General features: G+C 40.4%; 8 protein-coding genes across 8 annotated transcripts; all 8 read right to left on the bottom strand.

Annotated features, from left to right (window-relative positions):
- Positions 1–16,859: 16,859 nt before the first annotated feature.
- Positions 16,860–17,537, bottom strand: LOC116409608 (olfactory receptor 1468-like; the record flags this gene model as incomplete). The annotated part of the gene is made up of 1 exon (XM_031898337.1): positions 16,860–17,537. A coding segment is annotated over one exon (678 nt), but the record flags the coding sequence as incomplete, so codon positions are not given.
- A 9,478-nt stretch (positions 17,538–27,015) lies between these two features.
- On the bottom strand, positions 27,016–34,422 carry LOC116409607 (olfactory receptor 1496-like; the record flags this gene model as incomplete). Its single annotated transcript, XM_031898336.1, has 2 exons — positions 34,291–34,422; positions 27,016–27,885 (listed from the first exon to the last, which is right to left on the bottom strand). Coding segments are annotated over exons 1-2 (1,002 nt in total), but the record flags the coding sequence as incomplete, so codon positions are not given.
- Positions 34,423–35,479: 1,057 nt separating this feature from the next.
- Positions 35,480–36,394, bottom strand: LOC116409606 (olfactory receptor 1496-like). Its single transcript, XM_031898335.1, has one exon. It carries the CDS (start codon positions 36,392–36,394, stop codon positions 35,480–35,482), a length of 915 nt encoding a protein of 304 aa, XP_031754195.1.
- A 9,794-nt stretch (positions 36,395–46,188) lies between these two features.
- Positions 46,189–46,920, bottom strand: LOC116409605 (olfactory receptor 1E5-like; the record flags this gene model as incomplete). The annotated part of the gene is made up of 1 exon (XM_031898334.1): positions 46,189–46,920. A coding segment is annotated over one exon (732 nt), but the record flags the coding sequence as incomplete, so codon positions are not given.
- Positions 46,921–53,857: 6,937 nt separating this feature from the next.
- Positions 53,858–54,589, bottom strand: LOC116409604 (olfactory receptor 1468-like; the record flags this gene model as incomplete). The annotated part of the gene is made up of 1 exon (XM_031898333.1): positions 53,858–54,589. A coding segment is annotated over one exon (732 nt), but the record flags the coding sequence as incomplete, so codon positions are not given.
- A 3,148-nt stretch (positions 54,590–57,737) lies between these two features.
- On the bottom strand, positions 57,738–59,307 carry LOC116409603 (olfactory receptor 11L1-like). Its single transcript, XM_031898332.1, has 3 exons — positions 59,302–59,307; positions 58,515–58,661; positions 57,738–58,439 (listed from the first exon to the last, which is right to left on the bottom strand). The coding sequence occupies exons 1-3, from the start codon at positions 59,305–59,307 to the stop codon at positions 57,738–57,740; spliced, it is 855 nt and encodes a 284-aa protein (XP_031754192.1).
- Positions 59,308–62,361: 3,054 nt separating this feature from the next.
- LOC108646259 (olfactory receptor 1468-like) lies at positions 62,362–63,102 on the bottom strand (the record flags this gene model as incomplete). The annotated part of the gene is made up of 1 exon (XM_018092729.2): positions 62,362–63,102. A coding segment is annotated over one exon (741 nt), but the record flags the coding sequence as incomplete, so codon positions are not given.
- Positions 63,103–70,811: 7,709 nt separating this feature from the next.
- On the bottom strand, positions 70,812–71,711 carry LOC116409602 (olfactory receptor 11L1-like). The gene has a single exon (XM_031898331.1). The coding sequence runs from the start codon at positions 71,709–71,711 to the stop codon at positions 70,812–70,814; it is 900 nt and encodes a 299-aa protein (XP_031754191.1).
- Between the last annotated feature and the right edge of the window lie 378 nt (positions 71,712–72,089).

Here is a 72,089-nt window from a genome sequence, read left to right as displayed (position 1 = left end):
CTGCTCCGGTGTCTGCTTTCCAGCCAGTGGCTGCTCCGGTGTCTGCTTTCCAGCCAGTGGCTGCTCTGGTGTCTGCTTTCCAGCCAGTGCCTGCTCCGGTGTCTCCTACACAGCCAGTGCCTGCACCCCGACGGCTGACTCCTCCTGTGCCAGCAGTAATGTCTGTACCAGCTCCTTCCCTTGTGCCAGTTTTTTTCCTTTGGCCCAATTTATGTTTTTCTTTCTGTATTTATGTTATTTTCCAATGTGGTTTTGGGCCAGTATTTTTTATTTTTTGCAGGTTTTCTGTTTTTGGTCTCTGTGAACTTTTGGACATTTTTTGGACTGCAAGCTTTAAGGACATTTTTTGGACTGCAAGCTTTAAGGACATTTTTGTAAGGAAAATGTTTGAAATATGCCCACCCAATCCTGGGATTGCCCAGTGGTCGATCCTCAAGGGGGTGTAATGTCAGGATCAGAACTCTGCTTGTTGTGATCCTGGCAACATGCATTTGCCTCCTGAGCCACTGGAGGCATTTTGGGCTGACTCTGATTGATTCTTCTCTTGTCTGTCTTCTACTTTCTTTCTGCTCCCTTTCCTCCGCCCACCTCATTATCCTCATGTGTTTCCCATCTCCTAATCTTGACCCTTTATAAGCCTGTCCCTGACCATTGCCCCTTGCTTGGTCATTAAGTGTTTCCTGTGACCCTGCCGCTGTGTTCCTTTTCCCTGTGTCTATCCTTCTGGTTCCAAGCTCCAGATTCCGAGTCTTGTTCCTGTCCTTGCCCTGTTCCTGTTCTCTGCGCCCTTCCTTGTTCTGACCCTTGGCCTGTCCTCAACTTCTCTTGGTTGCTGCTAGCCCTGACCTTTGGCCTGAATTGGATTAAGTCTCTGCCTGCCGATTCTTATATTTAAGTGTGTATATCCATTGTGTGCACTGTTACTTCACTAAGTTTATTAAAGTTCTTCACTAATCATTATGACCTCTGACACCAGTTCTGTGATCTATGGTTACACTGCGGGTTACCCAGTCTTCAGGCTCCCACCTTCCTGGTACTCCACGGCATCGTGACACAGATATTCTGACTGCTAATTACACTGCCGTGTGACTTATTTTGTTGTTGGTGTACAAAAATAACTTTACCTATTTTGAATTCATCAGAATGTGTACTTTACAAAAATATATGGTGTTCTGGGGGTCTCTGTATAGTTAGGGGGGGGTTACGGCACGTAATACACGGTCAGGGGACTCTGTGTGCAAAAGCTGAGTTGGCAGGCAAGAAATCCTTATGCGCTATTTTCATTTTGGGGTCAGTACACACCACAGACTTTGGTATATCTATGCATATTGGGCATCAAACTGTTCAGTAGACCATAGTTGTTCCTATTTGAGATGACTTGCCTTTGTATGTGAGAAATTGTGTGAGATAAATGTGGCAAACTGCAACATTTTTAGGAGATTATCTGAAATATCATAAAAATCGGCAAACTTTGCAGCTTTGTACTTTGGAGTAAAAGGAAATGTACCCATTATAGATTATATGGCTTTCTGGGGTGAGCGTATGTAGCATTATCCCACATAAAGGATGTAAATGTGTTGGTTTTGCAGGAGCTGAAATGACAGAAATGATTGATAATATGGGGGTATGTTCCCATTGGGGCCCCTACATGCCACATACTTAGGTAAACCTATACATATTGGGCATCAAACTGTTCAGTGGACCCCTGGTGTTCATATTTAGGGTGTTTTATCTTGGTATCTAATGCTATGTGAGAGATAAGATGCTGCAAATTGGAAGCTTTGAGGGGATTTTTGGAAATGTCATCAAAATTGCCAACTTTAGAAAAGTTTTGCAGCTTGGTACTTTGGAGTAGAAAGACGCAGGTCCCATTTTAGATTTGGGGGAATGTGTACTTTTCAAAAATATATCACTTTCTGGGGTGAGTGTACTTTTTACTAGCTTTATCCCACATATAATGATGTAAATGTGTTGATTTTGCAGGAGCTGAAATGACAGAAATGACAGAATAGTCAAGGGCGTCAATTTTTTTTCCACCATTTTGTGAATCTTTTGAAAGATTCGCAAATTTTTCAGCAAAGCGAGACGGGACAGATTCGCTCATCACTACTTATGACAAATTTATCAGGTAATACATTGCCTGTAAATTTATAATACCGGCCTTGGCTGGTTTTTAACCGGCTAGGACAGTAAAATACTGGCTCGGTGGCAACCCTAGAAGTGCTAAATTGAAGTGCTGTGGAGTTGGAAATAGGGGTAAAAGTGAGTAATAATGGGATTAAGAAGATATCTCCATTATTCAAAAGCAAGTTTAATCGATAATACTTCTATCTATTCTGGCAAAAGTGTAGTTTAATTAAGACTTTGTGAGTTTAGGGAAAATAAAGCACCGGATATTTTAACTCCAGGTTCCCATACAGCCAGATGCAATTCCATAAGAGACATGAATCTCACTGTTTCGTCTGCTCTTTCCTGTTTCAAGACCAACTTACTTTCCACATCTCTGCACCAAATTTGACCAACTGTCACCTCCCTGCACCAAGATCGATTCCTCTGCCACATCCCTGTGTCAAGATCAGCAACCAAATAGGAACATTTCAATGCCATCTTGCCAGGTTAAGGTGTAATCTTGCCTATGCATTTCAGCAAAATCTAAAGATTTAAATAAGGTCATTTTATTTGTATTTAACAGATGTTTCTTTGTTTTCTAATATTATTAAGGGCATTTTTCATATCTGCACTTTTCAAGCTGTAAATCATTGGGTTAATAAAAGGAGTCACTACAGTGTATAAAAGGGAAAGAAGCTTTCCAATTGTCTGTGACTGGTTTCTTTTGGGAACCACATAGGTAACAATCAGGGTTGCATAAAATATGGAGACCACGGCCAAGTGGGAGCTGCAGGTGGAGAAGGCTTTTTGTCTCCCAATACTGGACACTATCTTTAGGATTTCATGGGCAATACAGATATAGGATCCAATGATGAGACTGAAGGGGAAAGGAAGTGAAGGAAAAGACAATGCAGTTGTTAATATCAGTGCCAAGGAGGTGTCTGAGCAGGAAAGTTCCAGGAGAGGAAAGTAATCACAGAAGAAATGGTTGATGGTATTTTGGTTGCAGAACTCTTGTGTAGCTACATAAATCAGAGTAACTGGTGTAAAACTAAGGGTAAGCAGCCATGATATGGCAATTAACTGAGAACACAATCTGTGGTTCATTAGTGAAGAATAACGCAGGGGATTGCAGATGGCCAGATATCTGTCATAGGACATCACAGTTAGAAGGAGACACTGTAAAGTTTCAGAGACACCAAAGAGAAAAAATTGTGCAAAACAGCCAATAAGGGATATTTTAGCTCCTTCATTCATTACAGTACTGAGCAGAGTGGGCACAATAACCACAGACTGAAGAAGATCAGAGAAGGAGAGTTGTCGGAGAAAGAAGAACATGGGAGACTGAAGACCTCGGCTGACTGTTACCAATGCTATGACAAGGACATTCTCAGATACGGTCAGTATGTCAAGCAAAAGAATCAAAATAAACACCAGGATCTTGAAATTGCTGAGATGCTGAAATCCTAAAAGGAAAAACTCACTGACCATTGTGTGATTGTTCACTCGCATTGCCTGGGTGTGGTGAAAGAAAGTGTGAAGGTTTAATCCAGTTCTTCTCTTTGCTAACACAAAGTCTACTTAATAAGATCGATAATCTCTTGCTTGGAATCATTTACTTTTAAACCTATCAAACATTTGTACTTTGCTCTTTATTACTATTCTATTAACTGTGCTGGAATTAGTGTACAGTATTGCTTGCCCTGGTTAACATTAATATCAACATACAGTATATAAATGTAGATTTATCCGGTCGAAAAAGAAAATTATTGGCATTAAAAAAAGTTACCATTATTCACCCTTATGATTGTTATGGATGTATTACTTGATTATCGCTCTTTTGATTATTGCATATCTGGTGATGTCCCTAAGTAGGACTAGAGGCACATTGTATGAGCAAATGTTGGCCATTGGCAAGGCTGAATGTATATTTCATTTCTTGCTGTTCTTTGGCACCAATGGCTGCTATTTGTAGTTTACTATTCCCCATTTGAAAAAGGCAGATGGGTTTGCCTGTAAATAATTGCTGATGATTTATTGAATGTGGAAAAGGTGATGCTGAAATCAACATTATGTTAAATCATATGAAAGAAGAAATATAGGTAGTCAACCATTGTATACCTAAAAAGACATTGTTTCAGGTTCATTTCTTCCTATGAAACATCTCCCAGAGAAATAGGATCGGGCAATAATGTACTGACCTGATTTGCTCCTATCAGAATGGCAGCGGCTACTGACCGGGAGGTGTTAAACTTGGCTCCTTTTATTTACTAGATGCTCCAATTTACCCAGTCACTAAGTCTATGGAGAAATCTGTTGGGGCCTACTGAGGTTGGGATAATAAGCTCCATAGAGTAAAGCCAATAAAAGTAAATGAGAAAACAATAAAAAGTATTAAAAAAAATGTGCCTTCTTGAAATGAAAGAAAAAGAGGACAGAATATGACAAGAAGTGAAGATAAAATGAGAAGAAAGCAGAAGAAAACAAGAGAAGAAAAGAGGAGAGTGGAGAATAAAGAGAAGGGAAGGAGGTAGTCATTAGTTATCATGGGAATGGTTCTGATGTTCTATCAGGCAGGAACCCAGAAGATGGACTGCTTGCACTTCTGACTTCTGTAGAGCAGGAAGATCCCAGTTAGCTCTGGTCTTCACCAATGCTACTTTGGGGTCCCAGAACTGCAGTTCTATCTGAGAACTTCAAAGATCAGACTGACTATAATGAGGTAGAAATGGACATAGAAAGCTGAATGCACAATTCAGGCAACATTGCCCATTATACACCCTTGTACTTACCTTTCATAAAAAATTCTGAGCAGAATTACAACACCTGGGATACCAAGAATTACTCACTGTCAAGTTAGCTTTGGAAGAATGGCATCATTATATGGCACACCATATCCCATCACCATTGTAAGACATTGCTCATCTTGAAGCCAATATTGGTTATGTTCAAACCTATCCCTGAACTGAGGTGCTCATCCCAGCTAGGCTGATTAATAAAATATGCTGCAGAGTTTCTCACCCTACCCCACAACAATAAAGTGTCTTCCCTGTGTGGTCTCTTTCATATGATAACCGTGGTAAACCAAGTGTGTTGGGTGTTGCAAACACCAAAGTTCAAAAGCCATGGGTTACTGCAGGGGCCTGAGGTGGGATCCAGCCCAGACATGGGTGGAGCAGAATAAGGTGGGTAAGTGGAAGGTACAGCGCATAGACAATGCAGCAACGGAAGCTGGAAACAAAGGCTCTAAAAGTGGTGTTTGGGGTTTTCTAACTGGCAGAAGGGTTCAAATTATGAGTAGGAACAACTCTGAGTGTTTTTATAATTAGGTTAAATATCATCTCGCAGTACCCCAAAACTTGTGTTATCTAATTTGGATCTAAGTAATCCTTTCACTTTCAGCTCAAATACATATTAAACATTAATGGGTGCCCCTGAATGTTATACCTTTTGTGTATTTAGGGCTGTTTCCTTGTAAAGTCCTTCACCCTCTAGTTGGGGATTTGTAAGAAATTGCTCATCTTGGGTGCCATTATTTGTGTTATATACAGTACATATGTGTTTTTATGTGGAAGTTGTGCTGATTACTAAAAAACTGTTGTCCAAGTCCCAACCACAGCCAAATCTACATATCAAAGGGTTTTTTCTGTGAATGGCAGTTGGGCAGTGTGTTGGCCACAGGAGCCATAAAAACTTATTTATGTATGCAACAAAACTAACCCAACAGTCTTTGAACAATGGGACAATGGACAGTCATGGGAAGAGCATCTTGGGAGCATCTGGGAACTGCATCAGAAGTGACCGGGGCAGAATGTGAGGGCTGCAGACCAGAGGGAAGCCATGATCAACTGGCTAGAGAAAAGGAACCAGATCATCATGTTCTGTGTTTGTTGGTAGCTAATCTGTAACTGTAAATCATGTAAATATGTTGTTTTGTTTTAAATAATAACTTAATTGTAAGAACCAATTGATTTGTTATTCAATTTATTACCTTGAATATACACTTACTGGTGTGAATGATTTGTCTTCTTCTCAAAAGAACCGTAACCCTAGTAAGAGGGGTGAATAATATAACATAATGTTACTGTATATTATATAGTCAAATCTTACAGATGGCGAGCCAGGCAGGAGAGCAATCCATGGCATTTCATTCATATTTGTAAGTGTTTATTATTGGGTAGCATTGTGTTGTTTTAGTTTAAAAAATGGATGTGTTAGTTAAAAAGATTGCCTAGGTGACATGCCAAGGGGAGATTGTTACGTATATACAAGGGTCTCCAGATCCATGGGCTAAGGTACAGGCCAATGTGACCAGGGCAATTCAGGAAAAGTGTTCTGTTTTTTGCTGCCTGCTGGATAGTAGAACAGTATACAACTTTCAAAAAGAGAATCTGGAGGTAAAGATTAATTTGAATGATGTTGTGGATTCTCTAAAATTTTCTGTTGAAAATGCTGCTGCTATGGCCATTAGCAACCAGCAAACAATGGCAGAAAACCAGAAGGTATGCCAGGAGAATGAGCAGCTCAAACAGAGATTGAGGGATGCAGAAAGCACCATTAAAAGTTTGGGTGCAACCTCCGGCAAAGTAGGGGGTGATCATTCAAAGAGTTAAAGGCTCAGTTAGGAGCAAGAAGTCCTGGTGTATCAGCTATTAATGGGCAGAATAAAACTAATAAGGGTAGAGATCTGTCTGCTAATGGTATAAAAGAAAGCAGTAGAAAATGTAAAACTGCAATTGAGAGTAATGTGGCTAGTTTAGAATGTTCTAGTCATGCTAGGCCTTCTAAATTGCTTACTAATTGTGCAGAGTACAGGACTGACATACTGAAACATAATAGTACAAAAAACAGGGTTCTAAACTAGTGATGAGCGAATCTGTCCCCAAAAATTCACAAAACGGTGAAAATGTTGCACAGAAAAAAATTGTTGCCTGTGGCTATTCTTTTAATGCCTGAGACTATTCTTGCGACAATTTTGGCCATGCAACTATTCTTTTGACGCCCGCGACTATTCTTGCATCAATTTTTGGACGCACGACTATTCTTGCGACATTTTTTGAATGCGCGACTATTCTTGCAACAATTTTTGGACGCGCGACTATTCTTGCGACATTTTTTGAATGCGCGACTATTCTTGTGACAATTTTTGGACACACGGTGAATTTTTTCAATCCATGCCAGGCGAAACATTTCGCCCATCACTATTCTAAACCTCTGCAACCTAGGAAAAACCTAGGAATTTGTGCTAATTTTTCCCCTATCCCGAGTCTTTTTAGACGTTAAACAAGAATGTAATTTCCAGAAAAGAAGATTTTTTTTTTCCTGTTTCGTCCCTTCCCATTTATCTTTAGAAAAATTGTAGAGGACCTTACCTATTTGTTTTTATTGTTATACTTAAGGAGAAGCCTCTTAATTGATATAATACAGACAGGTTCTCCAAATTCCAAAAAAAGTTTGGTGTTTAATAGTTGAATAGAATGACCTGCACTGTGATGGAGTAAAATGGTGCTGCTTTAGTTTAATAGAACTAAACAATTTGAATTTTATTTTTTTATATGATTTTTTATTTGTTTTTTCTTACATTTTTACACTGCACACTGCTTGATTACCTCAATATATGTTATGTTTTTGTATCAAAGCAGCATTCAGTCTATAGTTTTTTTTTTACACCATCTACATCAACCATAGAAGTCTAGAGTTTATCCAGGTTCTTACGAGATTGAGTCCTTGACAAGCTCGGTGGGCACTCTCCTTTACATGGTTTAATTTTGTTAATACTTATTGTCCAGTGTCCAAGAACACAAGAGGCAGATGCTCTCTCCAGAAGCTTTATTCCTGAGGATTGCCATAGTGAGGGTTGTGATCCAGTTGTTCACCCTACCAGGTTAATCGCTTTCCTGTTTCCACCAATCGCTTCAGACACTCCTATTGGCATGGCTTACATTCCCCTGGAACGTTGTCACCATATTCTTCAGTAGACCTACTGTTGCTGTAAAAAAAGACCATGGATTTATTAAATTGTCTTGTATGGTGGCCTTCAATGTCAAAGACTTTGTTGCTTCTTGTCCCATCTGTGCTTCTTCTAAGCCCAGTCACTCTTTCCAATGTGGATACATCTTCCTGTTCCCTCTAGTTCATGGACTCATTTGGTTTCATTGTTGAGTTACCTCCTTTCAAGTTCAACACAGTCATATGGGTAGCAATTGAATGCTTCAGCAAGATGGCACATTTTCTTGATGCCAGCATGATGAGATCAGTGCTCAGGTGTGTGATGTCATTATGTCAACTTTGGTGTCGAAATTCAAAATAAAGATGTGCAAAGAACCCAGGTTCAATGTCCAACTATGGGACTTCTTCCAAGAGCCCTTGGGTGTGCTGCTAATTGTTTTGATGCTTTACCTGATTCTGCTGACTGCCGCCTGAACTGACCTTTTGGTGTCAAAATTCAAAATAAAGATGTGCAAAGAACTCAGGTTCAATGTCCAACTATGGGACTTCTTCCAAGAGCCCTTGGGTGTGCTGCTAATTGTTTTGATGCTTAACCTGATTCTGCTGACTGCTACCTGAACTGACCTTTTGGTGTCAAAATTCAAAATAAAGATGTGCAAAGAACTCAGGTTCAATGTCCAACTATGGGACTTCTTCCTAAAGCCATTGGGTGTGCTGCTAATAGTTTTGACGCTTTGCCTGATTCTGCTGACTGCCGCCTGAACTGACCTTTGCCTATGCATTGACTAGAGACTCTTGTTAACCCTTTGGTTACCATGCTTTGGACTTTCTGCAAAGCTGAAAGTAATAGAGACAAGAGTAGCTTTCTGGTCCAAAGAGCTGACAAACGAAGCACAAATTCAGTAACATTCACTTGGAAGCAAAGTTGGAAATCTTAGACTCGGGACTGGAAATCTAAGTTGAAGGCAGACCGTTGAAGTTAAAATATCATTGCAAATATGCCTGACAATCCTTGAGATATGGGCTGAGTGGGTACTCACTATTGTGATTTAATCTAATCCCTGCTATTCAGGCTAAACTCATTCAATGTTTTACTGCTGTGGGTTCTTAGATGGCTTCTCACACCCTGAAACTTAATGGAGCTCATTTATCAACACTGGGAAAATTTGCCCATGCCCAATTACCTATAACCAATCAGTGCTTGGCTTTTTTCATCCAGCTGCAGGTAGAACAATGAATGCAACAGTTTGATTGGTTGCCGTGGGTTTGCCCAGTGTTTAAAATGAGGCCCAATATGTAAATCCAGGTAAAGACTTCTTAAACTTCTTCTTAAATTTCTTAAACTCTTTGTTGTATAATATTTTTAAAAGGCATTTTTTCTAGCTCTATTTTTCAAGTCCCTACAGTGACTCTGACTATGGTTTCTTGTAAGGACACTATAAATGCCAATGAGAGACCCATAAAATATGGATACAAAAACCAGTTGCCAGTGGAGAAGGCTTTTTGTCTTCTGATACTGGACTATGTGGGCAATACAGATACAATAATAATACAAACCAGATTCCAAAAAAGTTGGGACACTAAACAAATTGTGAATAAAAACTGAATGCAATGATGTGGAGGTGCCAACTTCTATTATTTTATTCAGAATAGAACATAAATCATGGAACAAAAGTTTAAACTGAGCAAATGTACCATTTTAAGGGAAAAATATATTGATTCAGAATTTCATGGTGTCAACAAATCCCAAAAAAGTTGGGACAAGGCCATTTTCACCACTGTGTGGCATCTCCCCTTCTTCTTACAACACTCAACAGACGTCTGGGGACCGAGGAGACCAGTTTCTCAAGTTTAGGAATAGGAATGCTCTCCCATTCTTGTCTAATACAGGCCTCTAACTGTTCAATCGTCTTGGGCCTTCTTTGTCGCACCTTCCTCTTTATGATGCGCCAAATGTTCTCTATAGGTGAAAGATCTGGGCTGCAGACTGGCCATTTCAGTACCCGGATCCTTCTCCTACGCAGCCATGATGTTGTGATTGATGCAGAATGTGGTCTGGCATTATCTTGTTGAAAAATGCAGGCTCTTCCCTGAAAGAGATGACGTCTGGATGGGAGCATATGTTGTTCTAGAACCTGAATATATTTTTCTGCATTGATGCTGCCTTTCCAGACATGCAAGCTGCCCATGCCACACGCACTCATGCAACCCCATACCATCAGAGATGCAGGCTTCTGAACTGAGCGTTGATAACAACTTGGGTTGTCCTTGTCCTCTTTGGTCCGGATGACATGGCGTCCCAGATTTCCAAAAAGAACTTCGAATCGTGACTCGTCTGACCACAGAACAGTCTTCCATTTTGCCACACTCCATTTTAAATGATCCCTGGCCCAGTGAAAATGCCTGAGCTTGTGGATCTTGCTTATAAATGGCTTCTTCTTTGCACTGTAGAGTTTCAGCTGGCAACGGCGGATGGCACGGTGGATTGTGGTCACTGACAATGCTTTCTGGAAGTATTCCTGAGCCCATTCTGTGATTTCCTTTACAGTAGCATTCCTGTTTGTGGTGCAGTGTCGTTTAAGGGCCCGGAGATCACAGGCATCCAGTATGGTTTTACGGCCTTGACCCTTACGCACAGATTGTTCCAGATTCTCTGAATCTTCGGATGATGTTATGCACAGTTGATGATGATAGATGCAAAATCTTTGCAATTTTTCGCTGGGTAACACCTTTCTGATATTGCTCCACTATCTTTCTGCGCAACATTGTGGGAATTGGTGATCCTCTCTCCATCTTGGCTTCTGAGAGACACTGCCACTCTGAGAAGCTCTTTTTATACCCAATCATGTTGCCAATTGACCTAATTAGTGTTATTTGGTCTTCCAGCTCTTCGTTATGCTCAAATTTACTTTTTCCAGCCTCTTATTGCTACTTGTCCCAACTTTTTTGGGATTTGTTGACACCATGAAATTCTGAATCAACATATTTTTCCCTTAAAATGGTACATTTTCTCAGTTTAAACTTTTGTTCCGTGATTTATGTTCTATTCTGAATACAATATTAGAAGTTGTTTAGTGTCCCAACTTTTTTGGAATCCGGTTTGTACAATAAATAATAATACAATAAATGAATAATAATAAAATGAATAAAATAAATACAATAAAGGATACATCACTAATGACTAGAAGAAGGGTAAAAGAGCACTGCTGTATGGACTAGGGGTGGGCAGAAGGGGTACCTCCCTGATTCCCCCCAATAGTTGCACCCTAGGCAGGTGCCTCTTTTGCCTACACTAATATTCTGGGACAAACATTTCTCAGTTTTTTTTGGGGAAAAAGTAAATATAAATAAAAATATACATATTTCATTGCATAATTATTTTAATGGCTTTTTTTAAATCTGCACTTTTCAAGCTGTAAATCATTGGGTTGATACAAGGAGTCACTACAGTGTATAAAAGGGAAAGGAGTTTGTTAATGGTCTGTGACTGGTTTCTTGTGGGAATCGCATAAATACCAATGAGAGTCCCATAAAATATGGAGACCACAGCCAAGTGGGAGCTGCAGGTGGAGAAGGCTTTTTGTCTCCCAATACTGGACACTATCTTTAGGATTTCATGGGCAATACAGATATAGGATCCAATGATGAGTATAAAAAGGAAAACAACTACAGGGCCAGATACTTTGATTGCCAATATCCGTGCCAAGGAGGTGTCTGAGCAGGAAAGTTCCAGGAGAGGAAAGTAATCACAGAAGAAATGGTTGATGGTATTTCGGTTGCAGAACTCTTGTGTAGCTGCAGCAATCACAGTAACTGGTATAAAACTAAGGGCAAGCAGCCATGATATGGCAATTAGTTTAACACAGACTCTGTGGCTCATTACTGAAGAATAACGCAGGGGATTGCAGATGGCCAGATATCTGTCATAGGACATCACAGTTAGAAGGAAACTCTGTAAAGCTTCAGAGACACCAAATAAATAAAGTTGTACAATACAGCCAATAAGGGGTATTTTAGCTCCTTCATTGATTACAGTACTGAGCAGGGTGGGCACAATAACCATGGACTCCAGAAGATCAGAGAAGGAGAGTTGTTGGAGAAAGAAGAACATGGGAGACTGAAGACCTCGGCTGACTGTTACCAATGCTATGACAAGGGCATTCTCAGATACGGTCAGTATGTGAATCAAAAGGATCAAAGAAAAAATCAGGATTTTGAAATTGTTGAGATGCTGAAACCCCAAGAGGAAAAACTCAGAAACCGTTGAGTGGTTCTTCATTCTCAATGCCTACAAGGCAAAAGGGTACATTTATTTTTTCTCTTCTGGACCATTTAGTCTGGCACAAAAACTCTTTACACTATTTACAAAGCAAATAATTCCCTCTACCATTTAAAATGTTACTCTTGAACCAACAAATGTATTTTAAGGTGTAGTATTGGTGTGTAGGCGCCATCTCAGTTCATTGTGCCTGAGTCTGAGCTTTCAGCCAGCGCTACACATTAGAACTGCTTTCAGCTAACCTATTGTTTCTCCTACTCCCATGTAACTGGAGGAGTCCCAAGTCGGACTTGGATTTCTTACTATTGAGTGCTATTCTGAGACCTACTGGGAGCTGCTATCTTGCTCCCTTCCCATTGTTCTGCTGATTGGCTGCTGGGGGTGAGGAGGAAGGATATCACTCCAACTTGCAGTGCAGCAGTAAAGTGTGACTAAAGTTTATTAGTGCAAAGTCATATGGCCATGGACAAAGAAAGTTAATGGCTAGCCCCAGATGATCTATTAGCTAATGGGTTTTCCAGAGTTCTTACCAGATGACAAATTTTATTTTGGGGGAAAGACTGGAAAACCTTGTGCCTCCACCTTATAGGATAGAATTTTTAATGCATTAAGATATCAAGAAAACAATAATAATACATTTCATATAGTAATTAAATAAACAGTCTAATTGATCTTCAGGCAGTGGTGGTACCCTACCCAGAGTACTACCACACAGCAGCTACAAACAAAAAGTACCTGCCTCTAGGGCATCAAACTGGGGTTCCATGCTTGTAATTCTGCCAACATTTTCCCAATGACACGCTACTCTCTGGGACTATCTTGGAAGGGGGCTGACTAGAAATCGCTTTCAGTTAGATGGTACTGGTGCTCTCAATAATGGTCTCTGTTACTCAAAGTGTCTTGCCAAATTGTGGCTCCTCAACTTTAGGCTTTTGCCAGTTCCAGCTTCATCGTTGTCTCCACTGAGAATAGTTCTCATATGCCTTTAAAGTTGGATTGTGTTTGTTCTTTTGAGTCACACAAGCCGTTATCATAATAAAATTATGTAAAAATATGCAGGGGAAGGGGCAACTTTCCCAGATACATTAAATCAGAAAAATACTTGTACCGTCTATTGTAGGGATTTCTGATCCAAGCTCTAGTTCCATTGAAGATAAGAGATGGACTATGGTTTTCTTTAGCAACAGAAGATGTCCCAAAGGTCAGAACAGACAGAAAACTAAAATAAAAAATAAATATTTTTATACATTTGGATGGTATGTCCTCTTTTACCCTTAATTTCCTACATGTCCAAACATAAGGGAATATTTTTGTTGTAATCAACCTCTACAACAATTAATTTTACATGTTATTAATATACTGATGCTACTGAGACACTTTCGATAGTGTATGGGGTCCACTGATTTATTTTAACCAAAAGTAGATCTTAGATCTTTGCACAGAAATGTATTGGTAAAATTAAAAAGAAAAGAAAACGTTGAATGTTCTTTCCTCAAATTCAATATTGGCTGCAGATATAAAGAACTTTATCTAGTTGCATATGTAGGTAAAAAGCTGGAGTAGTTAATAAAAATGCTCCTCCTCCAGATGGAACATTGAGAAGACCTGAGAGGAGAGCAATAGTATAGTGAGAAAGGAGGTTGGAGATAGAGATGGAGTAGAAAAGCTAAAGGCCTTGTTAAAGTGGGTGGAGTCTGTAGAAACATAATAAGCAGAATATTGGTTTTATTCAAAGTAAAACAAGTCACATACCTTAGAAGAAGGACACAATGAAAATAGTTATGTTGAATATTGGTTTAAGAGATAGAACCAGAAGAGCAGGTAGGCCATGGAGAATGGGGTTATCATTTACAAGAATATAAGAGCATAAAATAAAATTAAGATGGATAATTAGAAGTAATTATTTGCATTCTTGGTGACCAACTGTGTAGAAAGGAGTGAAGTTGGCTGATAACACAAAGTTTTGAAATGCAGTAACACAAAAACAAATTGGGGGTGAACTTATTCCATTAGAAGTAGTATAAAAGGCACAGTGTAAATGTGTCGGTGCTAAATAAATCAAGGATAAAACAATATTAATGCAACAACAAAGCAGTACTTTTGGAGTAATTAGGAGAGACTGAGGATCCAATCCATGAGAATACTCCATTTGACTGTGGCTCATGAGTAAGAAAGGTTGGGGGCCCCTGGTTTAGTCCATTTTTATAATAGTGAAGGTTCACCTTTTAATAGTTACAATGGATTTACTGAACATATAAGGGAAGATTAAAGCTGCTCATTACAACCTGCAATAACGTTTAATAAAAGAAAGCACAAAGATCAGGTCAAACTGCTCTACATTGTTACAGACTTTCTGCACATTCTTCCTAAAAAAACATGTTCAAATACAATAATGTACCAACCTGATTTGCTCCTATCAGAATGGCAGCGGCTACTGACCAGGAAGTGTTAAACTTGTCTCCTTTTATTTACTTACCCAGTCACAAAGTCTATGGAGAAATCTGCTGGGACCTACTGAGCTTGGGATAATAAGCTCCATAGAGTAAAGCCAATAAAAGTAAATGAATACAATAAAAAGTGACTTCTTGAAATGAAAGAAAAAGAGGACAGAATATGACAAGAAGTGAAGATAAAATGAGAAGAAAGCAGAAAAGAAGAGAGAGGAGGTGAGAAGTGAAGAGAAGGGAAGGAGGTAGTCATTAGTTAGCATGGGGAAAGGTTGTGATGTCTATCAGGCAGGAACCCAGAAGATGGACTGCTTTCACTTCTGACTTCTGTAGAGCAGGAAGATCCCAGTTAGCTCTGGTCTTCACCAATGCTACTTTGGGGTCCCAGAACTGCAGTTCTAGCTGAGAACTTCAAAGATCAGACTGACTATAATGAGGTATGGACATAGAAAACAGAATGCACAATTCAGGCAACATTGCCCATTATACACCCTTGTACTTACCTTTCATAAAAAATTCTGAGCAGAATTACAACACTGGGAAACCAAGAATTACTCACTATCAAGTTAGCTTTGGAAGAATGTCATCATTATATGGCACACCATATCCCATCACCATTGTAAGACATTGGTCATCTTGAAGCCAGTATTGGTTATGTTCAAGCCTATCCCTGAACTGAGATGCTCATCCCAGCTAGGCTGATTAATAAAATATGCTGCAGAGTTTCTCACCCTACCCCACAACAATAAAGTGTCTTCCCTGTGTGGTCTCTTTCATATGATAACCGTGGTAAGACAAGTGTGTTGGGTGTTGCAAACACCAAAGTTCAAAAGCCATGGATTACTGCAGGGGCCTGAGGTGGGATCCAGCCCAGACACGGGTGGAGCAGAATAAGGTGGGTAAGTGGTGGGTACAGCGCACAGACAATGCAGAAAAGGAAGCTAGAAACAAAGCCTCTATCTAAATGGCAGAAGGGTTCAAATTATGGGTAGGAACAACTGTGAGTGTTTTTATATTTAGGTTAAATATCATCTCACAGTACCCCAAAACTTGAGCATGCATGTATATATTATAATGGGGGTCTCAGTAATCCTTTCACTTTCAGCTCAAATACATATTATACATTAATGGGTGCCCCTGAATGTTATACCTTTTGTGTATTTAGGGCTCTTTCCTTGTAACGTCCTTCGCCCTCTAGTTGGGGATTTGTAAGAAATTGCTCATCTTGGGTGCCATTATTTGTGTTATATACAGTACATATGTGTTTGTGTCTTTATACATATTTATCTATTATACACTGAGTATGGGGGAGTTGTACTGATTGCTAAAAACCAGTTGTCCAAGTTAGACCCACAGCCAAATCTACATAGTAAGGGATTTTTTGTATGTTGGCCACAGGAGCCATAAAAACTCAATGCAATGTTTGTAACAAAACTAACCCAACAGTCTTTGAACAATGTGCAAGGTGTGCTTTTTTTATCAGCTTCATCTGATCAGTTGCTGAAAGGGTGTATAAATGTGGACTGGACAGTCAATAGGACGAAGGTGTATGCTGCTATTTTTGAATAAACACGCAGGGGGCCAAGCCCCGCTTGCATCACACTTGTTGTGCCGGTGTATTTTTTGCAGTCAATAGGAGGAACATATGGGAACAGCATCTGAAGTGACCGGGGCAGAATGCAATATATTCCCTTTAATATACACTTATTGGTGTGAATTATTTGTCTGCTTCTCAAAAGAACCGTAACCTTAGTAAGAGGGGTGAATAATATAATATAATGTTATTATATATTTGATAGCCAGGCAGGAGAGCAATGCATAGAATTTAATTCATATTTGTGACTGTATATTATTGGGTCCAAATCAATCGAGTGTTTTGTGTTGTTTTAGTTTATAAAATGGATGTCTTAGTAAAAAAGATTGCCATGGTGACATGCCAAGCCTCTTTTGCCTACACCTATATTCTGGGACAAATATTTCTCAGGTTTTTGGGAAAAAAAGTAAATAAAAATATACATATTTCATTGCATAATTATTTTAATGGCTTTTTTTAAATCTGTACTTTTCAAGCTGTAAATCATTGGGTTAATAAAAGGAGTCACTACAGTGTATAAAAGGGAAAGGAGTTTGCTAATGGTCTGTGACTGGTTTCTTGTGGGAACCACATAAATACCAATGAGAGTCCCATAAAATATGGAGACCACGGCCAAGTGGGAGCTGCAGGTGGAGAAGGCTTTCTGTCTCCCAATACTGGACACTATCTTTAGGATTTCATGGGCAATACAGATATAGGATCCAATGATGAGCATGAAGGGGGAAAGAATTGCAGGGACAGATACTGTGATTGTTAATATCCGTGCCAAGGAGGTGTCTGAGCAGGAAAGTTCCAGGAGAGGAAAGTAATCACAGAAGAAATGGTTGATGGTATTTTGGTTGCAGAACTCTTGTGTAGCTGCAGAAATCACAGTTACTGGAATAAAACTCAGGGCAAGCAGCCATGACATGGCAATTAGTTTAACACAAAATTTATGGTTCATTATAGAAGAATAACGCAGGGGATTGCAGATGGCCAGATATCTGTCATAGGACATCACAGTTAGAAGGAAACACTGTAAAGCTTCAGTGACACCAAATAAATAAAGTTGTACAATACAGCCAATAAGGGATATTTTAGCTCCTTCATTCATTACAGTTCTGAGCAGGGTGGGCACAATAACCACAGACAGCAGGAGATCAGAGAAGGAGAGTTGTTGGAGAAAGAAGAACATGGGAGACTGAAGACCTCGGCTGACTGTTACCAATGCTATGACAAGGGCATTCTCATATACGGTCAGTATGTGAATCAAAAGGATCAATGAAAAAATCAGGATTTTGAAATTGTTGAGATGCAAAAACCCCAAGAGAAAAATCTCAGAAACCGTTGAGTGGTTCTTCATTCTCAATGCCTACAAGGCAAAAGGGTAGATTTATTTTTTCTCTTCTGGACCATTTAGTCTGACACATAAACTCTTTACACTATTTACATAACAAATAATTCCCTCTACCATTTAAAATGTTACTCTTGAACCAACAAATGTACTTTAAGCTGTAATATTGGTGTTTAGGCGCCATCTCAGTTCATTGTGCCTGAGTCTGAGCTTTCAGAAGGAGCCGGCGCTACACATTAGAACTGCTTTCAGCTAACCTATTGTTTCTCCTACTCCCATGTTACTGGAGGAGTCCCAAGCCGGACTTGGATTTCTTACTATTGAGTACTATTCTGATGCCTACTGGGAGCTGCTATCTTGCTCCCTTCCAATTGTTCTGCTGATCGGCTGCTGGGGGTGAGTGGGGGGATATCACTCCAACTTGCAGCACAGCAGTAAAGTGTGCCTGAGTCTGAGCTTTCAGCCAGCGTTACACATTAGAACTGCTTTCAGCTAACCTATTGTTTCTCCTACTCCCATGTAACTGGAGGAGTCCCAAGCCGGACTTGGATTTCTTACTATTGAGTGCTATTCTGATACCTACTGGGAGCTGCTATCTTGCTCCCTTCCAATTGTTCTGCTGATCGGCTGCTGGGGGTGGGGGGGATATCACTCCAACTTGCAGCACAGCAGTAAAGTGTGCCTGAGTCTGAGCTTTCAGCCAGCGTTACACATTAGAACTGCTTTCAGCTAACCTATTGTTTCTCCTACTCCCATGTAACTGGAGGAGTCCCAAGCCGGACTTGGATTTCTTACTATTGAGTGCTATTCTGATACCTACTGGGAGCTGCTATCTTGCTCCCTTCCAATTGTTCTGCTGATCGGCTGCTAGAGGGGAAAGGGAGGTGGGGTGATATTACTCCAACTTGCAGCACAGCAGTAAAGCATGACTGAAGTTTATCAGAGCACAGATCACAAAAAATCTGTGTTAAACACTAAAGTTCTTTACCATGACAGTATTATTTTAGGTACTTACCAGGTGGCAATCAGGCAAATTTTGTTTTGGAGGAAAACCTGATAGGATATAATATTTTATGCATTAACACATCAGAAAGCAATAATAATACATTTTATTTGGAAATTAAAACAAAAGTTCTTAGGAATCTACAGGCAGTGGTGGTACCTTACCCAGAGTACTACCACACAGCAGCTACAAACAAAAAGTACCTGCCTTTAGGGCATCAAACTGGAGCTCCATGCTTGTAATTCTGCCAACATCTTCCCAATGACACTCTACTCTCTGGGACTATCTTGGAAGGGGGTTGACTGGAAATCACTTTCAGTTAGATGGTACTGGTGCTCTCAATAATGGTCTCTGTCACTCAAAGTGTCTTGCCAAACTGCGGCTCCTCAACTTTAGGCTTTTGCCAGTTCCAGCTTCATCGTTGTCTCCACTGAGAATAGTTCTCATATGCCTTTAAAGTTGGATTGCGTTTGTTCTTTTGAGTCACACATGACGTTATCATAATAAAATTATGTAAAAATATGCAGGGGAAGGGGCAACTTTTCCAGCTACATTAAATCAGAAAAATACTTGTACCGTCTTTCGTAGGGATTTCTGATCCGAGCTTTCGTTCCATTGAAGATAAGAGATGGACTATGGTTTTCTTTAGCAACAGAAGATGTCCCAAAGGTCAGAACAGACAGAAAACTAAAATAAAAAATAAATATTTTTATACATTTGGATGGTATGTCCTCTTTTACCCTTAATTTCCTACATGTCCAAACATAAGGAAATATTTTTGTTGTAATCAACCTCTACAACAATTAATTTTACATGTTATTAATATACTGATGCTACTGAGACATTTTCGATAGTGTATGGGTTCCACTGATTTATTTTCACCCAAAGTAGTTCTTAGTGCTTTGCACAGAAATGTAAAAATGTAAAAGAAAACATTGAATGGTCTTTCCTCAAATTCAATATTGGCTGCAGATCTAAAGAACTGTATGTAGTTGCATATGTAGGTAAACAGCTGGAGTAGTGAATACAATTCCTCCTCCTCCAGATGGAACTTTGAGCAGATTTGAGAGGAGAGCAATAGTATAGTGAGAAAGGAGGTTGCTGAAGGTGGAGTAGAAAAGCTAAAGGCCTTGATAAAGTGTGTGGAGTCTGTAGAAACTTAATAAGCAGAACATTGGTTGTATTCAAAGTAAAACGAGTCAAAGACCTTAGAAGAAGGACACAATGAAAATATTCATGTTGAATATTGGTTTTAGAGATAGAACCAGAAGAGCAGGTAGGCCATGGAGAATGGGGTTATCATTTGCAAGAATATAAGAGCATAAATTAAAATTAAGATAGATAAATAGAATTATTAGGATTCTTGGTGACCAACGGTGTAGGAAGGAGTGAAGTTGGCTGATAACACAAATTTTTGGAATGCGGCAACCCAAAAACAAATTGGGGGTGAGCTTATTCCATTAGAATTAGTATAAAAGGCATGGTGTAAATGTGTTTGTGCTAAATGAATCAAGGATAAAATAATATTAACGCAACAACAAAGCAGTTCTTGTATAGAAATAAAAATAATTAGGAGATACTTAGGATCCAATCCATGAGATTAGCCTTGAGAAGTATGAAAGGTCATTAGTTATGAACAAAAAGATACAAGAAAACATGGGCAAGATTGTGATTATGGGCACATTAACATTGCGTTCATCTATCTATTAACTATAAATTCTACTGTAGAAAAAATAAAGACGCCTTGTAAAACTCCTCCTAGTCCCGTGTTCCCCAACCAGTGGCTCAGGGGCAACATGTTGCTCACCAACCCCTTGGATGTTGCTCTCAGTGCCCCCAAACCAGGGAGTTATTTTTGAATTCCTGACTTGGGGGCAAGTTTTGGTTGAATAAAAACAAGATTTACTTCCAAATAAAGCCCCTGTAAGCTGATAGGGTGCATAGAGGCCCCTAATAGCCAATCACATCCCTTATTTGGCTCCTCCATGAACTTTTATGGTGCTTTTGTTGCTTGACTGTGGCTCACAAGTAAGATAGGTTGGGGACCCCTGGTTAAGTCCATTTTTATAATAGTGAAGGTTCACCTTTTGATAGTTACAATGGATTTACTGAACATGGAGATTAAAGCTGCTCATTAGAACCAGCAATAACATTTAAAAAAACAAAGCACAAGGATCAGGTCAAACTGCTCTACATTGTTACAGACTTTCTGCACATTCTTCCTATAAAATATGTTCAAATATAATAATGTACTGACCTGATTTGCTTCTATCAGAATGGCAGCGGCTACTGACCGGGAAGTGTTAAACTTGTCCCCTTTTATTTATTTACCCAGTCACTAAGTCTATGGGAAATCTGCTGGGACCTACTGAGCTTGGGATAATAAGCTCCATAGAGTAAAATGAAAATCAATTAAATTAAAAATGTATCATTTCATTTGTTTCTAGTTTCTTCACTATTTGTAAATACATAATTAAGCAGCCAGTTTATGGACAGAGTTTTGTCTTTTGCTTCCACACTACTTCCCGTCTTTGCAAGAACATATCATTTTCCCATAAAAGTATTTGCCCAAATACATTACTATCTGATCCCCCAAGTTCCTCTATGAGGAAGATTAAGAGCTAAGTGTTAAAGAGAGAAGAGATAGGAGGACCCTGTCCCATAGAGCTTACAATCTAAGAGTAAATATATAAAACAACACAAAGTTAGCGATGAGCGAATCTGTCCCATGTCGCTTCACCAAAAATTTTGTAAAATGCATTAAAATAATTGGGCCCTTGAATTTTTTCACTACTGACTGTGAGAGGTAAGAAGAATAATGGGGTGCAAAATGGGATAAAGAGCTGAGCTGTTGGGATTTTACATAAGGGAATAAAATGTGGCCGTGCCACTGGGAATATCTGAGGGAGCAGTGGACTGGGCAGACTGGATCTGAGAAGCAAATACCCACAACCGAGGCAAATAAAACAGGACTGTGCAATAGTTACTGGGGGGGGATGTTGGGACCTGGATATTGACCTATACAGGAAACCCACTCATAGGTATTTGATGCCCACCACCCTCTGGAACATAAACTGGGATTTAAAAGAACTCTACACCATTGGGCTGAAACTGTGGCTACAAATGCAGAGGCTAAAAAGAAGAAATACAGGCATCCCAAATGAGTTCTAAAAACTTGTGGATACCCAGACTGGGCCTGTATCAAAACAAAATCAAGGTCAAGCAAAAACACTAGACCAGCAAGCAAAGGGGAGGAGCATAGCAGTCTGTCTGCATCTAAAGCAGGGGTCCACAACCTTTCTTACTCGGGAGTCACAGTCAAATGTAAAAAGACTTGGGGAGCAACACAAGCACCATAAAAGTTCATGGAGGAGCCAAATAAGGGCTGTGATTGGTTATTAGGTAGCCTCTATGCACCCTATCAGCTTACAGGGGCTTTATTTGGTAAGAAATCTTGTTTTTATTCAACTAAAACTTGCCCCCAAGTCAGGAATTCAAAAATAACTCCCTGGTTTGGGGGCAAAAGATGGAGGTAGTAGAACAAAATGGCGGCAGTAGGGAACATCCCTGTCAAATGTAAAAAGACTTGGAGAGCAACACAAGCACCATAAAGGTGCCTCTATGCACCCTATCAGCTTACAGGGGCTTTATTTGGTAGGAAATCTTGTTTTTATTCAACCAAAACTTGCCCCCAAGTCAGGAATTCAAAAATAACTCCCTGGTTTGGGGTCACTGGGAGCAACATCCAAGGGGTTGGGGAGCAACATGTTGCCCTGAGCCACTGGTTGGGGATCACTGATCTAAAGGAAAAGGGACACTCCTTTACAAACAACAATGTGCACATTTTTGATGGTTTAAAAGAGGTGGGAAAGAGGCCATTTATGCCAGGCTGGAAACCCCACCCCTGAACAAAGGAAGGGGCCTGGGATACCGCTTCTCAGCAACATACAACAATTCACACTAATAGTATTGTACATTAAAAAATTGACAACCATCGTAATGAGAGTCTTGGCACCACTGTGATTGGATCATTTTTTCTCACACATGTGAGTTTCAGCCAACACCATACCAAATAAGTAGTGATGAGTAGGGATGTAGCGAACCTCAAAAAAAACTTTGCGAACCCCATAGACTTCAATGGGAAGGTGAACTTTAAAACCTAGAAAAGCCATTTCTGGCCAGAAAACTGATTTTAAAGTTGTTTAAAGGGTGCCACGACCTGGGCAGTGACATGCAGGAGGGGGATCAAGGGCAAAAATATCTCTGAAAAATACTTTGTTGACACAGCGTTGCGTAAAAACCGCAAAGGCAGCCGGCAGACCTAGCGGAAATACGCTGCGTTTTTTGCTATTTTGCGCTATTACCACCATGGAAACAGGATTTGCTGAAAAACGCCATGTGTGGCTTGTGCGGTGTTTTTAGGTCGAGAAAAAACGCAGCGGAAAAACGCCACGTGAACCCAAATTGCGAACATACGCGAAAAGTTCGCGAACTTGCGAACACCCGATGTTCACGCAAATTAGTTCGCTGGTGAACAGTTCGCTACATCTCTAGTGATGAGCAAATTTTGTTGCCAGGCACAGATTCACAGCAAATTTCCACATTTTGCCATTGGCAAATTGTTCGACGAAACTTCTGTGAAATTTTACCATGAAAAAATTTTTGTGCATCAAGAAAAGTCATGGGTGTGTCAAAATAGTTCGAAATAGGCACAGATTTGGTCACGTCAAATTGGGCGTTGGGTCAAAATGGGACAGTCGCGGCAAAATTAGGTAAATATAGTAAAGAGCTGAAACTTTTTTTTCTTATAAAAGGGGTTTTGCTGATAAATTGGAAAAATCTGACATGTTGCAAACCCAGTGGGTGGGTGGTTCTTGGATCCACCTAAGACATTCCCATGAGCTATAGTATCAATTAACTACAGATGATTAATCAATCATGGTTCTTTAGTGATATTTTGTTGAAGATGTGTTCTAGGGAATGGCATTATGAGCTGTAATCAGCTTGGCTTTATGAAGGGCAGGTCATGCCAGACTAATTTTATAATGAGGTTAGTAAGAAGTTGAATGAGAGTTGCAGTAAACCTCATCTAAATATATATTTGCTTCTTGTGAAATCTTTTCATCAGGTATGGAGTCACTTAAGCAAGATATGGAATTATGAGAACTCCTAGTTCTTTGTAATATGAGATAAAGAAATCATCCAGTCCAGGAGCTTTTGTGGGTCCTAATAGCCAATAGGATTTCTTCTTTAGTTATTGGGAAGTCTAGTACATTGCTTATTTGGTTAGTCATGTGGTTATATTGGAGTTTTTGATGCAGTTTCTACTAAGATATAGGTACAATTTTATGTAATACTCTCAGAATTAGGGATGTAGCGAACCTCAAAAAAAAAGTTCGCGAACGCGTTCGCGAACTTACTCCAAAGACCGCGAATATTCGCAAACTTTGCGAACCCCATAGACTTCAATGGGAAAGCGAACTTTAAAACCTAGAAAAGCCATTTCTGGCCAGAAAACTGATTTTAAAGTTGTTTAAAGGGTGCCACGACCTGGACAGTGGCATGCAGGAGGGGGATCAAGGGCAAAAATGTCTCTGAAAAATACGTTGTTGACACAGTGTTGCGTAAAAACGGGCAGACCTAGCGGAAATACGCTGCGTTTTTTGCTATTTCGCACTATTAGCACCATGGAAACGGGATTTACTTACACCAGTACTAGGCTGAATAACGCCATGTGTGGCTTGTGCGGCATTTTTAGGCCGAGAAAAAACGCAGCGGAAAAAAAAACGCGGCGAACCCAAATTGCGAACATACGCGAAAAGTTTGCGAACTTCCGAACTCGCGAACACCCGATGTTTGAGCGAATTAGTTCGCCGGCGAACAGTTCGTTACATCTCTACTCAGAATACCCCTGCTATGTACTTTTGGGAAAAGTATTTGTTTATCAGACAATTTAATCTGTGACCTCTTGCCATATTTAAAATTGTTTGTTAATTTAATGTAATTTAAACAAAACAAATGGGTCTCATAACTTTTTCTTGGGATTTGAGATTTTGTATTTTGGAGATTAGTTGTTGCAATTTGGTGTTTTGGTCGCCTTTTTTTCTAGCTTCCATTTCAGTTGATTCCTCTCTTACGGACTAACCATGATGTCTAAGGGTTAGTACCTTCTGTTTTGTTTTTCCTAAAATGCAATTGTAGTTTTTGAATTATATCTTGTTTTACCGACTTGCCACTTAAGAGGGAATCATTTAGTTTTCAGGAGTGGAAGAAGTCAGGGGATGTAGTTTAATATAAGATAGATATTATAGTTTAAGATAATATCTATGGGACCCATTCATTAAACTATGATTACGTTTTTGTTGAGAAAAATTAGTATTTTTTCTAACTGATAGAACTTTTTGTAATGTCCATGTTAATTTCGTTAAAATTCCACAACTTTTTCGTGGTTTTCGTTAACTTCCATGAAAAAGTCGTATTTTTCGCAAAGATTACGACCATTTCAGAATTCATTCAAGCTTTGGTATTGTGACTATCTTTTGCCCAGGTTGGAGCTGCAGAGTGCCATTGAGCCCTATGGGAGACTTTCCTTGGGCCGGGTTGGAGCTGCAGAGTGCCATTGAGCCCTATGGGAGACTTTCCTTGGGCCGGGTTGGAGCTGCAGAGTGCCATTGAGCCCTATGGGAGACTTTCCTTGGGCCGGGTTGGAGCTGCAGAGTGCCATTGAGCCCTATGGGAGACTTTCCTTGGGCCGGGTTGGAGCTGCAGAGTGCCATTGAGCCCTATGGGAGACTTTCCTTGGGCCGGGTTGGAGCTGCAGAGTGCCATTGAGCCCTATGGGAGACTTTCCTTGGGCCGGGTTGGAGCTGCAGAGTGCCATTGAGCCCTATGGGAGGCTTTCCTTGGGCCAGGTTGGAGCTGCAGAGTGCCATTGAGTCCTATGGGAGACTTTCCTTGGGCCGGGTTGGAGCTGCAGAGTGCCATTGAGCCCTATGGGAGACTTTCCTTGGGCCGGGTTGGAGCTGCAGAGTGCCATTGAGCCCTATGGGAGACTTTCCTTGGGGCGGGTTGGAGCTGCAGAGTGCCATTGAGCCCTATGGGAGACTTTCCTTGGGGCGGGTTGGAGCTGCAGAGTGCCATTGAGCCCTATGGGAGACTTTCCTTGGGCCGGGTTGGAGCTGCAGAGTGTCACTGATTCCTATGGAAGGCTTCCAAAATCATACATTGAAGGTTTCAGAAAGTCAGAAAGGTTTTTGCGCCGTTTCCGAACGTTCGGATCCAAAAATTTTGTGACTTTCGGAACGCAACTACAATATTTTTGTATGACCAATAAAAGAATTTCCGTGACCAATGGTTCAAAGTAATCAATGAACTATGCCTAATGGAAGAACTGACAGCATCGATTAAGGATAAATATTATGACTACCTGGCAGTCTGGCTACCGTGGCGGGAATATATCAATAAACGGACAACATCAGAGAACGGATAAATAAAAAAGGCATGGAAGTCACACACGGCAATACCTAGATATAACAAAGACAGCACAAAAACTACCAAATAAAGAGCTATCACCAACTACCGAATCTATAAGTTACAGTTGAAATGTATAAAAATTGTGAGGTTTGTTTATGACGATGTAAAAAAACAAGGTCTACGGGCACTAATGGGAAATGTATGTATAGAATGATTAATCTCTGTATAACATGTGCCTTCCTATGATGTGCCTTTCTATGATGATAGTACCTAAATAAAAATTATAGAAATAGAAATTATCGTGGTTAGAAATTATCGTGGTTATTTTAAATTTTTTGCATTTTAACCACAAAATAATTGTGGTTTAATGTATGGGCACCTATGTCCCCTATGGCTTTGAAAATGTGACATCTGTTGGTCAGATAAAAATATTATAAAGTCTGTATAGATGCTGCGGACTTGGGAATAAAATATGTTTCTACTAATTGTGGGGTTGATGAAGTAACCCCTATATGTAATAAAAAGAACTAAAGTTTACCCAGGAGATGAAATACTAAAGGAGGTCAGAAATTTACCAGGTATTGCTGAATATCACATCATGGACTCTAAAGAGAAGTCAAATTCTAACCTAGAGAGTGATGATAAGGAATAAGATGGCTGCTTCCATTTTGAAATATGAATGTATTTAGTTTAAACAAGTGCATTATAATTACAAAGTCCAGTATAGCACAAATAGGAACCCAGGTTTCAATTATATACATTTTTTTATTTTATTTATTGTATAATATTTTTGAGGGCATTTTTCATATCTGCACTTTTCAAGCTGTAAATCATTGGGTTGATAAAAGGAGTCACTACAGTGTATAAAAGGGAAAGGAGTTTGCTAATGGTCTGTGACTGGTTCCTTGTGGGAACCACATAAATACCAATGAGAGTCCCATAAAATATGGAGACCACGGCCAAGTGGGAGCTGCAGGTGGAGAAGGCTTTTTGTCTCCCAATACTGGACACTATCTTTAGGATTTCATGGGCAATACAGATATAGGATCCAATGATGAGCATGAAGGGGAAAAGAACTGCAGGGACAGATACAGCCATTGCCAAAATCCTTGTCAAAAAGGTGTCTGAGCAGGAAAGTTCCAGGAGAGGAAAGTAATCACAGAAGAAATGGTTGATGGTATTTTGGTTGCAGAACTCTTGTGTAGCTGCAGAAACCACACTAATGGGTATGAAACAAATGGAGAGCAGCCATGACATGACAATTAGTTTAACACAGACTCTGTGGCTCATTATTGAAGAATAACGCAGGGGATTGCAGATGGCCAGATATCTGTCATAGGACATCACAGTTAGAAGGAAACACTGTAAAGTTTCAGTGGTACCAAATAAATAAAGTTGTACAATACAGCCAATAAGGGGTATTTTAGCTCCTTCATTCATTACAGTACTGAGCAGGGTGGGCACAATAAGCACAGACAGCAGGAGATCAGAGAAGGAGAGTTGTTGGAGAAAGAAGAACATGGGAGACTGAAGACCTCGGCTGACTGTTACCAATGCTATGACAAGGGCATTCTCATATACGGTCAGTATGTGAATCAGAAGGATCACCAAAAACACCAGAATCTTGAAATTGTTGAGATGCTGAAATCCCAAAAGGAAAATTTCAGTGACCATTGAGTCATTGTTCATTTGCTTTGCCTGTGAGGGGATAAAAAATAAATTTGAAGTTTTAATTCAATTCTACTCTTAGCCAGCACCAAGTCCAGTGCAAAGACTTAAAAATATTACAAGAATTATATAATTTTAATACTATAATATCATTATATAATACTCATACATAATAATTCTAATAGAATTATATATGCTAGAACCCATCAAACTTTTTCACTTCCTCACTGTATTTGTCACCATATTATTAATTCAAATTTATGAATGGTGCATTCCTTGCACTGACCATAGATTAATATCAACAAACATAACTAGCGATGAACGAATCTATCCCGCTTTGTCGAAAAATTTGCAAAACGGTGACAAATTCGCGAAACGCAGAAAATACTGATTGAAATAATTATCGCCCACATCTTTTTTTTTTTCCACCTGCTGAATTTTTTCATGGCATATTTTTGCCCCCGTTACACAAAACAATCCGCCAACGGCATAAGGATGAAATTCGCAGCGAATCCATGGCTGGCAGAGAATTCCATACAAGCAAAAAACATACATGTATCGTTGTTGTTTTTTTTAAATTATCTGCATAAAAAAATGTGAAACAAAAGAATTTAAAAAAATGAAAAGTCAGGATCTAGAATTTAAAAAACATGTATGCAAGTTCATATGTAAGTAAGCAGCTGGAGAAGCAAATGAATTTCCCCCTTTCCCCCTACGCAAAAGGGGCCACAGAGTAAGGTAGTTTTTTGGGCCCACATATGGTTACATTTAGATGGGATTTTTCTCCCTCATCTCGTGTGTCAGGGCTTCTCCTGCCTTCCTTTGACTTACCCGTAGCACAATTTCCACATAACGGCCCTCTTGTTACTATTATTCAAGCTGAAAGCCTTGAGCAGTTTGTTCAACATGTCTGGTGTTAACCGTTGCCTAGCAATGCCCCCCAACTGTGCACATTTTCTTACCTAGCCCCACAAGAATATAGTAAGACAGGAGGTTGATGGTGTAAGAGTTCATACCAGCAGGGAACCTAGTGCATAATGTTAGATCTGATTTTTGCTTTGCTTCTTAGTCCTGAGTTTGTTTTGCTCAGAAGATTGGCTCAGATAACCTTTTGGGCTGATGCCACACGTGGCGTAGAGCTGATTTTTTCGGCAAGCGGAAAAACGCTTGCCGAAAATTCAGCCCTACGCCTGCTACTTGTGCCTGCACCCGAATGAATGGAGTACCCTTGGGTGCAGGCACATGTAGCCAATATATGCATGAAAACGTGAGAGAATGCAAAGTCTCCCTACATGTGCCTGCACCCGAGCGTATCCCATTCATTCGGGTGCAGGCACAAGTAGCAGGCGTAGGGCTGAATTTTCGGCAAGCGTTTTTCCGTTTGCCGAAAAAATCAGCTCTACGTCACGTGTGGCATCAGCCTTACCTCCATAATATGCCTGGCAGACTTCCATGTCTGGAACGTTTCTGCAAATGTTCTGCTCAACAGGATATCATGTCTGATGGTCAGGATGTGGCCCAACGGCTTTAGGTACAGTAGGTAGGGAAGTGAAAATGTCCAAGATATAGTCCTGTTTCTCTGGGCATATTGCCTTACCACAGGTGATGCTTAACTACCTCTTCCAATAAAATAATTTCTTATCCTGTATATTAATGTGTTAACCAATGAAATTACAAAGGTAATAATATGCACTTACTTATGCTAATGATGTTTATTCAAAGGTATAAAAATTTATGTCACAAAGTAAGTGACACACAAATTTGTGAGAAGCTGACAAATGCGGTACTGCTATTCTATGCTTGGTGCCCCGCATCAATAAATTTCCTTTTCTGAGTGAGCATTGCAATATCTCCTGTTCCGTCATTCCTTGGAAATGACCTTAGACCTTTCAATAACTAGAAAATCAATTGTGCTTCCCATTGTGTTAGTAAGAGCAATATATCCTACCCTACCTGCCAACAGTTTGCTCCCTTTAGTGGTCACCATGATGTCCAGCCCTAGACATTTCTTCCTATCAAACATCTCCCAGAGGTTCTGGCAACAATGTACTGACCTGATTTGCTCCTATCAGATTGCCCCCACATACTGACTGGTTCTGTTAAACTCATCGCCTTTTATATACAGGACACAGCATAACTCACACAGCCACATATTCTATGGAGAAATCTGCTGAAGTCTATTGAGATTTGTTGTAATAAGTTCCCTAGAGAAAAAACACAGAATCCTATAACTTTTTTTTTATTTTATGTTGAGTTTCTCAGCTATATATAATCAGAATAGAATCTTTATTATATTATATTATAACAACAAGTTGCTTGTCTTCATATGGCATCATTAATAGGTAACAGTGTCTAACAAATGAGGGTGTTGTCTTCCTGACTTCCCCAGGGCCTCTCTTGGACCACCAAAAATTTAGCTCCGTTACTCACAGTCCGACTGTTGGGAGGTAGTAACGTGTATAAGTGCCCAAAGCATCATAACGGACTATATAGATTGGGTGGAGTGGGTGGAGATCAGCCACAGGTTTATTGGATGATGTTAACCAGGTAAATGTTCTTGCATCCCCCAGACCTCCAAGGTAGAGGCCATAGGTGGGGGAGCGAACCCCTTTTACTTCCATAGGCAGCTCCTCTCTCAGTTGCCTCTTAATTACATGAATATCTTTCAATTAGGGATTTCCCAAATCCATGATTTGGTTTGGGATTCGGCCAAGATTTGGCCTTTTTCGGCAGGATTCGGATTCGGCTGAATCCATGATCCTGGCTGATCCAAATCCTAAAAATCATGTGACCTTTTTGTCACATTAACACGGAAGTAGAACTGTTTGCACGAATCGAAAAAAATGGATTCGGTGCATCCCTACTTTAAATAATTATTTTATAATTATGAATCAGATCTTGATTGGTGCAAGCATTCACAATTAGGGATGGGCGAAATGTTTCGCCAGGCATGGATTTCTGTGTTTCGCCATTGGCGGATTGTTTCGCGAAATGGATGAAAAAATTAGCCGGGGAATAATTCGCTGTGCGTCCAAAAATTGTCTCGGGCGACAAAATAATAGCCGTGGGCGATGAAATAATAGCCGTGCGACGAAATAATAGCCGCGGGCGACAATTTTTTTTGATGCGCGACATTTTCGCCATTTTGCGGATTCTTCGCTGTTTAGAAGAATAGTAGCCGCGGTCGATGAAATAATAGCCGTGCGACAAAATAATAGCCGCGGGCGACGAAATAATAGCCGTGTGACGAAATAATAGCAGCGGGCGACAATTTTTTTTGATGCGTGACATTTTCGCCATTTCACAGATTCTTCGCCGTTTCGCGAATCTTTCAAAAGAAATTTTTACGCCGAAGCGAACAGCGGACAGATTCACTCATCACTATTCACAATCACCTTATGAGAATTATATGTCACTGTACGGACACTTCATGTACAGGTATAGGAGCCCTTATGCGCAAACCCATCATCGAGAGAGCGCTAAATTATAGGAAGACCATCTCCCATATAGCCCAATTAAAAATAATATTTTTTTTTATTTTTTTGTAATTCTAAGCTGCATGAATCCATATTCATTCATGGATTCCTACTCCTCTAGAAATCTGCATTTGCCTTGCCATGCCTGGTCCCATGGTGGAAAAGAGTTGGAGAGCTATATACCACCTCATCAGTCTTAGGCTCCTGTCCTTCATGAGGTGGAACCATTTTAGAGGTGCATGGTCAGTCCCCAAGACAAATTGTGCCCCTGGTAGGTAGTGTCTCAATAGTCCTTCCTTCTAATGCAGAGTAGTTCTTCTCTAGTTTCCTACTAGGGGAGAAGAATCGGATGCTCAATGCCATTATAGACTTGTGGCAACACTATTCCTAGGAATGAGAATCTTCATAGACATACTCCTAGGCCAACCTCTAAGGCATCTGTCTGAAGAACGAAGGATTTTGTAAAATCTAGACTTTTTAATGTAGGAAAGCTTGACAGTTGGTCAAATACCCATTGACACTCTTGTGACCAGGCTACCCTTGTCGGAGCACTTTATTTTGGCAGGTCTGTGAGTGGAAAGTGATTGTAATGTGGAATAAAGCAGCAAATCCCAAAAAAGGACCTTACATCAGTTACTGTTTTTGGAACTGTTTGAAAACCACTACTTTGCCTGTTTCTGGTCTCACCTGCCAACTGTTTCTCAGTTACAGTACTTTGTGTTAGTTTTACACACTTCTTGGGACAACCAATGTCATCAAGATAGGCAGAAGCATAACCTACATAGAACTTTTTCCATGATCCTCTTGAAGGTAGAATGGGCTCCATGTAGGTCAAGTAACATCATTGTAAATTTGTATAAAGCATAAGGAGTTGCAAAGGCAGTTTTTAATTTAGACTTTTCCTCAAGGGGAATCTGTCAATAGCCCTTCGTTAGTCTAAGGTCGATATGAAAGTTGTTTCACCCAAGGAGTGTAGTAGATCATCCACTTGGGGGATTTGGGAAGTATCAGACTTGGACACTGCATTGTCATTGTGCAGAGCAACACAAAACCTTATCGACCCATATTGCTTAGAGACAACAGCTACTACACCAGTCACTGTTAGGCTCCTCACAACTCCCTAACTTAAGCATTTTTTGTCAGTTCCTTCTTCACAAGACCTTTTCTATTGTGAGGGAAGTCATGAGGAGAAGATCTAACTTTCACCTCTGAGTCTACTTTGTGTCACCATATGTGTCTTACCAGGAAGTTTTTTTTTGAGATACAATGAGTTGTTGACCCATAGGTAACTTGGGACTTCCCGTACCTTTTAGTGGGAACATGATAGATCTGTTTACTTGTTTGTTATCTGGCCAAGCAATTTCATAATTGACCTCTCCTGTTCCGCACAGTACCTCAAAGGGACCCTACTACTTAGTCAAGAGCTTGCTTTTTGAGAAAGAGAGGAGTAATAGCACTTAATCACCCAGCTATAATGTCAGAAGATGAGTGATTCTATTAAAGTGTTGTCCCTGACTTTGTTGTACCTACAGAAAGTCTATTGTACTTATGAGATACTGAACAGCATTTTTAGCTGAGAAAGATTGCTCCTCTATAAAATATATATGTTGGGACTCATCTTGCTCCATAAGCCCACATGGATGAGAAGCTTAAGGGGCCATTTTATTACTATGGAGTATATAGGCAAACAAAAGGATGAGTTTACTAGTCCCTAGTAATATCTTATTCACAGCTACAATGCATCATAATTATATAGCCCCATATGTAATGTGTAAAGTATATCTAAACACCACAACATACAAATGTACCGGGGTACTCACATCTCACAGCAATTGCCACACTCACCCAAAAATATATAATTCTAATGATATGGTTAGCTGATTGATGAAATCAAGTAGGATGAAGATAACCTGGACCAAGGCCCTTATAGACTAAAGCTCTGGTAATTCACCTCAAAAATATCTTGTGGTTAAATCAAGATAGTCCAAGTTCATCTTAGTGCCCAAAAGTCTCTCCAGTCAGAAACATTTGTATCTCTATTTTTACATCATAGAACAGGCACTTCTATCAGTGTGTCTTGCTTTCAGCTACCATCTTTGTCCATACAATACAGTACAACATCTCAGGCTATGCACCCAGCTGCCATCTTAGTCCTCCCTTTTTATGGAATTAGTTAAAAGCACCAACTCATAATACCAGAGGAACTGTCTCGCAGCCTCTATTGCAATAACGTTTAGCCAATGCCATCTTGGCCCTTGGCCTCAGGACACCTTCCTGAGATGTATAAACCACTGAGGGTCAATGATAGACACCTGAAGGTCCTCAATAATAATTCAGAAGATATAAGAGTACATTTTAAGTACCTTCAGGTTAGAAAAACCTGTTCAGAGTTACAGTCCTTTCACCGTAGGGCTAATGAATTAATGCACAGGTTTCGAGAAAAGGGGTGTAACCATACAATCCTCAAGATACCCCAGAGGTGGGTATTTTTAAGTGATTGTGAGTCCTTATTGAGGCCTAAAGATGATGATACTCTGGTGGCAAGAAATTTATAGTGGCAGGACACTGGGCAATCATGGTTCCTGTCCATCCCCTCCTATTCCTTAGGGAAGTGGTGCCAGCCCATCCCCTGAAACATGGGAAAAGGGGTGAGAAGCTCACAGCTGCCACCTTCTTACTGTCATCTCCTGCATAGCCCCTGTCCCACCAGGTCTCCCCCCAATTCCTTGGCCACAAGGCACCTCTCTCCCCCAGCCTCCCCCAAGTGCAAAGGCTCAATGGCTGCCTGGCAAAGCTGGTGGCAGTGCAGCTTCCACCATATCATCTAGTCAATGCAGCCACCTTCAACCAAATTACAGATTCCCAGCCACCATTATTTTGCCAGGTTGTGCTTCAGCTTGTCTGCCTGAGGAAGAGTTATACTGGCCCTAAACTCCTAAACACCTTGCAGGCTCAGTACCAGTGGTGGTTCACCCAGCAGTGGTTCATTCTCCAGCAGCTCAGAACTGGAAATGTTGTGTGCAGCAATGGGTGCAACCTGCTGGCCACCATCCAACAAGGCTGACTGATCCACATGCCTGGCTTCACACATGTTCTCAACCTTGTGGTGCAGCACTTTCTGAAGAGCTACCCAAGACTAGGCAATGTGTTGGAGAAGGTATGCAGCCACTTCAGCAGTCCCTCACTGCCTGCGGAACCTTGACACAGATTTACTGTAAATAACATATGACAACAGATAAGTAGTCTGTACACTGAAAGGTAAGTCCATGCAACTGGTCAGAGCTCAAGGAAGGCAACTGGCAAGATAAAGAGCTGTAATCAGGGCAACATTTGGGGTAGGTGGCAGACCAGCAGTCAAAACCAGGAGAAAAAGTAGAAGAAGCTAAACTCACTCATAAAGGCACACATTATCAGAAAGAGCAGGGTTCAAATCCAGACAGCTCCAGGCAGCAACTTATGTAGTGATGGGCGAAAAGTTTCGCCAGGCATGGATTCGCGGCGAATTTCCGCGTTTCGCCATTGGCGGATTGTTTCGCAAAATGGATGAAAAATTTCGCCGCAGAAAAATTCGCCGCATGTCCAAAAATTGTCGCCGGCGTCAAAAAAGAATAGTCGCGGGCGACAAAATAATAGCCGCGGGCGACGAAACAAGAGCCGCGCGACGAAACAAGAGCCGCGCGACGAAACAAGAGCCGCGCGACGAAACAAGAGCCACGCGACGAAACAAGAGCCGCGGGCGATGAAACAAGAGCCGCACGCGACGAAACAATAGCCGCGGGCGACGAAACAAGAGCCGCGTGACGAAACAAGAGCCGCGCGACGAAACAAGAGCCGCGGGAGACGAAACAATAGCCGCGCGACAAAATAATAGCCGCGGGCGACAATTTTTTTTGTCGCATGACATTTTCACCGTTTCGCGAATTTTTCACCGTTTCGCGGATCTTTTCAAAGATTCGCGAATTTTTCGGCGAAGCGAAACGGAACAGATTCGCTCATCACTACTTATAAGGTATCAAAAGAAACTCTCACTGTGAGGAATGAATATATGGCAAAAATAAAATTAGGGTTAGTGCCTTTATGTTTTATTGACAATATACTATAAAATAACATGCATTTACATTCTGGATTAAATTGGGTAATTGCTTTCTTTACAGTATTATATTTTTAATGGAATTTTTCATATCTGCACTTTTCAAGCTGTAAATCATTGGGTTAATAAAAGGAGTCACTACAGTGTATAAAAGGGAAATAACTTTTTTAACTGTCTGCGACTGGTTTCTTGTGGGAACCACATAAATACCAATGAGAGTCCCATAAAATATGGAGACCACGGCCAAGTGGGAGCTGCAGGTGGAGAAGGCTTTCTGTCTCCCAATACTGGACACTATCTTTAGGATTTCATGGGCAATACAGATATAGGATCCAATGATGAGCATGAAGGGGATAAGAACCACAGGGGTAGTTGTTGCCATTACCAATATCTGTGCCAAGGAGGTGTCTGAGCAGGAAAGTTCCAGGAGAGGAAAGTAATCACAGAAGAAATGGTTGATGGTATTTTGGTTGCAGAACTCTTGTGTAGCTGCAGTTATCACAGTAACTGGTGTAAAACTAAGGGCAAGTAGCCATGATATGGCAATTAGTTGAAAACAAAATGTGTGATTCATTAGTGAAGAATAACTCAGGGGATTGCAGATGGCCAGATATCTGTCATAGGACATCACAGTTAGAAGGAAACACTGTAAAGATTCAGTGACAGCAAAGAAATAAAGCTGTACAATACAGCCAATAAGGGATATTTTAGCTCCTTCATTCATTACAGTACTGAGCAGGGTGGGCACAATAACCACAGACAGCAGGAGATCAGAGAAGGAGAGTTGTTGGAGAAAGAAGAACATGGGAGACTGAAGACCTCGGCTGACTGTTACCAATGCTATGACAAGGGCATTCTCATATACGGTCAGTATGTGAATCAAAAGGATCAATGAAAAAATCAGAATTTTGAAATTGTCGAGATGCTGAAATCCCAAAAGGAAAATCTCAGTGACCATTGAGTGATTGTTCATTTTCATTGCCTGGGAGGGAAGAAAGTAAAGTTTGAACCCAATTGTACTCATTGCCAATTCTAGCTAAAAGTAATAAGAATCCTTTGCTTGGAATTATTTACTTCTGGAACACATCAGACCTTTTTATCTTCCTCACTGTATTTTCCGTCAATTCTATTCAAGGAATCATGTTGCTATTAATGGAAACAGTCCTTTTGCTAAATATACATTCATTTCAACATACCTAAATATTCCATTTGACTGAGGTTTCACTAATTGCATTCTGGTCATATCTTCTCTGCTGAACATCCAATCTGAAATGTCATTTATTGGTATTAAAAAATCATTAAATGGCAGTTTAGGTTATTGACATACCTTCTACAAGGTTCTACAAATGTTTCTGCAGGTATTTGTACGGATTACCCTGGTTTTTGCATTATTGACCTTCTCATTGACCCTGTTGCTTTGTGACACGAGTAAGTCTACTTCTCAAGGATTCTCAAAGGGTTAGTATTAGGGACATGTTTGAATATGTGTCTAGGTGGAATTGCTATTACCTGCTAAATGAAAAGGGAACAAAGAAGGGCACAATAAATACACAATAAATCATTGTTACTCATGAACATAATGGTAGTAGGATCTGGCAGCCCATACGATTGTAGTAGAAGTTACTTTCATCTTCTTATCATGGTTTTAGAATGAAATAAAAAGTTGCATCTTGACTTCAATGAGCTAAAAAGAACTCACCAAACCAGACACATGATCTTGTACTTTTGTACTGACCTCTACTTACAGGAAAGGCCTCCACAATGGTGTATCCAGCACAAGTGTCGGACAGATCTCTTTTTATTAACCAACCCTAGGATTACACACGAGTGGCAAATCTACTGAGACATCCCTGATGCCTCCTGTGTCGGTGGATTTAATTAGTCCACAGAGTAAATTAAGTAAGTTGTTTATCTTCAAAATTGTCATCTTTGATTCTGGGGTTGGTTTACTTTTGAAATAACCTACAAACACTTGTAACTTTGCATGTTTTTACATTTAAGACACAATTTACATTCTAATTATTGCTTAAATTCCAAACTTGAGTTGAATAAGATGCTAAAACCATAAATAATAAAAATGAAGGCCAATTGGAAAATGTCTTAGAATGTCCCTCTACAAGATGCTTAAAGTTGATGTTAAGATGAACAGCCCCTTTAAAGACAGACAGTAAACTCTACAGGGCAGGGATACCTTCTTAACATGTTTTTTACCACATGGCACTTAGGGGGAGATTTTGTTTCGTACTAAAAAAAACCCTCAAATTCGAATTGTTCAAAAACTTGAATATCTGGTATTTATTAAGTGCAAACGACACGGAAATTCAAAAGTAAAAAATTGCCATCTAAAAGCTTGTGAGTTTGTATTGAAGTCAATGGGAGTTGCCCTAGGCAAAGTCAAGCCATATTTTCAATTCAAGATATTTAAGTTTTCCGATACTTTCCTATATTACCCCTCTATCCTCCTTGTACACATTTTGAATTGGGCATCTAAAAATGAAAAGAAAGATTGGAATGAACTGGAACAAACGTTTGTACCCTGCCCCTTAGAGAGTCTACTTTGGGTAAACAGGGAAAATACATTAACTGAAGTGATGTTCAATCCTTTACTTCAAGCAACTCTTAAGGTTTGGCACAAAAATAAAGATAAAGGTATAATCTAACCCTTAGACCCCATGTACTCCAACCCCTAATACACAATCCAAACTTTATCCCCAGTACGGAACCTGGCTCCTTTTCCAGATGGGAATGTTTCCATGATAGATTAGCCAGAATAAGCTACTTCATTAAAGATGACAAGATGGTATTGTTGGATATTCAGAGGCGTTGGGGCTCTCATCCGAGGGATATGTGGGGATATAATCAATAGCACTACTTTATCCACTCTACTAAACAGAAACAGTGGAACGGACCTTTTACAAATTGGGAGGAAATATTGGATAAAAATTTGGTGATTGATATAGCACCCTAATATCAACTCCCAAACCCTACTGTCATGCATGAGAGAAAGAGTTAAACATGACAATACCAGAGGCTCTTTGGAGCAGAAAATTTAACCAGGGCATCCAGGGTATGTGAATCTATCTACAAACTGGCTACAAAGGTGCACTACACCCCAGCCAGAGCTCAGAGGTCTGCTGGAGATGTAGTGCAGCGGAGGGAACCCATTCACCCATATGGCTCACATGCCCATCACTACAACAATATTGGTGAGAGGTCTAAAATGCCATAAATCGAATTACAAATTTGTCAATCAAGATAGAAAATTCTCCACTCATTTTACTATACATTATACCTGAGAAATAATACCCTTTCTGATCCACTAACCCTCCACTTACTGCAAAAACGGCAACATCTCTGATACAAAAGAAATGGAAATCAGCATTCAACTTGGAAATTCAAGGTATTCGAGTTTTTTTATTCGGATGAGTTTTCCTTATTAATAAGTTAAAGAGCATTCAATATGTGAGTTTATTCCATTTAGAAAACAAAACTTGAATTCACAAACTTGAAAATTGATAAATAAGCCCATTAATCTCTGTATATTGTGGTATGGTGACAAAAAGGTCCCCGGTTTCCTGGAGAAAAGTGATTGACAACATGTATGTTGGGCCACGGATTCTCAGACATTTTTACTGAGGTGAGACCAGCAGTGTTTTGGGGCATAGAGACACTTTGTTTCTCTGCAGTTCTTGTTAAAGTGTTGATCCGGGGCTGGTCTTACTGGGAATCCACAAGAGCAGGGTGGGTGGATTCCCAAATCCATAGGGCAGGTTTTCAGGAGGCCCTAGGCCTATTGGTAGTACACCTGAAGCTGTGCAGGAAAGCTGATGAGCCTGTGTGTGTGAGAGAGAGACACGCGGCTGGATTTGCTCAGCTTCAGGAGAAAGAGAAGCATTTATTTTTGTGTTAGCCAGGAGGCTTGATATTTCTGTTCCAATTCTTGTTTTATACCCCCTGCGAGGGGAAACTTCTGCAGCCGCTGAAAAATAAACACGGGCAGGAAGCCCTTACACCGGTCTTGGTGTGTGCAGTTGCCTCATTTGCAGCCTACCAGCGAGTGAACCCCCACAATTGGTGGAGGATGCGGGCATCGATTGCCACACGCGGGAGTCGCCTGACCACAGTAAGTCTCCTGTGGGAATTGTGTGGACTGTATATCGTATAAGTGATATTTAAAGGGACACTGCACATAAAAGTTATAATATGGAGGATGTCCTCAAGGCTTTGCTGCAATCCACGGCTACCTTACAAAGGGCCCACCAGGAGAGCCTGGTGCTACAGCAGCAGTCTAACGCCAACCAGCAGCAGACTAACGCCAACCAGCAGGAGGCAAATCGTTTGTTGGAAGCCCAGATTACAGCACTGGCACAGGCTGTGGAGAAAGATCGGCAGTTGCAAATTGAGCTGGTAAAACAGCTGACAGCCAAGGTCTCTGGGGATGCTGCTGTGGCCCCCGGAGTGCACTGCTCCATTCCAGGCAGCAACCTCCTGCGGAGAATGACTGGGCAGGATGATGTGGAGGCTTTCCTCTGTACCTTTGAGAGGACGGCAGAGCAGCAAGCCTGGTCGAGGGAGCAGTGGGCGATGATTGTTGCACCACTACTAGTGGGGGATGCCCAGAAAGCTTTTTATGATCTGTCCTCCGAGGACGCCAAGGACTATGACAAGCTGCAGTCTTAAATCCTGCGGAGACTGGGGGTAACCACCTCTGTGAGGGCCCAGCGGGTCCACAGTTGGGACTTTAAGGTTAAGGGGTCACCGCGTTCCCAGATGTATGATCTCATTAACCTAGTGAAACGTTGGCTACAGCCAGACTTGCTTTCCGGACCTCAGGTAGTGGAAAGGGTCACAATGGACCGATACCTGAGAGCCCTTCCCACTGAATTACGGCGGTGGGTGAGCCAATCTGACCCAAATACAGCAGACCAGTTGGTGGAACTGGTGGAGCGATACCTCGCTGCTGAGGACTTCACTACCCGGGCGGTGTCCACCCCGAAGAGGCTGTCTGCAGTTGTCCTACCCAAGAAGTCGGCTACAGTGGAGAAGCCCAGCACAGAGGACCCCGGGAACCCAGGTTCAGAGTCAACAAGAGGAAGATCTCACGGAGACAGCCCACGCCAGACCCGCAGAGCTCCCCAGTGCTGGAGGTGCCGAGAGTAGGGCATATTGGCCCCAACTGCCCAGCTGATCCAGAACCCATGGAGTGTGGAACAGAGAGGAAGTTGTCTCTGTTCGCTCGACCAGGTCTTGTTGCGGATCCTGAGGTACCTACTTGTGTTGTCCAGATTGGTAAGCGCACTGTGAATGCACTGTTAGACACAGGTAGCTTAGTCACACTGGTAAACACACAGCTCCTGAAAGACTGTCCTTTAACCCAGCATCAAGTGGGAGTGGTGTGTGTACATGGCGACTGTAAGAAATACCCCACGGCCCTAGTGACTTTTGTGACCCCCGCAGGGACTGTGTGCCATGAAGTGGCAGTGTCTCCCATACTCCTGCACAGTGTAATTTTGGGCAGAGACTTCCCCTTATTTCGAGAACTGTGTCAGGAACAGGTTCCAGAGACTGAGCATGGGGAGGGGAGACTCCACCCAATTGAACTGGATCCCTCTACAGGGACTGTTAATGACAGTAGAATGTCTGGGGGAGAGAAAGTGGGACCACTCGTCTCCGATGTTATTGTAAATGGTACTGATGAGGGGTCAGAAGACAATGAGTTGTTTCCCTTAGCTGTATTAGTTGGCGAATCTGAAGCAACTGCAGAGACTGTTGAGGAACCTAGCATGCCTGAGCTAGAGGTCTCCCGCGATAACTTTGGAACCGCCCAGCTAAGGGACCCAACTCTTACTAAAGCTTGGGAAAATGTCACCATTAATAATGAGAACACAGAAAATCCTGGTGTAGATTGTGTATTTCCTCACCTTGTTGTACAAAATGACTTGCTTTACTATGTGGATAAGATTCGAGGGGAGATTGTGGAACAGCTAGTGGTTCCCCAGCCATATAGGAGAATGGTTCTCAATCTGGCCCATTCTCATCCGCTAGGTGGCCACCTAGCATATGAGAAAACCAAAGACCGAGTGTTACAGCGGTTCTTTTGGCCGGGAGTACATGCAGATATAAAGAGCCATTGTGAATCCTGCCCAGAGTGTCAGAAATCTGCTCCAATGCCCCATTTTCGCAGCCCGTTAGTCCTATTGCCAGTAATTGAAATTCCATTTGAGCGTATTGCAATGGACTTGGTAGGGCCACTAATAAAATCTACTAGGGGGCATCAGTACATTTTGGTAGTCATGGACTATGCCACTCGGTATACAGAGGCTGTTCCCTTAAGGAACACCTCCTCAAAAACCATTACCCGAGAGCTGTTCCACATGTTGACCCGTACGGGAATTCCAAAAGAGATACTTACAGATCAGGGGACTCCCTTCATGTCCACAGGCCTCTACGGGGTTTTCCCCCTTCGAGTTGTTATATGGGCGCCACCCACGAGGGCTGTTGGACGTGGCAAAGGAGACATGGGAATCTGAATCCACCCCATACAAAAGTATGGTAGAGCATGTTGCAGACATGCAAGACCGTCTTGCAATGGTCATGCCCCTTGTGAGAGAGCATATGCTTCAGGCCCAGGAAGCTCAAAGGCGGATATATAATAGATCGGCTCGTGTCCGAACTTTCCAGCCTGGGGACAGGGTGTTAGTCTTGGTTCCTACAGTAGAAAGTAAGTTCCTGGCCAAATGGCAGGGCCCTTACGAGATTATAGAGCGCATAGGGGAAGTTAATTATAAGGTGTCCCAACCAGACAGGCGTAAGAAGGAGCAGCTCTATCATGTGAACCTAATTAAGTCCTGGAAAGATAGGGAAGCCCTGTCAGCCTATTCTACAGCTGAAGAGGTAGAAATCCCTCATGTGCCTGAGGTAAAAGTGGCTGAGACCCTCACTAACAGTCAGAAGCAGGAAATGAGAGAATTCCTGGTCAGGAATAGACAAATATTCTCAGACCAGCCTGGGCTTACTGAGATAATAAAACATGACATTATAACTGGGCCTGGGGTTAAAGTCAATGTCAGACCTTATAGGATACCCGAGGCCCGACGCCAGGCAGTTGCAGAGGAGATTGAAAGGATGTTGGAGCTGGACGTAATTGAGGAGTCCCATAGTGAATGGTCCAGCCCCATTGTCCTTGTCCCAAAACCGGATGGTAGCATCCGATTTTGCAATGACTTCAGAAAGTTAAATGAGGTCAGCAACTTTGATGCATATCCTATGCCCCGGGTAGATGAATTGATTGAAAGGCTAGGACAGGCCCGATACATCACCACTCTAGATCTTACCAAGAGGTATTGGCAGGTACCCCTCACCGAAGGGGCGAAAGAGAAGACGGCCTTTTCCACTCCTGAGGGGCAGTGCCAATATAAACGCTTACCGTTTGGCTTACATGGGGCCCCAGCTACGTTTCAGAGAATGATGGATCGCATTCTCAAACCACACAGAGGGTATGCTTCAGCCTACCTGGAAGATGTTGTTATCTTTAGCCCGGACTGGGAAAGTCATTTGCCTCGGGTACAAGCGGTCCTTGACTCTATCTGGAAGGCTGGTCTGACAGCAAACCCCAAAAAGTGTGCCATGGGGTTAGAAGAGGCCCGCTATTTGGGGTATGTTATTGGAAGAGGGGTAGTCAAGCCCCAGGTGTCCATAATTGAGGGAATTCAGCAAGAAGCAAGTGAGGGCTTTTCTTGGGATAGTGGGGTATTACAGGAGATTTGTCCCCAATTTTGCCTCCCTAGCACCCCCACTTACTGACCTCACAAAAGGGAGTAAAGCTGGAGCAGTTACATGGACCCCAGAGGCAGAGGAAGCCTTTCTAAACCTGAAGGCATCCTTGTGCAGATACCCTGTGCTAATAGCTCCTAATTTCAAGAAAGAGTTCCTTGTACAAACTGACACCTCTGAGGTTGGGTTAGGGGCTGTTCTGTCACAAGTGGTAAATGGGGAAGAACACCCGGTAGTATACCTAAGTAGGAAACTAACCCCCGCTGAATGCAGGTATGCCATTGTTGAGAGGGAGTGTCTGGCCATCAAGTGGGCATTGGAGAGCCTGAGATATTATCTTTTAGGGAGGCAGTTCAAACTTATCACCGACCATGCCCCACTTAAATGGATGGCCCAAAATAGGGAAAAGAATGCCAGGGTCACCAGGTGGTTCTTATCTCTTCAGAATTTTAAGTTCTCAGTGGAACATAGACCTGGAAAGTTGCAAGGTAATGCAGATGCTCTCTCCAGGGTATATTCGTTGATGGCATGCTGTGCTCAGCCCCACGGGCTTGAGCAGAGGGGGGGGGGGATATGTGGTATGGTGACAAAAAGGTCCCCGGTTTCCTGGGGAAAAGTGATTGACAACATGTATGTTGGGCCACGGATTCTCAGACATTTTTACTGAGGTGAGACCAGCAGTGTTTTGGGGCATAGAAACACTTTGTTTCTCTGCAGTTCTTGTTAAAGTGTTGATCCGGGGCTGGTCTTATGGGGAATCCGCAAGAGCAGGGTGGGTGGATTCCCAAATCCATAGGCCAGGTTTTCAGGAGGCCCTAGGCCTATTTGTAGTACACCTGAAGCTGTGCAGGGGGCTGATGAGCCTGTGTGTGTGAGAGAGACACGCTGCTGGATTTGCTCAGCTTCAGGAGAAAGAGAAGCATTTATTTTTGTGTTAGCCAGGAGGCTTGATATTTCTGTTCCAATTCTTGTTTTATACCCCCTGCGAGGGGAAACTTCTGCAGCCGCTGAAAAATAAACGCGGGCAGGAAGCCCTTACACCGGTCTTGGTGTGTAAAGTTGCCTCATTTGCAGCCTACCAGCGAGTGAACCCCCACAATATGTATACTTTATTCCAAATGTATTCCATTATTTATTTCAAATCAACAAAAAAGAACAACAACCTTTTATCAACTGTTATATACAACAATAGGGGGGCTGATTTACTAAAATTCATTTTTTTCTGGCCTTGAAAGTCGTATAAACTCGACATGGTATAAATTTGAATTACACACAATCATTGTTGTATTTATAAAATGTCACCATAATGCTTGAATCGTTTGCATGACAATTTTGAGTTTACATTCAAAAATCCCGAATTTTTCTAGTTGAAAGTATTGTTAAAAAGTTTGTTTCCATGAATCCTCTTTACTTTTGCCAAACAGAAAGTGCACCGGCAGCCATTTTAGGAGCATCGGCGCTCAAGTTTCACTTGAAACAGAAAACAATGAGGGGATTAACTTCTCCTTGAAATTGGGTGAAACAGAAAACAATGAAGGGATTAACTTCCCCTTGAAACTGGGGGAAAAAGAAAACAATTAAAGGAATTCACTTCTCCTTGAAACTGAGTGAAACAGAAAACAATGGGGGATTAACTTCTCCTTGAAACTGAGTGAAACAGAAAACAATGGGGGATTAACTTCTCCTTGAAACTGAGTGAAACAGAAAACAATGAAGGGATTAACTTCTCATTGAAACTGGGTGAAACAGAAAACAATGAAGGGATTCACTTCTCCTTGAAACTGAGTGAAACAGAAAACAATGAGGGGATTAACTTCTCCTTGAAACTGGGTGAAACAGAAAACAATGAAGGGATTCACTTCTCCTTGAAACTGAGTGAAACAGAAAACAATGAAGGGATTCACTTCTCCTTGAAACTGGGTGAAACAGAAAACAATGAAAGGATTAACTTCCCCTTGAAACTGGGTGAAACAGAAAACAATGATGGGATTAACTTCCCCTTGAAACTGGGTGAAACAGAAAACAATGAGGGGATTAACTTCTCCATGAAACTGGGTGAAACAGGAAACAATGATGGGATTAACTTCTCCTTGAAACTGGGTGAAACAGAAAACAATGATGGGATTAACTTCTCCTTGAAACTGGGTGAAACAGAAAACAATGAGGGGATTAACTTCTCCTTGAAACTGGGTGAAACAGAAAACAATGATGGGATTAACTTCTCCTTGAAACTGAGTGAAACAGAAAACAATGAAAGGATTAACTTCCCCTTGAAACTGGGTGAAACAGAAAACAATGAGGGGATTAACTTCTCCTTGAAACTGGGTGAAACAGAAAACAATGATGGGATTAACTTCTCCTTGAAACTGGGTGAAACAGAAAACAATGAGGGGGTTAACTTCTCCTTGAAACTGGGTGAAACAGAAAACAATGATGGGATTAACTTCTCCTTGAAACTGGGTGAAACAGAAAACAATGAGGGGATTAACTTCTCCTTGAAACTGGGTGAAACAGAAAACAATGAGGGGATTAACTTCTCCTTGAAACTGGGTGAAACAGAAAACAATGAGGGGATTAACTTCTCCTTGAAACTGGGTGAAACAGAAAACAATGAGGGGATTAACTTCTCCTTGAAACTGGGTGAAACAGAAAATAATGAATGGATTAACTTTAAGGAAGACAACAGACAAGGTAAAGAGCTGTAATCGGGGCGTCATTTGGGGTAGGTGGCAGACCAGCAGTCAAAACCAGGAGAAACAGTAGAAGAAGCTAAACTCACTCATAAAGGCACACATTATCACACAGAGCAGATTTAAAATCCAGACAGCTCCAGACAGCAACTTAGGAGGTATGTAAAGAAACTCTCACTGTGTGGAATCAATATATGGCAAAAATAAAATTAAGTGTAATTACTAATGCCATTATGTTTTATTGACAATATTCTATAAAATAACATGTATTTAAATCCTGGATTAAATTGGGTTATTGCTTTCTTCACAGTATTATATTTTTAACAGCATTTTTCATATTGTTACTTTTTAAGCTGTAAATCATTGGGTTAATAAAAGGAGTCACCACAGTGTATAAAAGGGAAATAACTTTTTTATTTGTCCGCGACTGGTTCCTTGTGGGAACCACATAAATACCAATGAGAGTCCCATAGAATATGGAGACCACGGCCAAGTGGGAGCTGCAGGTGGAGAAGGCTTTTTGTCTCCCAATACTGGACACTATCTTTAGGATTTCATGGGCAATACAGATATAGGATCCAATGATGAGTATGAAGGGGATAAGAACCACAGGGATAGTTGTGGCCATTACCAATATTCGTGCCAAGGAGGTATCTGAGCAGGAAAGTTCCAGGAGAGGAAAGTAATCACAGAAGAAATGGTTGATGGTATTTTGGTTGCAGAACTCTTGTGTAGCTGCAGTTATCACAGTAACTGGTGTAAAACTAAGGGGAAGCAGCCATGACATGGCAATTAGTTTAAAACAAAATCTGTGGTTCATGATTGAAGAATAACTCAGGGGATTGCAGATGGCCAGATATCTGTCATAGGACATCACAGTTAGAAGGAAACACTGTAAAGATTCAGTGATAGAAAAGAAATAAAGTTGTGCAATACAGCCAATAAGGGGTATTTGAGCTCCTTCATTCATTACAGTTCTGAGCAGGGTGGGCACAATAACCTCGGACTGCAGGAGATCAGAGAAGGAGAGTTGTTGGAGAAAGAAGAACATGGGAGACTGAAGACCTCGGCTGACTGTTACCAATGCTATGACAAGGGCATTCTCATATACGGTCAGTATGTGAATCAGAAGGATCAATGAAAAAGTCATGAGCTTGAAATTGTTGAGATGCTGAAATCCCAAAAGGAAAATCTCAGTGACCACTGAGTGATTATTCATTTTCATTGCCTGGGAGGGAAGAAAGTAAAGTTTAAACACACTTTTACTCATTGCCAATTCTAGTTAAAAATAATGAGAATTCTTTGCTTGGAATTATTTACTTCTGGAACACGTCAAACCTTTTTATCTTCCTCACTGTATTTTCTGTCAATTCTATTTAATGAATCATGTTGCTATTAGTGGAAACAGCCTTTTCCCTATATGTACATTCATTTCAACATACCTAAATATTCCATTTGACTGAGGCTCCACTAACTGCATTCTGGTCATATCTGCTCTGCTGAACATCCAATCTGAAATTTCATTAATTGGTATTAAAATTCATTAAATGACAGTTTAGGTGAAGTATGTTATTGTTATACCTTCTACAAGGTTTGTCAGATGTTTCTACAGGTATTCGTTATTGATTTCCCTGGTTTTTGCATTATTGACCTTCTCATTGACCCTGTTGCTTTGTGATACCAGTAAGTCTTCTTCTCAAAGATTCTCAAAGGATTAGTATTTGGGACATGTTGGAATATGTGTCTAGGTTGAATTGTTATTACCTGCTAAATGAAAAGGGAACAAAGAAGGGCACAATAAATTCACAATAAATCATTGTTACTCATGAACATAATGGTTGTAGGACAGCCCATACGATTGTAGTAGGGGTTACCTTCATCTTCTTATCATGGTTTTAGAACGAAATAAAAAGTTGCATCTTGACTTCAATGAGTTTAAAAAATATATATATATATATTTGTATATAAACCAGAACAACTTGATCCTAGATTTCTCCTACTAATTGCCAGTAACACAGAACCGAGCTAAAAAGAAATCACCAAACCAGACACATGATCTTGTAATTTTATATTGACCTCTACTTACAGGAATGGCCTCCACAATGGTGTATCCAGCACAAGTGTCGGACAGTTCTCATTTTATTAACCAACCCTAGGATTACACACGAGTGGCAAATCTACTGAGACATCCCTGGTGCCTCCTGTGTTGGTGGATTTAATTAGTCCACAGAGTAAATTGAGTAAGTAATGTTCAAAATTGTCATCTTTGATTCTGGGGTTGGTTTACTTTTGAAATAACCTACAAACACTTGTAACTTTGCATGTTTTTACATTTAAGACAAAATTTACATTCTAATTATTGCTTAAATTCCAAACTTGAGTTGAACAAGATGCTAAAACCACAAATAATAAAAATGAAGGCCAATTGGAAAATGTCTTAGAGTGTCCCTCTACAAGATGCTTAAAGTTGATGTTAAGATGAACAGCCCCTTTAAAGACAGACAGTAAGCTCTACAAGGCAGGGATACCTTCCCAATGTGTTTTTTACCACATGGCACTTAGGGGGAGATTTTGTTTCGCATTAAAAAAAAAAACTCAAATTCAAATTTTCAAAAACTTTAATGTCTGGTATTTATTAAGTGCAAACAGCACGGAAATTCAAAAGTAAAAAATTGCCATCTAAAAGCTTGTGAGTTTGTATAGAAGTCAATGGGAGTTGCCCTAGGCAAAGTCAAGCCATATTTTCAATTCAAGATATTCAAGTTTTCCGATACTTTCCTATATTACCCCTCTATCCTCCTTGTACACATTTTAAATTGGGCATCTAAAAATGAAAAGAAAGATAGGATGAACTGGAACAAACGTTTGTACCCTGCCCCTTAGAGAATCTACTTTGGGTAAACAGGGAAAATACATTAACTGAAATGATGTTCCATCCTTTACTTCAAGCAACTCGTAAGGTTTGGCACAAAAATAAAGATAAAGGTATAATCTAACCCTTAGACCCCATGTACTCCAACCCCTAATATACAATCCAAACTTTATCCCCAGTATGGAAACTGCCTCCTTTTCCAGTTGGGAATGTTTTGATGATAGATTAGCCAGAATAAGCGACTTCATTAAAGATGACAAGATGGTATCGTTAGTGGATATTCAGAGGCGTTGGGGCTCTCATCCGAGGGATATGTGGGGATATAATCAATGGCACTACTTTATCCACTCTACCAAACAGAAACAGTGGAATGGAACTCTTACAAATTGGGAGAAATTATTGAATAAAAATTTGGTGATTGACTAGACTCTATCAAAATTGTCTACATTTTTTATAAACACCCTAATATCAACTCCCAAACCCTACTGTCATGCATGGGAGAAAGAGTTAAACATAACAATACCAGAGGCTCTTTGGAGCAGAATATTTAACCAGGTACACAAGGCCTCCGGGGCATCCAGAGTATGTGAAGCTATCTACAAACTGGCTACAAGGGGGCACTACACCCCAGCCGAATTACATAAAATGTAACCGAATAGCTCAGAGGTCTGCTGGAGATGTAGTGCAGCGGAGGGAACCCATACACACAACACAACACAACAATAGGGGGCTGATTTACTAAAATTCATTTTTTTCTGGCCTTGAAAGTCGTATAAACTCGACGTGATATAAATTTGAATTACACGCAATCATTGTTGTATTTATAAAATGTCAACATAATGCTTGAATCGTTTGTATGACAATTTTGAGTTTACTTTTAAAAATCCCAAATTTTTCGAGTTGAAAGTATTGTTAAACAGTTTGTTTCCAAGAATCCTCTTTACTTCTCCCAAACAGGAAGTGCTCCAGCAGCCATTTTAGAAGCATCGGCACTCAAGTTTAACTTGAAACAGAAAACAATGAGGGGCTTAACTTCTCCTTAAAACTGGGTGAAATAGAAAAGAATGGATGGATTAACTTCTCCTTGAAACTGGGTGAAACGGAAATCACGAAAGATGGTAGTTATTTTCAAAAAAATTATTTTTCTGGGAAAATTTCCGAAAACTCAAATTTTTAGAGAAACAATATCAGAAAAATCAAATACAGGTATGGGACCTATTATCCAGAATGCTCGGGATCTGGGGTTTTCCAGATAAGGGATCTTTCCGTAATTTGGATCTCCATACCTAAAGTCTGCTAAAAAATAATTTCAGTATTGAATAAACCCAATAGGGCTGTTCTGCCCCAATAAGGGGTAATTATATCTTAGTTGGGATCAAGTACAGGTACTGTTTTATTATTACAGAGAAAAGGGAATCATTTAACCATTAAATAAACCCAATAGGGCTGTTCTGCCCCCAATAAGGGGTAATTATATCTTAGTTGGGATCAAGTACAGGTACTGTTTTATTATTACAGAGAAAAGGGAATCATTTAACCATGAAATAAACCCAATAGGGCTGTTCTGCCCCCAATAAGGGGTAATTATATCTTAGTTGGGATCAAGTACAGGTACTGTTTTATTATTACAGAGAAAAGGGAATCATTTAACCATTAAATAAACAGTCCTCCACAATAGCTGGGAAACGTTTTTCATTCATTATTGGTTGCTGAGTAGATTGCCTTCTGATCAAGGCAGATACTTTGTCTCATTAAGAAGCGTTTGCAACTATTAAACAGGACAGAACTACTCCCTATCATCCTCAAAGAGATGCTCTGAATGATTTAATGGATCATTCTTTAATATGCCAGGCACTCATACCTATAACAATACTCTCCATAATTCTTGATGTTTGGGAGGGAGCCAAGGTTGCCTATTGATCTTCAGCTGGGTCTTTTTACAGGTGGCACTCTACATTTAGTTAATGTGTGCTAACTAGTGATGAGCGAATCTGTTCCGTTTCGCTTCGCCGAAAAATTCGCGAATCTTTGAAAAGATCCGCGAAACGGCGAAAAATTCGCGAAACGGCGAAAATGTCGTGCGACAAAAAAAATTGTCGCCCGCGGCTATTATTTTGTCGCGCGGCTATTGTTTCGTCTCCCGCGGCTATTGTTTTGTCGCGCGGCTATTATTTTGTCGCGCGCGGCTCTTGTTTCGTCGCCCGCGGCTCTTGTTTCGTCGCGCGGCTCTTGTTTCGCCGCCCGCGGCTATTGTTTTGTCGCGCGGCTCTTGTTTCGTCGCCCGCGGCTCTTGTTTCGTCGTCCGCGGCTATTGTTTTGTCGCGCGGCTATTATTTCGTCGCCCGCAGCTATTATTTTGTCCCACGGCTATTGTTTCGTCGCGCGCGGCTCTTGTTTCGTCGCGCGGCTCTTGTTTCGTCGCCCGCGGCTATTATTTTGTCGCGCGCTATTGTTTCGTCGCCCGCGGCTATTATTTTGTCGCCCGCGACTATTCTTTTTTGACGCCGGCGACAATTTTTGGACGTGCGGCGAATTTTTTCGCGGCAAAATTTTTCATCCGTTTCGCAAAACAATCCGCCAATGGCGAAACGCGGAAATTCGCCGCGAATCCATGCCTGGCGAAACTTTTCGCCCATCACTAGTGCTAACTGATGTATGCTATTGTATATTTTTATTGTTTATTTCATTCCTCTTCATTCCTCCATATTGTTCTTGAGAACAACACTGTGAAAGTGTAAAGTGTGTTATCCCTGTGTGATTCACTAGTAAAACTGCCTCACAAGTTGCTGGGTTGTGCGCTCCATGTGTAATCATCATAAAGACCAACATCTGCCAACAATGGGAGCTACTGTAGGTGAGGCTCCAAACCAAGGCAGGGTGTATAAACATGGTGCTCTCAGTTCTTCAATTTTTTAAGAGAGTAACATGATAGATCTGTTTACTTGTTTGTTATCTGGCCATACAATTTCATAATTTACCTCTCCTGTCCCGCACAGTACCTCAAAGGGACCCTACTATTTAGTCAAGAGCTTGCTTTCAATTAAATCAAGTAGGATGAAGATAACCCGGACCAAGGACGGGGGGCCCTTATAGACTAAAACTCTTGTAATTCACCTAAAAAGTGTGCTGTGGTTAAATCAAACAATAATTGCTCCAGCAGCCATTTTAGGAGCATCGGCACTCAAGTTTCACTTGACACAGAAAACAATGGGGATTAACTTCTCCTTGAAACTGGCTGAAACAGAAATCACGAATGATGGGAGTTATTTTCAAAAAAATTATTTTTTTGGGAAAATTTCCGAAAACTCAAATTTTTAGAGAAACAATATCAGAAAAATCGAGTACAGGTATGGGACCTATTATCTAGAATGCTCGGGACCTGGGGTTTTCCAGATAAGGGATCTTTCCGTAATTTGGATCTCCATACCTTAAGTCTGCTAAAAAATAATTTCAGTATTGAATAAACCCAATAGGGCTGTTCTGCCCCAATAAGGGGTAATTATATCTTAGTTGGGATCAAGTACAGGTACTGTTTTATTATTACAGAGAAAAGGGAATCATTTAACCATTAAATAAACCCAATAGGGCTGTTCTGCCCCCAATAAGGGGTAATTATATCTTAGTTGGGATCAAGTACAGGTACTGTTTTATTATTACAGAGAAAAGGGAATCATTTAACCATTAAATAAACCCAATAGGGCTGTTCTGCCCCAATAAGGGGTAATTATATCTTAGTTGGGATCAAGTACAGGTACTGTTTTATTATTACAGAGAAAAGGGAATTATTTAACCATGAAATAAACCCAATAGGGCTGTTCTGCCCCAATAAGGGGTAATTATATCTTAGTTGGGATCAAGTACAGGTACTGTTTTATTATTACAGAGAAAAGGGAATTATTTAACCATGGCATCGAGGGCAGGGTGTATAATCATGGTGCTCTCAGTTCTTCAATTTTTTGAGAGAGTAACATGATAGATCTGTTTACTTGTTTGTTATCTGGCCATACAATTTCATAATTTACCTCTCCTGTCCCGCACAGTACCTCAAAGGGACCCTACTACTTAGTCAAGAGGATGAAGATAACCTGGACCAAGAACAGGGGCCCTTATAGACTAAAACTCTTGTAATTCACCTTAAAAGTGTGCTGTGGTTAAATCAAGTCCAAGTTCATCTTTGTGCCCAAAAGACTCTCCAGTCAGAAACATTTGTATGTCTATTTTTCCATCATAGAACAGACACTTCCATCTGTGTGCCTTGCTTCCGGCCACCATCTTTGTCCATACAATACAGTACAACATCGCAGGCTATGCACCCAGCTGCCATCTTAGTCCTTCCTTTATATCTGATTAGCTATGAGCACCAACTCATGAAACCAGAGGAACTGCCTCGCAGCCAATGACATCTTGGGGCTCCGTCCTGAGATGTATAAACCACTGAGGGTCAATGATAGCCGTCTTAGTACTCCCCAGCTGAAGGTCCTCAGTAATAATTCAGAAGATGTAAGAGCAATTTTTAAGGATGAAATGCCATCACAGCATGATGTGGGAGCAGCATCAAAATGGCAAGACACAGGGCAATCATGGTTCCAGTCAATCTCCTCCTATTCCTTAGGGAAGTGGTTCCAGCTTATCCCCTGGAACATGGGAAAAGGGGTAAGAAGCTCACAGCTGCCTCCTCCTTACTGTCATCTCCTGCATAGCCCCTGTCCCACCAGGTCTCCCCCACAATTCCTTGGCCACAAGGCACCTCTCTCCCCCAGCCACCCCCAAGTGCAGAGACTCAATAGCAACTGGCAAGGTAAAGAGCTGTAATCAGAGCAACATTTGGGGTAGGTGGCAGACCAGCAGTCAAGACAAGGAGAAACAGTAGAAGAAGCTAAACTAATGCATAAAGGCACACATTATCACACAGAGCAGGGTTCAAATCCAGACAGCTCCAGGCAGCAACTTATGAGGTATCCAAAGAAACTCTCACTGTGAGGAATGAATATATGGCAAAAATAAAATTAAGTATATTTACTAATGCCATTATGTTTTATTGACAATATACTATAAAATAACATGTACATAAATCCTGGATTAATATGGGTAATTGCTTTCTTTACAGTACTATATTTTTAAGGGCATTTTTCATATTGTTACTTTTTAAGCTGTAAATCATTGGGTTAATAAAAGGAGTCACTACAGTGTATAAAAGGGAAAGAAGTTTTTTGACTGTCTGTGACTGGTTCCTTGTGGGAACCACATAAATACCAATGAGAGTCCCATAAAATATGGAGACCACGGCCAAGTGGGAGCTGCAGGTGGAGAAGGCTTTTTGTCTCCCAATACTGGACACTATCTTTAGGATTTCATGGGCAATACAGATATAGGATATAATGACAAGCATGAAGGGGAAAAGAACTGCAGAAGCAGAGAGTGTGATTGTCAACATCCGTGCCAAGGAGGTGTCTGAGCAGGAAAGTTCCAGGAGAGGAAAGTAATCACAGAAGAAATGGTTGATGGTATTTTGGTTGCAGAACTCTTGTGTAGCTGCAGAAATCACAGTAACTGGTGTAAAACTAAGGCAAAGAAGCCATGACATGGCAATTAGTTTAAAACAAAATCTGTGGCTCATTAAAGAAGAATAACGCAGGGGATTGCAGATGGCCAGATATCTGTCATAGGACATCACAGTTAGAAGGAAACACTGTAAAGATTCAGAGACAGCAAATAAATAAAGTTGTACTATACAGCCAATAAGGGGTATTTTAGCTCCGTTATTTATTACAGTTTGGAGCAGGGTGGGCACAATAGTCACGGACTGCAGGAGATCAGAGAAGGAGAGTTGTTGGAGAAAGAAGAACATGGGAGACTGAAGACCTCGGCTGACTGTTACCAATGCTATGACAAGGGCATTCTCATATACGGTCAGTATGTGAATCAAAAGGATCACACAAAAAATAATTATTTTGAAATGGTTGAGATGCTGAAATCCCAAAAGAAAAAATTCAGAGACTATTGAGTCATTGTTCATTTTCTTTGCCTAGGAGGGAAAAAAATAAAACCTAGTAACCCCAATTTCACTCCATGCCAATTCTAGTTAAAAGTAATGAGAATTCTTTGTTTGGAATTATTTCCTTCTGATACACGTCAAACCTTTTTATCTTCCTCACTGTATTTCTTTGTCACCATTTTAATAATTCTGCTAATTATATTCAATTAACAGTCCAGTTGCTTTAGATTTATTTATACTAGATATACCATGTCCTGGATGAATGAAAATCTTCATAGTCATATATTCAATGAATCATGCTGCTATTAATGGAAACAGTCCTTTCACTAAATATTACATTCATTTCAACATACCTAAATATTCCATTTGACTGAGGTTTCACTAATTGCATTCTGGTCATATCTGCTCTGCTGAACATCCAATCTGAAATGTCATTAATTGCTATTAAAAATCATTAAATGACAGTTTAGGTGAAGTATGTTATTGATATACCTTCTACAAGGTTCTTTAGATGTTTCTACAGGTATTTGTTATTGATTTCCCTGGTTTTTGCATTATTGACCTTCTCATTGACCCTGTTGCTTTGTGACACCAGTAAGTCTACTTCTCAAGGATTCTCAAAGGGTTAGTATTTGGGACATGTTGGAATATGTGTCTAGGTGGAATTGTTATTACCTGCTAAATGAAAAGGGAACAAAGTAGGGCACAATAAATACACAATAAATCATTGTTACTCATGAACATAATGGTAGTAGGATCTGGCAGCCCATACAATTGTAGTAGAAGTTACTTTCATCTTCGTAACATGGTTTTAGAATGAAATAAAAAGTTGCATCTTGACTTCAATGAGCTAAAAAGAAATCTCCAAACCAGACACATGATCTTGTAACTTTATATTGACCTCTACTTACAGGAATGGCCTCCACAATGGTGTATCCAGCACAGGTGTCGGACAGATCTCTTTTTATTAACCAACGATAGGATTACACACGAGTGGCAAATCTACTGAGACATCTCTAGCGCCTCCTGTGTTGGTGGATTTAATTAGTCCACAGAGTAAATTAAGTAAATTGTTTATCTTCAAAATTGTCATCTTTGATTCTGGGGTTGGTTTCCTTTTTAAATAACCTACAAACATTTGTAACTTTGCATGTTTTTACATTTAAGACACAATTTACATTCTAATTATTGCTTAAATTCCAAACCTGAGTTGAATAAGATGCTAAAACCACAAATAATAAAAATGAAGGCCAATTGGAAAATGTCTTAGACTGTCCCTCTACAAGATGCTTAAAGTTGATGTTAAGATGAACAGCCCCTTTAAAGACAGACAGTAAGCTCTACGGGGCAGGGATTCCTTCCTAATGTGTTTTTACCACATGGCACTTAGGGGGAGATTTTGTTTCACACAAAAAAAACCTCAAATTCGAATTGTTCAAAAACTTGAATGTCTGGTATTTATCAAGTGCAAATGGCAAAATAGGGGACACGGCTGGCTGGGGCACCTGCAGGGCCCCTGGGGCGGGAGCCCTGGTGGGCCCTGCACCCTCCCAGTCCAACCCTGCCCGCATCTATTTTTTTGTCACTCGAGCTTCTTTTGACGTGACTGAGCCCAATTTTGACATGACCATGCCTTTTTTGACCGCACCCTTTGTTTTGCTTCACCATAAAATTCGTGAAACAGCAAGAAAATGCGCGAAACAGCAAAAAATTATCGAAACGTATTTGTTGCGCCCGCGTCTTTTTTGTTACCCGTATCTATTTTTGTCGCCCATGTCTATTTTTTTGCCGACTTCTTCTTTGACGTGACCGTGCCCAATTTGATGCGACCGCGCTCAAAAAGACGCGTGACAAAAGAATTTCCACACGACAAATTTTTCCACTGCAAATTTTCACGGAAGTTTCACAAAACAATTCGCCAATGGTGAAATGTGGAAATTCACTGTGAATCCATGCAGGGAAAATACATTAACTGAAGTGATGTTCCATCCTTTACTTCAAGCAACTCACTGGGTTTGAAGCTGCAGCCAGGATAATAGCTGATCAGATTCCCAACTACAGACTGGTTTCGCCCTTATTGGGGGCTCATCAGTGTAGAGTAATTCCCAGAATTCCTTTTGTTTGCTTTTGTCTGTATGAGGCAGTCTCCTCAACCTTATTTATTTGTTTGTAGAACCACATGGTGACTCTCCCTAAGCTGATCAGAAAACCCTACACTACACTGATAAGCCCCTGATAAGGGCGAAACCGGTCTGTAGTTGGGAATCTGATCAGCTATTGTCCTGGCTTCAGCTTCAAACCCAGTGGGTGAGCTTTAGCCTATAGGATAAACCCATGTAAATGGGATTTTTTTCAAGAGTCTGGAATTCGTTCCCAGAATTCCTTTTGTTTGCTTTTGTCTGTGTGAGGCAGTCTCCTCAACCTTATTTATTTATTTTTTTGTTAAACTTGGATTCACAAACTTGAAAATTGATAAATAAGCCCATTAATCTCTGTATATGTATACTTTATTCCAATCAACAAAAAAGATAAGTATCTTTTATCAACTGTTATATACAACAATAGGGGGCTGATTTACTCAATTTCATTTTTTTCTGGCCTTGAAAGTCGTATAAATTTGACGTGATATAAATTTGCATTACACGCAATCATTGTTGTATTTATAAAATGTCACCATAATCAAGGTAAAGAGCTGTAATCAGGGCAACATTTGGGGTAGGTGGCAGACCAGCAGTCAAAACCAGGAGAAACTGTAGAAGAAGCTAAACTCACGCATAAAGGCACACATTATCACACAGAGCAGGGTTCAAATCCAGACAGCTCCAGGCAGCAACTTAGGAGGTATCTAAAGAAACTCTCACTGTGAGGAATGAATATATGGCAAAAATAAAATTAAATATAATTACTAATGCCATTATGTTTTATTGACAATATACTATAAAATAACATGTATATAAATCCTGGATTAAATTTGGTAATTGTTTCTTTACAGTATTATATTTTTAAGGGCATTTTTCATATCTGCACTTTTCAAGCTGTAAATCATCGGGTTAATAAAAGGAGTCACTACAGTGTATAAAAGGGAAAGGAGTTTGCTAATGGTCTGTGACTGGTTCCTTGTGGGAACCACATAAATACCAATGAGAGTCCCATAAAATATGGAGACCACGGCCAAGTGGGAGCTGCAGGTGGAGAAGGCTTTTTGTCTCCCAATACTGGACACTATCTTTAGGATTTCATGGGCAATACAGATATAGGATCCAATGATGAGCATGAAGGGGAAAAGGGCTGCAGAAGCAGATACTGTGATTGTCCACATCCGTGCCAAGGAGGTGTCTGAGCAGGAAAGTTCCAGGAGAGGAAAGTAATCACAGAAGAAATGGTTGATGGTATTTTGGTTGCAGAACTCTTGTGTAGCTACAGAAATCACAGTTACTGGTGTAAAACTAAGGGCAAGCAGCCATGACATGGCAATTAGTCTAAAGCAAAATGTGTGGTTCATTAGTGAAGGATAACGCAGGGGATTGCAGATGGCCAGATATCTATCATAGGACATCACAGTTAGAAGGAAACACTGTAAACCTTCAGAGACACCAAATAAATAAAGTTGTACAATACAGCCAATAAGGGGTATTTTAGTTCCTTCATTCATTACAGATCTGAGCAGGGTGGGCACAATAGTCACAGACTGCAGGAGATCAGAGAAGGAGAGTTGTCGGAGAAAGAAGAACATGGGAGACTGAAGACCTCGGCTGGCTGTTACCAATGCTATGACAAGGGCATTCTCATATACGGTCAGTATGTGAATCAGAAGGATCAATGAAAAAATCAGAATCTTGAAATTGTTGAGATGCTGAAATCCCAAAAGGAAAATCTCAGAGACCATTGTGTAATTGTTCATTTTCATTGCCTGGGAGGGAAAAAAGTAAGGTTTAAGCCCAATTTTACTCATTGTAAAAGTAATGAGAATCCTTTGCTTGGAATTATTTACTTCTGGAACACGTCAGACCTTTTTATCTTCCTCACTGTATTTTCTTTCAATTCTATTCAATGAATCATGTTGCTATTAGTGGAAACAGTCCTTTCCCTATATATACATTCATTTCAACATACCTAAATATTCCATTTGACTGAGGTTTCACTAATTCCATTCTGGTCATATCTGCTCTGCTGAACATCCAATCTGAAATGTCATTTATTGGTATTAAAAATCATTAAATGACAGTTTAGGTGAAGTATGTTATTGTTATGCCTTCTACAAGGTTCTTTAGATGTTTCTACAGGTATGCGTTATTGATTTCCCTGGTTTTTGCATTATTGACCTTCTCATTGACCCTGTTGCTTTGTGACACCAGTAAGTCTAGTTCTTAAGGATTCTCAAAGGGTTAGTAATTGGGACATGTTGGAATATGTGTCCAAGTGGAATTGTTATTACCTGCTAAATGAAAAGGGAACAAAGAAGGGCACAATAAATACACAATAAATCATTGTTACTCATGAACATAATGGTAGTAGGATCTGGCAGCCCATACGATTGTAGTAGAAGTTACTTTCATCTTCTTAACATGGTTTTACAATGAAATAAAAAGTTGCATCTTGACTTCAATGAGCTAAAAAGAACTCACCAAACCAGACACATGATCTTGTACTTTTGTACTGACCTCTACTTACAGGAAAGGCCTCCACAATGGTGTATCCAGCACAAGTGTCGGACAGATCTCTTTTTATTAACCAACGATAGGATTACACACGAGTGGCAAATCTACTGAGACATCCCTGATGCCTCCTGTGTTGGTGGATTTAATTAGTCCACAGAGTAAATTAAGTAAGTAATGTTCAAAATTGTCATCTTTGATTCTGGGGTTGGTTTGCTTTTGAAATACCCCACAAACACTTGTAACTTTGCATGTTTTTTACATTTAAGACAAAATTTACATTCTAATTATTTACCAATGAGGTTATATGTAAGGAGTAATTAGAAAAATTGCTGATACATAGTGGAGGGTATTGTAAGTGTTTGTAAATGAATCAAAACTCTGCAGCTGAATTTATTTCATCCAGGATGTGGCAGCAGGATCTTGACAAACTGGCAATCTGGGCGGCTAAGTGGCAGATGAGATTTAATGTGGATAAATGTAAGGTCATGCACCTGGGATGTAATAATATGCCCCCACTTATACCCTTAATGGGACTGCACTAGGCAAATCCATAATGGAGAAGGACCTTGGAGTCCTTGTAGATAATAAACTTGGCTGTAGCAAGCAATGCCAGGCAGCAGCTGCAAGGGCAAACAGGGTATTGAGCTGTATTAAAAGGGGTATAGATTCACGGGAGGAGGGGGTTATTCTTCCCCTTTACAGAGCGCTGGTAAGGCCCCATCTAGAATATGCTGTTCAGTTTTGGTCTCCAGTGCTCAAACGGGACATTATTGAATAAGAGAGGGTCCAAAGAAGTTTGGGCTGAAAAAGGAGGGATATAATTCCCAGAGATCTTATTCAATATCACTGATGTTAGATGTATAGTAGTGTTTTTGTAAGATTCAAGATGGTTGGTGCACCTGGTAGCTCCTGATAGTATAGTTGCTGTCTTGCCATTGCTCAGGGGTTAAAGCAGTTAGTAATTCCTGTTCCCATTTAAGAATATGGGAAAGGGTTGGTAGTAAGGTGGCAACTTGAGTAGAAAACTGTAGTGTTTCGAAATGATCCCCCTAACTCTCTTTCCCATGCCACACAACCTTTGGCATTTTTGGAATGCCTATTGCACTCATTTTGTTGAGGTCCCTAATAGTTTGGCTATGAAGATTTTCATTCATCCAGGTCATGGTATATCTAGTATAAATAAATCTAAAGCAACTGGACTTGTTAAGTAATCATTGAAGACGTTTCACTACTCATCCGAGCAGCTTCTTCAGTTCAACTGAACTCAACTGAACTCAACTGAACTGAAGAAGCTGCTCGGATGAGTAGGGAAACGTCTTCAATGATTACTTAACAAGTCCAGTTGCTTTAGGTTTATTTATACTAGATATCCCTAATAGGTTGTTTTCTCTTTTTATTGGTGTCCTCCAATTCCTAAGTTTGTCTTTTACTCCCTGCGTTTCTCTCATGCAGTGTTTGCATATCTTGCCAAAGGAGTTCACAAACAAGTTAAAAGGGTTGAGGAGACTGCCTCATACATATCCAATAAGTCAAAGGGATTCTACACTGATGAGCCCCAAGAACCGGTCTGTAGTTGGGAATCTGATCAGTTATTATGCTGGCTTTTGCTTTAAAAACCCAGTGGCTGAGCTTTAGCCTATAGGATAAACCAATGTAAATGGGATTTCTAAAGGAATTTGTTCCCAGAATCCCTTTGACTTATTTGTCAAAGGAGTGTAATACCAATTTTTTTTAACTTCCCCCACTCCAGTTGTATCCATTTTGACTTCTACTGCTTGCCTGGAGTCTCTGATGGCTTGTAGCACTTCTTGTAAAGTTGTTTCAGGTTGGGACTGGTCTATCAACTGTGGATCTGGTGGGGCCTACAGCAGAGGTGTGTTTGCTCTATCTTGGGATTGATGCCGTATAAATTCATCAAGTTTACTTTCTGTCACCTCTGCTCCTTTCTTGTGGCACCCTATATCATCTTCTAAGGCAATCTGAACAGGCTCTTGCAATGGTAAGGGTAGCAAAGCTTCTCAAGCAGACAATCATTCAGGATAGGGTGGAATGGAGCACCAGGAGAATGTGTCTTGCTTGATTGATGGTTAAACCACATGGTTAAACAGTTATATTTTTATTTTGTAAAATCCTTCCAAAAAATAAAACATCTAGATATCCTTTTTTATATGTTTATATAGCATGTGGCCTTATAAATGTTGAATATCTAAGGGGAGCTGGGGGTATTCGGAGATAATCTGCAAGCAATTGCTTTTTATTTTATTTTTTTTGGGGGGGGGGGGATGGGTGATTTGGCTCAGCTTTTAGTTCCGCAACTCCAGTTTTGAATTTCAGCAGTTATCTAGTTTCTGAGGAACAGGTGTTGGGGTCAGTGATCCCCATTTAAAGAATGGAAGAATGCAGAAACGTTGTTTTGCAAAGTCAGAGATAATATGATTGACAGATTTACAACAATATAAACAAATTATAAACAAATTAAACATATTATAATATATTTATGCAGAATATATAGAAAAAAATGTTGCGATGTGAACCCCCCCCCCCCCACAAATTTGCCCGTGGGCAGTAACCCATAGCAACCAATCAGTGATTTGCTTTTTCCAGCCAGCTGCAGATAGAACCATGAATGCAACAATTTGATAGGATGCCAAGTGTTACTGCCCATGGGCAATTTTAGAAAATCTTTATCCTAGTCACAAATATTGCTCCGAATTTTGCAAACATAAATTAGCTGTCCAGTATTTGTGCAAGCAGGTCTCCCAATTTATCAAACGATGGACAGAAGGTAAAACCCTGACAGATAAACCATCAAGAGATTAGTATGGCGGCTCTCAATGTAAACCATGAATATATGTAAAATAAAGAAGTTCATTATTATAACTAATATATTATGTTTAAGTTACATTGTACTGTAAAATAAAACTAGTATAAGTCCTGTTTTAAACTGGGTAATTATTTTTTTTGTTGTATGATATTTTTTAGGGCATTCTTCATATCTGCACTTTTTAAGCTGTAAATCATTGGGTTAATAAAAGGAGTCACTACAGTGTATAAAAGGGAAAGGAGTTTTTTAACGGTCTGTGATCGGTTTTTTGTGGGAACCACATAAACACCAATGAGAGTCCCATATAATATGGAGACCACGGCCAAGTGGGAGCTGCAGGTGGAGAAGGCTTTCTGTCTCCCAATACTGGACACTATCTTTAGGATTTCATGGGCAATACAGATATAGGATATAATGATGAGTATAAAGGGGAAAAGAACCACAGGGGTAGATACTGTGATTGCCAATATCTGTGCCACAAAAGTGTCTGAGCAGGAAAGTTCCAGGAGAGGAAAGTAATCACAGAAGAAATGGTTGATGGTATTTTGGTTGCAGAACTCTTGTGTAGCTGCAGCAATCAATGCAACTAGTGGAAAGCTAAGGGCAAGCAGCCATGACATGACAAATAATTTAACACATAATTTGTGGTTCATTATTGAAGAATAACGTAGGGGATTGCAGATGGCCAGATATCTGTCATAGGACATCACACTTAGAAGGAGACACTGCAAAGCTTCAGAGATAGCAAATAAATAAAGTTGTACAATACAGCCAATAAGGGGTATTTTAGCTCCTTCATTCATTACAGTTCTGAGCAGGGTGGGCACAATAACCTCGGACTGCAGGAGATCAGAGAAGGAGAGTTGTTGGAGAAAGAAGAACATGGGAGACTGAAGACCTCGGCTGACTGTTACCAATGCTATGACAAGGGCATTCTCATATAAGGTCAGTATGTGAATCAGAAGAATCACAAAAAACACCAGGATCCTGAAACTGTTGAGATGCTGAAATCCCAAAAGGAAAATCTCAGTGACCGTTGAGTGATTATTCATTTGCATTGCCTGGGAAGGAAAAACAAGTAAAGTTGTAATCAAAATCTCTTATTTGCCAACCCCAAGTCCAGCTAATAGTAATGAGAATCATTTGTTTCCATTTGATTAGTTACATAAGAACATGTAGACTTATGGGTTTCAAACTTATTACTTTCTTTCTTTTGTCTTTTCTAAATCTTTGTTACTTTATTCAAATATTTCCCAGAATACTTGATACAAGATTTTAAACTTTCTCTATTAAACACTTTTATACCAATCAAACACTATGATAAAACTACAGATACAGATGAAGCAGACACTGGTAGACAGATCTTTGATGACTGGCTTGCCCCAACCAACCCCCTCAAGGTTTTATTTTCATGGAGATTCAGGGGTACCATTAAGGTCATATAGACTATGGGTATAACTACAATAATAACAGATGTTTTCAGCCATGGCTCAAAATCTGCAATTGACCTGAGCCCCTCAAATCAGATGCCACACCCTGGAAGTGATGAACACAAATCTTGAGGAAAATGCAGCCGCCCCAACTTGCAAGTGCTTTGGCCAAGGAACTCTAATTTGTATCCATTGTATGCAATTAGCATCAAAATTAGTGTTAAGGAATATGATTATCATACCCTAGATGCCTACAAGCACACCCTGACCTCTCTACTGGTGGTACTGTAGTGGTACTACTGGTACTGGTGGTTCTACTGGTGGTACTGTGGTGGTACTACTGGTACTGGTGGATCTACTGGTGGTACTGTGGTTGTACTACTGGTAGTACTCTCACACTTGATGGTAGGTCTGGTAGAGATAATTTTCTCCATCTCTCCATTATTATGATACATCGGGTAGGCAAGAGGAAGGTGCCTCTGCCAAGCTTGGTCATAGGACAAGACCTGAAGCTCCAATACAAGATGTCCAAGGTGTCTGATTCTTAATTAAGGTGGTTTTATTAGACATAGGTGCTCCTATAAAGGTGTACTCCTATTTTTTTGAGACCTACAACAAAAGACTTTAAGGATCATTTAGTATGTGCAGAAAGGAGGCTTGACAAACCCTATTCACCCTTCAACCACAGACTTGCCAAAACATGGCAGCTCTAGATCAGTGGCTTGACTTTTTCCCTTTATTGCTTCCTTCAGCAACTGCCGACTTTACTAAAATTAATTATTTTCCTGGCCTTGAAAGTTGCATAAACTTGACATGGTATAAATTCAAATTAATTTTTCATTGTTGTATTAATAAAATGCCATGGTAATGCTGTTCAGTCGAAAAATTTTAGTTTACGTACAAAAATCACGAATTTTTTGAGCTGAAGGTATTTGTCACGGTCGGCACCCTAAACCAGAACAGATGCCAAGTTCCCTTGTCTCGGCTCGGCTTCACCAGTATTGTGACCGCCTTTGGCTTCGGGAGGAGCCCTCAGCTACTCAGATGCCACCTGGACTTAACGAGAGGAACAAGGCAGGCAAGCAAAGGGGCACGACTGTAGATAAAGTCAGTTAGGCTGAAGATCACGGTACAAATAGGGTTAAACAAGTTCATCGTCAGGCAGGCTGGGTCGAGGCAGGCAGAAACCAGGGATCGTCAGACAGGCAAGGGTCAATCAGATAATCAAGCAGCGGGGTTAGGCAAAATCGGAGTCAAAAGTACAAGCCGGGGTCAGGTTACGGATTTCAGAATAGTCAGGAACAGGCCGGGTCAAAAACAGGAAATTTACCAACAGGAACAAATGCACAAAGCTCAGAAAGGCACCAGAATCAAATTCTATCACGGGCAAAAAATGTAAACAAAAGTCCCTTTAAATAGTTTGAATTTCGCGCCATTAAGCGCTGACGTCATGACGTCAGCGCGCATGCGCCTTTAAATTGCGGAAGTGCGCACGCACGCGCACCTAGGAAGGAGCCGGCGCAGAAGGAGAACGGCGCGGCGGGCGTCCCCGCCGCGCTGGTAAGTGTGTTTTTTTTATTACAGTATTGTTGAAAAAACGGACGTCCGTTTCCTTGAATCCTCTTTACTTCACCCAAACAGGAATTGCTCCAGCAGCCATTGTAGGAGCATTGGCGCTCATTTTTGGAAAATAATGTGTTTACATTTCACTGGGTGAAATAGGAAACAATGATGGGATTCACTTCCCCTTGAAAATGTGTGAAAAAAAATTTGTAAATCTCAAAAATATCTAGAAGTAAAATCGACTTTCTCAAAATTGCTTGGTAAATGTTCCCCTTGATGTTACTCCATTTCTTCATCTCTGTTATTCTGTGAGATCCCATTGCATCAAGTATTGGTTTTGCCATTTGAATATCCTGCATGACCCATACCTGGTCCAATGAGATTTCACAGTTAAGGAGATGAGAGAGAGAGAGAGAGAGAGGAGTATGAGAGAGAAAATGAAATGGAGACAAAAAGGAAATAGTACTGTAAGAGTGAAGAGAGGGCATTGGGATACAAGAGAGACAAGTGAGAGAGAAGTGGAGAAAAGGAGATGAAAGGAAAAAATAATAGATTAAATAAATGAAAAAGAAAATGTAGGTAGAGGGGACTAGAAAGAAAGGAGGAAAAAACAATGGTTCAAGAGAAAAAAGAAAGAGAAAATAGAATTAGTTGTACTACACGCTGACCCTTACTGTATATAATATGGTGGTGGAGTCAGTCCCAATGCTTCTTACTATATATCATGAGCTTGAGTGTGTGCACCTATAGTCTCTAACTGTATATAAAGTTCTTGTAGTGTCAGTCCTCGCTGCCTTAATTGTCATATGTTGGGTAAAATCATTTTTGAAAAATGTGATTGCAAAAAAGAACACAATTACATTTTTTAAACAACATTAAAGGTCCCATTTATAGAAGGGTGAATTTCTGACAGACGTACAAAAATAAAAGAGAATGGGGTGTGAGGGAGAGAGGACAATGTGGGGCACAAGAGGGAGAACAGGGCAGAGAAGTTTGATGTACAGAATAGTATTATAATCAGTACAGAATTAGAATGGTTTGGCGGTTGAATTTACATTTTGGTTTCCACAAAACATATATAATTTGCCTTTGGAATAATATGCACGTCTGTCATTCATATAATAGTGAGGGTTCCCCCTATAATAGCTGAGGATGTGCTGAATATGGAAGGGAAGGGCACATTGGAAGCTGCAATATGTTGGAATCACAAGAAAGAAGAAGCATCAGACCGACCCGCTCTACATTGTAACAGCCGTTCCTGCAAGCCCAGCCCCAGGCATTTCTTCCTATGAAGCATCTCCCAGAGAAATAGGATCTGCCAATAATGTACTGACCTGATTTCTCCTATCAGAATGGCAGCGGCTACTGACCGGGAAGTGTTAAACTTGTCTCCTTTTATTTACTTACCCAGTCACTAAGTCTATGGGAAATCTGCTGGGACCTACTGAGGTTGGGATAATAAGCTCCATAGAGTAAAGCCAATGTCAAAGTCAATTAAAATAAACCTTTATAACTTTATTATACATATAATGCTAAATCACCATAGCCAAATATAACTTAACATACTGAGTAGGTTATTTCTTACCTATAGTTTTTAACTTTTTTGAGAATATTTTGAAATTTGAAATTTTTAAATTTTCATATAAATCATATAAGCTCTGTATATCTTTGTTAACTCTGAATATTGTATACATTTTTTTAACAGTAAGGGCTAAAAGTGCTTGTGGGAAATGGACCAAATAATGCATCACTTATAACAGTCGCTGTGAGACAGATGTTAATAATGCTCAGGGAGCATGCTCAGTACGGGCTGAAGGGGCTGCTGGGAAATGGACCAACAAAGTCCTCAGAAAAGAACATCCCTTTCTACTGTTACAGTGTTTCCTCCTGTCTCAAATGTTGTCTCATATTACCTATAGGTAGGGCTGAAATCATACTCCATGTTCAGACCTACAGGTTCCTGGTATCTAATCAATGTTTCCATTGGGCATCTTGATACAATAATCTGATAATCTATACCATCCCTTCTCATTTTATTCCTGAATCTGGATGCAGGTCAAGTCATAAAGAATTAATACTTATTATCTCCTACTAAATTGTAAAGTCTAGATCTTCAAAGGGATCTCAGTTCTTGGGCTTCGCTTGTAATGAGAAATTTTTGCAAGCGGACTGCCTATGACTCTATTATGATCTACGTAAGGGGGCCCAGTCTGAAGGCCAGTTGGGGGAGATTTGGGGTGAGTGCCTATTTGTGCCCTGGGTACCCCTGGAACTATAGCGGGGTGACTGTTACCCCAATGTTTCTATATATCTGTAACCTTGTTATGGGCTAAGGGGGCCCAGCCTGAAGGCCAGTTAGGGGGGGATTTGGGGTGAGTGCTTATTTGTGCCCTGGGTACCCCTGGAACTATAGCGGGGTGACTGTTACCCCAATGTTTCTATATATCTGTAACCTTGTTATGGGCTAAGGGGGCCCAGCCTGAAGGCCAGTTAGGGGGGATTTGGGGTGAGTGCTTATTTGTGCCCTGGGTACCCCTGGAACTATAGCGGGGTGACTGTTACCCCAATGTTTCTATATATCTGTAAACTTGTTATGAGCTAAGGGGGCCCAGCCTGAAGGGGGCTGATTTAGTAAGATTAATTTTTTTCTGGCCTTGAAAGTTGTATAAACTTGACATGGTATAAATTCAAATTAAACTCGATAATTTATAATGCTTGAATTGTTCTTATGAAAATTTCAAGTTTACATTCAAAAATCCCAAATTTATTGAGTTGAAAGTATTGTTAAAAAGTTCATTTCCATGAATCCTCTTTACTTTTCCCAAACAGGAAGTGCTCCAGCAGCCATTCTTGGAAAACAGTAATGTGTTTAAGTTTCACTTGAAACAGAAAAACAATGAGGGGATTAACTTCTCCTTGAAACTGGGTGAAACAGAAAACAACGAGGGAATTAACTTCTCCTTGAAACTGGGTGAAACAGAAAACAATGAGGGGATAAACTTCTCCTTGAAACTGGGGGAAACAGAAAACAATGAGGGGATAAACTTCTCCTTGAAACTGGGGGAAACAGAAAACAATGAGGGGATAAACTTCTCGTTGAAACTGGGTGAAACAGAAAACAATGAGGGGATTAACTTCTCCTTGAAACTGGGTGAAACAGAAAACAATGAGGAGATAAACTTCTCCTTGAAACTGGGTGAAACAGAAATCACGAATGATGGGAGTTATTTTCAAAGAATTATTTCTCTGGCAAAATGTCCAAAAACTCAGATTTTTAGAAAAACAATATCAGAAAAATTGAGTACTGCCAAAAACCCATTTGTGAATCTCGAAAATATCTAGAAATAAAGAAAAAAATTGACTTTTTCTCAAAATTGCTTAGTAAATGTGCCCCTAAGTGTTTACTTAACTTTTGTGGTTTATTTTTTTGATGTTTTTGCTGTCTTAAGTGCTAAATAACCAAGTCTGGTGGACTATAAGGCTTACAGCATTTTTTTCTGAAGCTTCATTTATTTGTAACTTGTGTTTGCTAGTTATTGTAGTAGAAAGTGACATAGCGAACCTCGCCAAAAAAGTTTGCGAACCCGTTCGCGAACTTCCGCCGGAAAGTGCGAACTTTCGCGAACTTTGCGAACCCCATAGACTTCAATGGGAAGGCGAACTTTAAAACCTAGAAAAGCCATTTCTGGACAGAAAACTGATTTTAAAGTTGTTTAAAGGGTGCCACGACCTGGACAGTGGCATGCAGGAGGGGGATCAAGGGCAAAAACAGTGTAAAATTGGAACGTAAGGAAAATAACGTCGTAATATCCGGCGTAATATCTGGCATTCAGATGGCAATCTTTTCTATTTATTTTACACAGATTTTTACGCCTTTTTTTAGCGAATTAGTTTTACACAGCATAATAGTAATAATGGAAGGGAGTGGTCCAGGAGGGAGAGCTGCCTGATTGGCTGCCATGTATCTGCTGGTCTGGGGTGAGAGGTCAACATTAGGCACCAGCTAAGGCGAACCCAAATTGCGAACATCGTTAAAATTTCGCGAACTTTTGCCCACGCGAACACACGATGTTTCTGCGAATTAGTTCGCCGGCGAACAGTTCGCCACATCTCTAGAAGTAGATGCCTAAGATTTCTGCAAAAAAACCCCACTTCCTAAAGATTCTGCCCCCATGGGTCACCTGAAGAGTTCAATGGAATTAATGTGTGTGGACTTTCTTTGTACTGAGAATGATTCTAAGGGTAATGGTAATGTACAGTCACTTTACCGGGTATGCCCAAGCTTTCCCCGAGAAGGATCAACAGTCCTCCACAGTAGCTAAAGTACTGGGAAATGTTTTTCATTCATTATTGGTTGCCGAGTAGATTGCCTTCCGATCAAGGCAGAGACTTTGTCTAATTAAGAAGCGTTTGCAGCTATTAAACAAAAAAGAATTACTCCCTAATTTCCTCAAAGAGATACTCTGTCTGAATGATTTAATGGATCATTGTTTCTCTCTCCATAATTCTTGATGTTTGGGAGGGAACCAAGGTTGCCTATTCATCTTCAACTGGGTCTTTTTTACAGGTGGCACTCTACATTTAGTTAATGGGTGCTAACTGATATATGCTATTGTATTTTTATTTTGTTTATCTCATTCCTCTTCATTCCACCATATTGTTCTTGAGAACAACACTGTGAAAGTGTAAAGTGTGTTATCCCTGTGTGATTCAGTAGTAAAACTGCCTCACAAGTTGCCTCACAAGTCGCTCCATGTGTAATCATCATAAACACCAACATCTGCCAACAATGCTTTCAGGCTTAAAATTGCCTGGTTGGCACTGGAACCAGTGCTGGGCCAAGGTGACCAGGCGTCCTCGGCAACCCGGCCAGCCACCTCACCCTCCTTCCACTGTCTTTCATTGTGCCGCCGCCTTCTAAATTCATCCTTCCCCTTCCTCCCAACTGCCTACACATGATCTGTTATAAATTTCAAGGACTAAATTATTTTTAAATTAAGTTGATTTTGTTACAGGTCTTTAGTTTGATGTTCATTGACTTATTTACATTGTGAAATATAGTATGTATCAGTAGAAAGGCTAGTCATGTAATAATTCTTTAATTATTATAATAATTATAATTGCTGCTGCTGATGACTGGTTATGATGATGACTGAGGATGATGATGATGATGACTGATAATGATGATTGATGATGATGATTGAGGACGACTGGTGATGACTGATGATGATGATGATGATGATGATGATGATGATGATGATGATGATGATGATGAATGATAATTGATGATTATGATTGAGGACTATTGGTGATGATTGATGCTGACAGATGAAGATTGATGACTGATGACGATGATGATGATTGATGATGATGATGAAGAAGAAGAAGTAACCAGAGTACACCTTTAACTTGGGCTGACGGACACAATTAAAATGGATAGTCTCAAAGGGGATAGTATGGCAGCTCTCACTGTGAAACATGAATATATTCAGATTAAACATGCTCATTATAATAGCTAATGCCATTATATTTTATTAACAATGAAAAGCACTCAGAATCCTATGTTTAATTTAGTAAAATATTCGTTATTTTATAATATTTTTGAGGGCGTTTTTCATATCTGCACTTTTCAAGCTGTAAATCATTGGGTTAATAAAAGGAGTCACTACGGTGTATAAAAGGGAAAGGAGTTTGCTAATGGTCTGTGACTGGTTCCTTGTGGGAACCACATAAGTAACAATGAGAGTCCCATAAAATATGGAGACCACGGCCAAGTGGGAGCTGCAGGTGGAGAAGGCTTTTTGTCTCCCGGTATTGGACACTATCTTTAGGATTTCATGGGCAATACAGATATAGGATCCAATGATGAATAAAAAGGGGAAAAGAATTACAGGGACAGATAGTGCAATTGCCAATATCCGTACCAAGAATGTGTCTGAGCAGGAAAGTTCCAGGAGAGGAAAGTAATCACAGAAGAAATGGTTGATGGAATTTTGGTTGCAGAACTCTTGTGTAGCTGCAGCCATAACAGTAACCAGTGTGAAGCTAAGGGCAAGCAGCCATGACATGACAATTAGTTTAACACAGACTCTGTGGTTCATTAGTGAAGAATAACGCAGGGGATTGCAGATGGCCAGATATCTGTCATAGGACATCACACTTAGAAGGAGACACTGTAAAGATTCAGTGACACCAAAGAAATAAAATTGCTCAAAACAGCCAGTAAGGGGTATTTTAGCTCCTTCATCCATTACAGTTCTGAGCAGGGTGGGCACAATAACCACGGACTGCAGGAGATCAGAGAAGGAGAGTTGTCGGAGAAGAAGAAACATGGGAGAATGAAGATGTTGGCTGACTGTTACCAATGCTATGACAAGGGCATTCTCATATACGGTTAGTATGTGAATCAAAAGAATCAACAAAAAAATCAGGATCTTGAAATTGTTGAGATGCTGAAATCCCAAAAGGAAAATCTCAGAGACCATTGTGTGATTGTTCACTTGCATTGCCTGGTAGAGAAAAAAGTAACTTTTCATAAAGTTCCACTATTTACTAATCAGAACTCAAGTCAATAACAGTTATGATAATTATTTGTTAGCGATGAAATACTTCTGAAAGACGTCAAACTTTTTTTTATTTCCTCATTTAATATCAGTATTCATCAGTTCAAAGGGAAGTTTAAATTACTTTAAAGCAGGAATCCCCAACCGTTTTTACTTGTGAGTCACACTCAGATATAGCCACACAAGCTTAAAAAAAGTTCTTTGGAGATGCCAAATAAGAGCTGTGATTGGCTATTTGGTAGCCTCATGTGGAGGAGAAGAAGCAGGAGGCTCTGCTTGGATTAAAACTGTGTCTCTGTA

Source organism: Xenopus tropicalis, chromosome 3 (genome assembly GCF_000004195.4).
Source record: "Xenopus tropicalis strain Nigerian chromosome 3, UCB_Xtro_10.0, whole genome shotgun sequence".
Classification (NCBI taxonomy): Eukaryota; Metazoa; Chordata; class Amphibia; order Anura; family Pipidae; genus Xenopus; species Xenopus tropicalis.
This window is presented reverse-complemented; position numbering and strand designations above follow the sequence as displayed.

What these genes read in the sequence shown, in the direction of transcription:
- LOC116409606 (XM_031898335.1), bottom strand. Translation starts at nt 36,394, where the DNA reads ATGAACAATCACTCAATGGTCACTGAGATTTTCCTTTTGGGATTTCAG.
- LOC116409603 (XM_031898332.1), bottom strand. An exon ending in ATGCCCTTGTCATAGCATTG is followed by an intron (nt 58,440 to 58,514) that starts GTAACAGCCAGC and finishes GATCTCCTGCAG; the next exon opens with TCTGTGACTATTGTGCCCAC.
- LOC116409602 (XM_031898331.1), bottom strand. Translation starts at nt 71,711, where the DNA reads ATGGTCTCTGAGATTTTCCTTTTGGGATTTCAGCATCTCAACAATTTC.